The 60948-nt window shown below is 41.6% G+C and overlaps 1 long non-coding RNA gene and 1 pseudogene across 4 annotated transcripts; one reads left to right on the top strand and one right to left on the bottom strand.

Moving 5' to 3' along the window:
- Positions 1 to 3579: 3579 nt before the first annotated feature.
- On the top strand, positions 3580 to 8591 carry LOC140518653 (high mobility group protein B3 pseudogene; annotated as a pseudogene).
- A 32239-nt stretch (positions 8592 to 40830) lies between these two features.
- LOC140519925 (uncharacterized) lies at positions 40831 to 48769 on the bottom strand. 4 transcript variants are annotated; one of them, XR_011972328.1, is made up of 4 exons: positions 48635 to 48769; positions 47377 to 47675; positions 44442 to 44518; positions 40831 to 41194 (listed from the first exon to the last, which is right to left on the bottom strand). It is a non-coding gene; the product is annotated as an uncharacterized lncRNA (long non-coding RNA). The 4 variants fall into 4 exon arrangements; XR_011972326.1 differs by lacking the exon at positions 48635 to 48769 and adding an exon at positions 47809 to 48035; XR_011972327.1 differs by lacking the exon at positions 48635 to 48769 and adding an exon at positions 47817 to 48035.
- Between the last annotated feature and the right edge of the window lie 12179 nt (positions 48770 to 60948).

Genomic DNA, 60948 nt, shown 5'->3' with positions numbered 1-60948 from the left:
CATTTTATACTTTCTTGCCCCCATGGACTTTCTCACATCTTTGCTTTAGTCAGAAAGAAACTGAATCTGTAGTTAGAAGGGACTTGATTTAGTTCTTGAGAACCTATACTTTTCCCTATCTGCACTTGGACAGCAATCTACCCTGCAATGTCTCTGACAAAAGTCATTCAGCCTTTGTTTGAAAACCTCCAGAGAAAGGAGAGTCCAATGTACCCATTCACCTGTGGGACAGTTTAAGTTGTTCTTCATATCAGTCTAAAATCTGCCTTGTGGAAACTGTCCCCCATTGCCTCTGTATCTGTCCTTGGAGGCCAAGAAGAAGTAACCTAATCCTTCTTCCATCCAATAGTCATTTGGATATTTCAATACAACTATCAAATCCTACCCCTCCAACGCCCACCCCCAATTTTGTTCTTCTCTGGGCTAACCAGCACCAATTCCTTCAACTGATCCTTCAGGGAAATTGTATCTGATGTTGTCAACATCCTAGTGGCTATCTTCTCAATGTTCTCCACTTTGTCCATATTTTACCTAAACTGTGCACTTAGAGCTAACTACAATATTCTGTGTCTGTTCTGGCACAGGGTAGTGGGAACTCTCCTCCTGGATACTATACGGTTACGATTATTTACTGTTCATTTATTGCAGTTGTGTCTGACTCTCATGACTCCATTTTGGGGTTTTCTTGGCAAAGGTTCTGGAGTAGTTTGCCATTTTTTCTCCAGCTCATTTTGCAGATGAGGAAGCTGAGGCAAAAGAGTTCAGTGACTTGCCCAGAGTCATGCAGCTAGGAATTGTCTAAGACTGGATTTGAACTCATGAAGAGGAGTCTTCTTGACTCTAGGTAGAAACATAACATTTATCTAATGCTTTAAAGTTTGCAAAATGCTCCACATGTTATGTCTCATTTCATCTTTACAGCAACCATGGTGGGGGAGATGCTGTTATTATCTCTATGGAACAAACTAGGAAACTGAGGCTGAGAGGAGTTAAGTGGCCTACCCAGGACTGGCATCAAACTCAGACAGAAATAGGGCTGCTATACATAGAGATCCCTGTAGATTAATAAATTTGAGATTGAATTTAGTGTTCCTGCCTCCAGGTCCAGTGTTTTATCCACTGTGCCAACCTGCCTCTCAACTCCAGATTGTACTAGCTTTGGAGGTATAAAGCACGCTTCCTCCAGTCCTTTGCTTATTCCAATCCTATCCATCCTTTAGGCTAAGATCACATCCCTCCTACATGAAGCTTTCCTTGGTCTTGGGTTGGCCCAGCTGGAAGTGACCCCTCTTGTATCTGAGCTCTCCTAGCAATTATTGATTCATATTCCTCTCACACTTTCCAATCTAATCCAATAAATGTTTATTACATGCCTACTCTGTGCCAAGCACTGTGCAAAGTGCAGAGGATATAATTAATAAAAAGAGAGATACTCCTTGTCCTCAAGGAGCTTAGAGTCCAATGTGGGGAGACAACACACAAAACGGAGACAGGAAGATGGGGGGACAAGAGGGGATCTTGTTCCTTGGAGCTGAAACCAGGAAGACCAATAAATGGGAAGTGGAGTGAGCTGAGTCCAGTTTCTGCTCTCTATAAAGGAAAGCACTGTTTGATAGTCCACCCTCAAGTCCTCCAATAAAAGGAGAGAAGGAGGGTGAGAGTGATGGTGTCAGTCAAGGCTTGAGTTAGTAGCATGGAAATGAGATTAAAGGTAATGAGTTTATTTTGGGGAAGAGAATCTTCTGTGGAGCTGAAATCCTGCAGAGCAGCAAATGCAAAGTGGAGTGACTGTCCACTATGGGACCTAGTCTTGACCCTCATTGTACCCATAAAGGAACTGATGCCCTATACATATTGTCTGGCACACATAGACAGCTTCTAATGGGCAATACTTGCTACTTTTTCATGCTCCTTCTCTCCCAATTAGACTGCAAAGCTCTGAATAATAGCTCCCATTTCTATGGCATTTTAAAATTTACAAACTTTCTTCACAATAACCTTGTGACTAGTAATGTGATCATTTTTTAGATTAAAAAGCTAAGGCTTAGAGAGATGAATATGTCTCAGCTTGCACCCTGAGTCTATCACCTCTCTGTTAGGAGGAATTGGTGTGTTTCATAATGGGTGCTCTGGAGTCATTATTGGTCATTGCATTGATCAGTTGTTAAATTTTTCAAAGTTGTGCTTAACAATGTTGTTATTGTATAATTATTTTTCTGGTTCTATTCACTTCACTAGGCATATAAGTTCATACAACTCTTCCCAGATTTCTTTGAAATCATCCCTTTCATGATTTCTTATAGCCCAATAATATCCTATTACATTCATATATCAAAATTTGTTCAACAGTCCCTTAGCTGATGAGCATCCTCTTAGTTTCCTGTTCTTTGTACCACAAAAAGAAACATTAAAACATGTTTGTATGTATAGGTCCGTGTCCTCTTTCTTTGATCTCTTCAGGTTGTAAGTCTAGTAGTGGTATGACTAAGTTGAAGGGTATGGATGGTTTAATAACTTTTTGGGCATAGTTTCAAATTCCTTCCAGAGTGACTGCATTATTTCATTCTCCACCAACATTGCATCAATGTTCCTGGTTCTCCACAAACCCTCCAGTATTTGTGATTTTTTATTTTTGTTAACTTGGCCAATGAGATAGATATAAGATGAAATGCCAGAATGGCTTTAAATTTCACTTCTCTAATTATTAGTGTTTTGTGGCACTTTTTTTTTTTCACAGAGGGTCTTCCTTGTTCTTCTAATTTGTTTATAATGGCACCTTTTGTGTCTAAGTCAGTTAGGTATCCATTTAGGACTTACTTTAGTGTTTGGTATGAGATACTGGTTTACACCTAGAAGATTACAAAAATTTTCTAGATTACTTTCCAGTTTTCCCAACAATTTTTGTAAACTAATGAGTTCTTACCCTAGTAGTGGGATTTTGGATTGATCAAACACAAGGCTGCTATGTTAATTTGTTTATTTATGTTGTGTATCAAATAGATCTGTGCCACTGATCAACCTTTCTATTTCTCAACCAGTTACACGTTGAGATTTGGTACTGCTAGGTCATCTTCCCACTTTTTTCATGACTTCCCTTGATATTCCTGACCTTCAGTTCCTCCATTTGAATTCTGTTATTATTCTTCTAACTCTATAAAGTAATCCTTTGATAGTTTGATTGGCATGTCACTGAATAAATAAAGCAATATATTGTCATTTTTATCATGTTGGCTTGGCCTACCCATGAACAATGAATATTTCTCTAGTTATTTAGGTCTATAGTTGAATAAAGAGTGTTTTGCAGCAGCATTCACAGATCGTGACTTCAAGCATTTGCGTGATTTTATTAGTAACCTCGTTTTTGTTTTCACATTGGTTACCACAGGCATTTGTAGCTGTGTTACAGTAGAGAAAAAAAGTGAGAACTAGGAATGTGTGCAAATTCATATCCACAAAAATGAGGAAAGTATTTGTAAAAGTGTTTGTGAATCCACTGCAGAAACTTCTAAAGTAACCTGTCAAGTGTGTGATGAGAAAATTGAAAAGATGGAAAAGTGACTAAGATTGTGGGTAAATGAGATGGTGGTCACCCCTGGTAAGACTGGTAGCTGGCTGTGCTGTGCTGGGGCCAGTGACTCACCCCAGGCATATAGTTTTTATCAGGAAACAGAACCAAAAGGAATATTAGAGATAGCAGATTGTCCCTTTTTTTTTTTTTTTTAACCTGAGAGTTACTTACTCTGATATCTCCACCCGTATTCCTCCCCATGCCACCCGGCATAGCCTTTCCTCTACCCTGCATTTTATAGGTTATTTCAAGGTTACTATGTTAGGAAAAGTACATATTTTAACATTAATGCTTTGTTATAAAGAATTATATGCAGACATATATAAACTATATTGGATTGTTGACGGGGGGAGGGGATGGAGGGAAGGATAGAATTTTGAACTTAAAACATTTTAAATGTTAAAAAAGTGCTTTAACATGTAATTGGGAATATATATAAAATAAGGAAAAAAGAATTCTATACAGAAAAGTATGGTCAGCCATCTCCATCAAGATTGCAGTTTTTGGTGATCACAGGAGCCTAACTATCTATATACCATAGGTTCAATGTAACAATATTTTCATTTTTGACTTTTTCACTATTTTCTAGGAACATTACTCCCATGAAAGTTGAGGACTGATTGTAGTTCCAGTGTGTCTCTTGTCTAGTAGACCCACAAAAATTTTATACATTCTATAGTTGTCCTAAGTGGAATTTCTCCAGGAAGCTTTATAATCATCTCTGTGGATTCTAATCTCAAGGCCAGACGTTGTCCTCTACATGTCCAACATATCCTTTAAGGTTCTCAACATTTCCTGTTAACTGTCTTGATGAGGTTAGATAAGGCTTATGGTCCCTTTGGCTGAAGGATTGCTACTGGGATAGATATCATATATCACAGAATACTAGAGCTAGAATAGACTGTAGAGACCAGCTATCTTGGCTCTCTCATTATTTTGTTATTAAAGATGAGGTTTCCCTATCTTATCTTGGCTGGAAGTGCAAGGGTTACTCAGGAGTCCAGACCCATTTTGATCAGAAAGAGAAACTCTGATCTGTTTCTGTCTTGGGTTGGTCCAACCCACACTGTGGACCCTCACATCCCCAGACACACACATGTATTAATATCATACTTAGTTTGGACAACTAATTGGCTTAACCTGCTGAAACTCAGAGCTCTTGAGCTCAAGAGATAACACCAGCCTCAGTCTCCCTGTAGCAGATAGCATGGTAACATGTCCATCTAGTTTCCCAGTTTTGTAGAAGAGGAAACTGAGGCTCAGAGAATTAAAATGACTTGTTCAGTCACATATTGAGTGGCAAGGCTGGGACTTGAATCCACATTTCTGCAGAATGATTGAAAGGACAGGTTTCTAGGAAGGGTAGGTAAAGTTGATAGAACCTGTCCCTATCTTTATGGAGCTGACATTTTAGGAGGAGAGGAGATTAGGATACAACATTAAGGAGTAAATTGCATTAACAGCTCTAACAGAACCAAGATCATAGGATTATGGGAGTTTCCGGAAGAAGGTATTGCTTTTAGGGCTTTTAACATGAAACAGTAATACCTCTTGTTTCTCTAATTTTAAGGTTTCCAAAGGTCTGTAGTGCAAATTTGTTATTCCTCTTTTTTTGGATGAAGGAAAGTCAAACTTGAAGTGATTTGTGCAGGGACACAGACATCAAAACCGTGACTCGAACCCAGGTTTCTTGGCACTCAGTCCTGTACTTTTTCCAGACATCACTTGAAGCTGGATGGATTTAGGGATTTTGACTACTGTGGTTCTTATCTGTGCCAATTCTCTGCGTTTGTTTTTGTGGTTTTTTTCCTTGACAGTGACTGATGATTGACTACCCCCGAATGGGCCCGGGTTAGGATGGGGTAAGGGGGAAGAAGAGCTCTTGCTCTAGTTGAAGACAATAAAACAGCCTGCTGTGGTGGGAAAAGCACTGGAAGCCAAAGCAGGAGACTAGAACCTGGGTTTGATCATGTGTGCTGGTAAATTTTAACTACTGACTCTCAGGGCTGTTGGAACCTCAGAAATCAGCTAGTTCAATCTTTCTATTTTTCAGAAAAGGAAACTAACAGCCAAGGGAAGGAAGGAGGCTTGCCGAAGGTCACATGGGTACTAAAGATGTAACAGAACCAAGATTTGAACTCAAGTCCTCTCATTTCAGCTACATTTTTATTTCTGCCATGTTGCTAAGGGGAGATAATGAGTTTGTCAGCAGTGATAGAGAAATCAGCTCTGATTTTAAGCCCAGTATCACTAGTCATAAGATAAATTCTTTTGGAGCTTTGCTCAGTCTTAGGGAATGTCACAGTTAAAAATCCCAAGAAAAAGAAGCAGCTAATCTTTCTTGTTTTTAGTTTTCCTCTCTGTAGTATTTCCTCTGAGTAGACGAGATCTGACAGCTTGTCTTGTTCATCAGCTGGAAGCAAGACCCCAGCATGACCATGCCTCATCTCCCTGAGCTCAGGTGTTCCTAGACAGACGTACTGGAGTTTCCTTCCTGCCTCAGCAAACTAAGCTGTTCTCAAGGGCTGTAGCCAGAGAGGGAGGCTGGTTCAATCATTAAATGCTCAGCTGCCCGGCAGGCGACTTGGTGATGAGGCGTTCAGTTTACACTGAGGTCAAACTGCAATGTTAATTCTGGGGCAAGTCAGCTCATGGATTTTGTTTTTTTAATGTTAACCAGGTGCAGACTCTGGGAGGCAGCGGCTGGGCTGTCTAATGGGAGCACAGTTGAAGGAATTCCAATGAACCTGACTCCCTTTGGCCTGCACTTACATGTTCCAAACATCCCAGTTCCCACAGTGGGAAGCTAAGAGGAGTTTGAAGCCATCCCATTGCTGGAAATGGCTTCCACTTCAAAAAGAACAATTTGGCCCTTTAAGTCTCCTCTTCTGAGCATATATATATATAGCCTGAGACACTGATGAATGCAAGGAGAAAACTGTTAGGAGTCTGGTCTGCTGTCCTTCATAGACCAAATGCTTGACAGACCAAGTGGGCCTGGAGACTGGTACAGGGCACTCCTGGGGAGGAAACTCCCTCTACCTAATGGGGCAGTCTTAGAGAGCTGCCTAGAGTGCTCAGAGGGTAAGTGACTTGTCCAGGGTCACTCAGTCAATATATGTTAGAGACTGGACTGCCTTTGAGGCCAGCTCTCCAATACGCAATATCACACTGTTTCTGACAGACCAAGTGTGGTAGGGAAGGGGTATAGTTGAGGAGAAAGAAAGCAGGAGGGAGGATCATTGAATTCTGGAGACAGAAGGGGCCACAGAGCACAAATATCTGATGTGCAGTGAAGTAAACAAGCCAGAAAACTGACACACCCAAGACACATAGTGTAAAGAAAAACAACATCAAAGGACATCGGAACTCTTATTGACGCAAAGTACAATCAACTTCAGGCAACTGATGATGAACCATCTCTTCCCATAGAGAGGTGGTGGATTTGAGGTATATAGAATGGGCCTTACGTTGTCATCAATGACCTGCATGTCCATTTGTTTTGTTTAACTGTATTTTATTATAAGGGAGGGTTTGATGGGAGAAGAAGAATGGGAAATTTGTGTCACTACCCTATAAACTCCAGTGGCTCCTTATCACCTCCAGGAGCAAATACAAAATCTTCCATTTGGAATTCAAAGCACTTCATAACCTAGCCCCTTCCTACCTTTCCAGCCTTCTTACTTACTCCACAACACTACTGACTTCCCTGGATTCCTTTGAGTGCCACTTAAAATCTCATGTTCTATAGAAAACCCCTTCTTAATTCTAGTTTTTTCCCTCTGTTAATGATTTCATTTTTATTATGTCTGTAAAGGAAATTATTTGTACATGTTTTGTTGCTTTCTTCATTAGACTGTGAGTTCCTTGAAGGCAAAGACTGTCTTTTGTCGTTTTTGTTACTCCACTACTTAACATAGTAAATGGCACAAGCTAGGTGCTTGATAAATATTGACTGATTGAAATGCTAGCAATGGTTTTTTTTTTCTTAAAGCAGCAAAAGAAATTTTTGAACCTCAAACATCAGAGCTAGAGGGGCCTTAGCAGTTGTCTAGTCCAACCACTTCATTTTATAAAATAGAAACTGAGGTTCAGAGTATAAACTCTCCCTTTCAGGGTTCGGGGACCTAGCAAAGTCACAGGGGACATGACCAATTTTCATGGGGATAAATTGATCACTTGCCTTCCGAGCATCTGGGAATTTTCTTGCCAAGGAATTTTTAACCAAAGAATCTGATTTGTTTGTCAAATTCATATACAAATGAGTGGAGATCAGATAATCACCCAAGAAAACTCCTTTTGTCCGAGTCCATGCCATGAGGCATAGGCGAAAGGTTACTGGATTCAGAATTAGGAGGAAACCTAGGGAGACCAGCAAATGATATTGGTACACACTAGAGTTAGCTAAAAGTGACCCAAAGACCAAAGGTCAAAATGTCTGCTTGTGCCTTCTTTGTACAAACATGCTGTGAAGAACATAACATATGAAAAAAATCCTGAAGTTCTTGTTAACTTTGCAGAATTTTCAAAGAAGTGTTCAGAAAGATGGAAGCAAATATCTGAGAAGGAAAAACCCAAGTTTGACAAAATGGTCAAAGCTGATCAATTATGGTATGAGCAGTAGATAAAGGATTATGGGTCAACTCAAGGTGAAAGGAATGCTCCCAAATGGCTCCCATTTGGCTTCTCCCTATTCTATTCAGAAACTTACCTTGAGAAAAAAAAAAATCTACTAACCAAGGGCTATCCACTGGAGATGGATAGCAAAACTAAACCAAACCAAAAAAACAACCCCCAAAACAACTTAGTGAGATGTGGGATAATTTGAGTGATACCAAAAAGCAGCTTTACCCCAATAAGGCAGCAAAACTGAAGGAAGAATATGAAAAGGATGTTGCTAATTATAAGTCTACAGGAGGGTTTGATAGTACAAAGAGAACAGAAAGACTGGCAAAAATGGGTGAAGGGGGAGGAAGAGGAAGAGGAGGAAGATGAGGATAAAGATGATGAGGATGATGAATAAAACTGTATGTTATTTGTCTTTTAAATATCAGAGAGTAAGGGAAACCCTAAATGAAGCATCTTTATTGATACAGTATTAGTAGCATTCAATTTTTAAAACTGGAAACAGGCCTCTAAATATTTTGCCTGGTTTATGTGACATGGATGTAAATGTTATGAGCACCCTGATACTGTTGTACAAAGCTGTACCTATTTCCAAATGTTTTAAGATGAAAAGGAAATTTAGTGTTTTCTTCTCTGTAAATTTTGCTGTTGCTGTAACAAAGCATTTACAAATGTTTCAGGCTTTGTTGTGTGTGATAATTATGGCTGGTTTGGAGACTTCTGCACCCCTTCCGTACATCTGAAGAGTGGGGGAATGTACCTGTCTCCACAAACCCAATTATACATATAAACATGTGTGAGTATACATTATATAAACATGTGCACACATGTACATATGTGTATACATATACAGATGTGATTTCTGCTTATTTGTAATAAAGAAGAAAGATTCTTTCATAAATATTTGCAATTATGATATCTTAGAAAGGGAGAATTAATTTGATCTTTCATAAAGTGCCATGGTCCAAAGCATGCACCGTTAGAGTAGCCCTTTGTGTAATAGTTGTCCATCTAACTTCAAGTTGTCTTTTTGTATCAAGTAAAATAGCAAACTGCTGACATTCTTAGATGTGGAAAGGGGGTAGGGTTTCAACTGGCATGAAAAAGTGATTTTTTTGGTTGTTTTTAAATAGAAACTACCTCTTTTTCAAAAAAAATGAAAAGGCAATGGAAATTAAAATACATCCTGTACCTAATATTTGGAACATTTTGTTGAGTTTTTTTTTTTGGTATGCTTAGAATGTTAAAATATTTTCAAAACAAACAGTATTGCCATTTTTAAAAGGAGCAAACCTAGTTTCTAGGCTCAGTTCTACTATTTCCATGCTCTGTGACCTTGAGCAGGTTATGTAACTTTCCAGTTTCTTAGTTTTCTCTCTTGTAGTTTGTGGGATAATATTCTCTGTCTACCCTAATTAATAAGGTTATTATATGAGTTAAGTGAGATGATAGATATCAGCTCAATAAGCATTTATTAAGTACCTACTGTGTGACAAATACCTTGGCAAACCCCAGAATACAAAGACCAATAGAAACAGTCCCTGCTATCCAGGAGCCCTATTCTGCTTTGTGAACAGTATGTACCAAATTTGTGACAAGGGATAATTATTATTGTCGACATGCACTGGGATGGAAATAGTCCCCAACTACCTACTGAATAAAGTTCAAACTCTGACTAGCAATTGGAAAAGTTGGGGGGAAACTGATATATAAGTAAATGTAATGGAAATTACATCACTCTGAGGAATGAACACTAACAGATTTCAGAGGAAGCATGGGAATACTTGTTTGAAATGATGCAGAGAAAAGAAAACAGAACCAGGAGAACAATATGCACAAAGAGGGAACAAACTCTGATCAATGCTAGTACCAAGCTATTAAATTAAGGGACACATCTCTCCTTTTTGTTAACAATTGATCACCTAACTTTGGCAGACAGGAGGAAATAGACATTGTAAGGGCATTTATATGAGAGTTTATTGGAAAGTATCTGTTTAATGAGGCAGCTAGGTGGCTCAGTGCCCAAAGCTATGGTTCTGGAGACAGGAAAACCTAAGTTCAAATCTGGTTGTGTGATCCTGGGCAAGTCACTTAACCTCTATTTGACTTAACCCACTGGAGAAGGAAATGGCAAACCACTCAAGTATCTTTGCCAAGGAAACCTCATGGACAATATTGGCTTGTTATGGTCCACAGGGTCACAGAGAGTCAGACAGATGCATACATGTACATATATGTGTGCATGTACAACAAATCTGTTTAATAAAGAAAAAAAGTTCACATGCCTTAGCCTGGGATTCAATACTCATCCCAATTTAGTACAATTTCCTACCTTTCCATTCATATTCCACATTACTACCTTCTTTATCCTCTAAGTTCTAGTCCAACTGGACTTCTCATTGGAATGAACTAGGTATAAACTGTCTCTATAAGCCCATCACTTCGCATCAATGCCTGCACATAATAGGTGCTCCATAAGTGCTTGCTGTAATGGAAGGAGCCCTGAATTTGAATTAGAGAACTTGGGCTAGAATCTTGGGTTTGGTACTTACTACCCCTATGATGTGGGTCATGTCACTTCATCTATGGGCCTCATTTCCCTCATCTGTCAAATGAGGAGGTTTACTAGATGACATCCAAGGTCCCTTCCATCTCTGAATCTATGATCATGTCTTACCCAAGGAAACATACCTTATTACTTCATACATTACTTCCATTATTTCATCTGAATGGTCACTCCTGAAGGAGCATCAGGGAAGCCCTTAAGTGGAGATTAAGAAAGTTGTTCCAGCTACAGCAGAAGTCTAGGTCTGACAAAGAATCACCTTTCCCCTCATTTTACACCAATTGCTAAAATCAGATAGGAAAATGCTATAATATCTACCCCCTCTCAGATACTGACCCAAGAAATGGAAGGCCATACTTCAGCTCCAGTGAGAACCTTAGACCTCCCTGAATGTAAATAGGAACCCCATCTATAGCATCCCTGGTAAGTCATCTTCCAGACCTACTTAAACACTCCAGTGGGTAGGTGAGCCCACTATCTTCCAAAGCACCCTGTTCCACCTTGGGATATGCTCATTGTTAAGAAATTTTTCCTTATTGCATTATTTTGTCACTTAGTGAAAGTTTTGGTTGAAAGTCTCCTTCTCTCCATTTCCCTATGCCTAGGATGCTTTTCCTTTCTGTCTTTACCTCTTAGAGTTTTTGCCTTCTTCCAAACAGCCTTTTCCATCTTCTATGGAAGCCTTTTATGATCCCTTGCTTATATCTACTCTTCCTTTTTGGATCATCTTGTTTTTACTTAACTGTGTATAATGAAAGTCTGATTAATGAGATCTTTGTCCTTAGAATATGTGTGGATTGACCCTTCCTCTTGGATTATACAGAACAGGGATAATATTCTCTGCCTCTTATAATCTAACATGTGAAACTTTGGGAAACCAGTTTCTGGCAGAGAGTGATCATGACATAATGAAAAATCTTTTGTTTGGCTCAGGAAGGGCAGCAGTGTTAAGGACTCCCTGGAGGGAGAGGAGGACTCCTGGGGCTGGCAGTATTGAGGGACCCCTTGGTCCCACAAGTTCCCAAAATGTGTATTTCAGTAATTTTGTGATTTAAGTTTGAGCCCACTCTCTCTAGGGACTCGTGTGTGTGTGTGTGTGCGTGCATGCGTGTGTGTGTGTGTACACATACCCACACAGAGAGGAGAGTTTGCCCTCTGGTTTGGGGGAATGCTTTTGTACTTCAGTCCTTGATGCACCTTCTCAGTAAATATTCCTTTGTGAAAGCTAATTAATGTCAACTGTTGATTGATGTTGGAGAGCAAAGTAGATGGAGACTTATGAAGGATAGCATTGGAATACCCCAATCCCAGAACCCTGAAGGAAGAAGTCATCAACTGCCCTCTAGGGACCCAGAGCAAGATGCCTGAGTGACATCAGAAAGGGTTTTAGATATGTAAATGTTGTATCCTCCAGCAGAAGGGAAGCTACTTGAGGGCAGGGGCTGCTTAAGTTTTGTCTATCCCCAGCACCCAGAACAATGCCTCACACATGTGCACATGCAGTTTCCCAATCAGTCCTTCATTTTTCCAAGGCTGGTTTATCTCTGCCCTATGGTTCAAACTGATCTGTATGATAATTACATCAGAACATAAAAACTGCATTTCCCAAAGGGCTATGTATTTATTCGCCAGAGTTTGGCTGGGCACTAGGGGAGGTTATGGGTGGGAATCTATCAAGTGTTACTTGCTTATGGCAATGATGATAAAAAATGCTTGGTGAATAATAAAAAAATGCTTGGTGAATCAAATTGAATTTCATTGTTATTGAGCTCACTGTTAACTCAACAAAGGGTTTTCAAGATAAAATTTAATTTTTTTTTTTTTGCTCGAAGTGCCCTCTAAATCTGCTTCATTGTTTATTTATGTCTGAATTTAGATTTTCTCTATACTTGGGCTGGTCCAATGTGCAGATTTGCAACTGGGTCAACTCATTTGCAAAGTAACCAGGCTTTCTATGTGTCATTATGAACATATCTCTTTTTTAAAAATTTTTTAAAGGATGTCACCTCAGCATGCAACTGATTTGAAGTGAACATTCTTAAACCTAGAATGCTCCTAATTGCCTTAGAACTGCCTTGAGCCCCTGAAGTTACTGAGGCTTTTATTCTTTGCTTGGGATAATCAGGAAAACATCTCAAATAACACTTCTCGCTTGATTAACATGAAGTTTCATTGAGTGCATTTCTTTTTTTTCTTTTTTCCTTTTGTTTTAAACGATAATCAAATAGTGAAGGCTGATAAAGGTTTCATGAAATAAAATAGACTTCCTAGTAGCCTAGGCTGAGGCAACTGCTATGAAGATCCAACCAAGGAACACAATGTAAGTCTATAATGTAAGAATTGCGAGCTTAGAGGGGACCCAGTGCATTTTTATAATACCCAGAAAAACTATAGAGAAAGCAGACCAGGGAATTGTTTGCTCTGAGTTTTGGAACCTCATTGACCATCGACCTTTTACTCATTCTAAAGTCTTACTAGGAGCCTTGGAAGCTGAGAACTGTTCGTGTCTAAGATACTTTTTTTTTTTGTCCGTTTCTGCCCCAGTATCTTTCTAGACAGTTTTTTTTCTCCTTTCTATCTGGTTCTGTGTCTCCGTTTCTCTCTCTGTTTTCCCCCTCAAAAATAAGGGTCTTCCAAGACATATATCCAGAGATGACGAAGGAGCTGAGGGGGAAGATTGTGACTGAAGGTTTCTTGAAACTACCTGTCTGAATAGGTCATCTTTTCACTTCCTCTTACCTATGCCTCTTCACACTGTAAACTATATATTTTCTTCTCTGGCTATTTCTCTCTTACTATCTCTCTCTCTCTGTGTGTCTGTCTCTGTCTCTGTCTCTCGTTCTCTCTCTCTTTCTCCCATCACCAGCTTCCCAGTCCAGGATCTCAGGGCCCCTCCTGAGGAAGGTATTTTGCCAGGAGAAAAGGGACAAAGCTGTATTCTGGTCTGTACCCAGTAACAGGGCCAGTCAAGCAATCAATAAACATTTATTAAACTCATACTATATGCAAAGGCATTATGCTTATACTAGAAATTAAAATACAAAGAATGAAATTACTCCCCACTCTGACTCCCAGATGGTCCCTGATTGAGGGGTGTTTTGAATAGAATAGTTACATGGAATCTCAAGACACATGACAAGACAGGAAACATCAGTTAAGCAGTGGCTCTAGAAAGCAGTGAGGGTCTGGGAGCCCTGTCCTTGGTATGGAAAACATTCTCTGTTTACCTTCAGTTTCTCAGGTCACCATTTCTGGTGTTGGTGATTCAGCAGGGTAATACCCAGGAGAGGATGGTCTGATGAGCAAGTAGAAATTGAGGTAGGGTGTTGCAGAGGAAAGAGCAGTGGTCTAAAAGTGAGGACACTAGAGCTCTAGGCCTGGGTCTTCACTATATAGTAGTATGCCATTGTTGCTGTGGCTAAGTTACTTTAAAAAAAACAAGAAACCCATTTATCCAAGTCAATAGCAAAAACAGAAATGAGAGAATGTATGTTTAGGAGAATATATGCCAGACAATACATAGTGAAGGAACACTGCCTCTGAGAGCGAGGATAATTCAGCTCAACCAAGAGAAAGTCCTGGATCTCACCCAAGGAGAAGTTTCCTGAAGTCTGTTCATGGCCTCAGTCTTGTCATCTGCAGAATGGACAAAACTCAATAAAGACAAGAGGTTTTTATTAAACTAAATTTGAAAAGCCATTTATTAATTAATGAAATATTTAGCATCTATTATTTGCAATTCATTCTGCTTGGCCTGGCGAAGATAGAAAAGTCAAGGTCACTAAGACATGTGAATGCTCTCCACAGGCCTAGGTAAAGGGAAGCAAAGGAGAGACTTCCACACAGAGCTGCTTCTTGGGTCCAGAGCCTTCAGGGAGATGGTGAAAGATCGTGAGTGGTCAGGATCACTCAGAAAAACCAGTGTTTCCTTGTCTTGAAACATCTGGTCTGAACATGCTTCCCTGGGAGTCTGGGGACTAGGGACTCTCATTTCACAAATGCGCAACCAGCTGAAATGCTGAAGCTTGGCAGCTTGTGGCTATAGGTCACCTGGGCTTCCCTCTGAGACATCAGCCTCTCCACTGGCATCTTCCTAAATACCGGTTGTCACCTCCCAAGCCCTACAACTTCCAGGAAAGAAGACATCAGCTTCTCTGGGCTTTCTTTCCCAAAGGAATGGTGCTTTCTGTCTGTCTCTTCTAGGTGTGGTATGAATCTTGGGGGGATTATGTAGATGATCCTTCAAGTGCTTGGAGATCTTCAGATGAAAGTTCCTTTAAAAAATGGAATGTTATTAGGATTGGCTGCCGTTTTTCCTCCAGTCCTAAATCACTTCACAGATATTAACTAATGAATCTGGCTCACATTCCTGTGGGGAGTTATTATTTATGTTGTATCTCATTTTATACATTTGAAACCATCTGTGATTATAACTCAGAAGGTTCTTGAAATGTGGCTGGAAAACCCCCAGCCCAGGCTCCTCTAAACTAATGTTGGAGTTGGGGGGACACTGGAGGTGGGGTGGGATATTCATTTTCCACCTCACTTTAGACTGAGCACACCTTTCCTCCTCTCTCCTTTTCCCCTCCAGTCTACTTTCTGTAACTCCTCCCATTTGAGATTTCCTACGTGATCTGCCCTATTTCCTCTCTTCCCTTCTGTCGTCATCTCTTCCCTCCCCTATTTCTTTCCCTCTACTTGTCTTCCTCCTTTTCTACTCCCTCTTCTTACCCTCTTCCCCCTCCCTATTCCCTTAAAACAAAAAGCATCTCAGTTTTTAAATTTCCAAAACTTGAGTGTTCTCTTGGTATAAGGAGTGAATATTTCCTGGGTGATACAGAAGACCTAGATGAAGCCTTCTTGCCTTCTTTCTCCTACTTTAGACTCCTGTCTCCTCCCCTCCCCTCCCCTTCTTTCCCTTTCCTTTTGCCCTTACCCTATTCCCCCTCACACACCCCCACCTTGACCTATTATGGGTAAATGGGCTCCAGCTGCTTGAGTACTGGATTTGGAATAACTGGATTTGATACCCAGCTCTTTCTTTCTTTTTAAATTAATTTATTTTTAGTCTTCAACATTCACTTACATAAGATTTTGAGTTCTAAATTTTCTCCCCTCCCCAGGACAACATGCCGTCTGATATAGGCTCTACATATACATTCATATTAAACATATTTTCACATTAGTCATATTGTGAAGAAGAGTTAGAACCAATGGGAGAAATCATGAGAAAGAAGGAACAAATGAAAAAAACAGAGCAATCTGCCTCCATCTGCATTCTGACTCCACAGTTCTTTCTCTGTATGTGGATGGTATTTTCCATCATGAAGTCTTTGGGAGCTGTCTCAGGTCATGGCGTTGCTGAGAAGAGCCTTAGCTCTTCTCTCAGTGTTAGTCATTGCGCAGTGTGGCTGTTACTGTGTACAATGTTCTCCTGGTTCTGCTGACACCCAGCTCTTTCACTTAGTGCCATTGTGAACCTAGAAAAATCATTTCCTTTTCCTGAGACTCAGTCTCGATCTGCAGAATGACCTCTCTGGTCCCTTCCTTTCTTTTATTTTACAATACTAGTAAGCAAAGTTAAGTAGCTCTCAGCTTCCTCCTTCCACTTCCCACCCCCTACCTCGTGAGAAGAGGCAGACAAATAGGTACCAGACGGGCCTCATTTGCAAGGTGTCTAGCCTGGGTTCCTTCTGTTTACTCCCTGGAGAGGCCTAACCAGAGACAGTCTCTGGCTTTTTTTTTTTTTTACCTTAGGAGATTGGTCACCTTGGGAAGGTGTATTCAGGACTGTAAATATTTGCAGTATCCAGGCTCCCATAGTGGGGAGTGGGGGGGGGGGGGTGAGATGGGAGGGTACAGAGAGAATTAAAAGGAAGGAAAAGATTTGGCAGGAGTTTTGTGTGTATGTATTTGAAATCAGAACCGCCTAGGTTCATTGAGCATTTTGGATGTGCAAAATGTGGACAAATTCCAGGGTATCCTCTAAGGAGCCCAAGACTTATGGAATGAAAGAGTTGAAAGGGCTCTTAGAACACAAAATATAAAACGTCAGGGTTAGAAAGTGCCATAGGAGCAATATAATTTTACTCCCGTATTTTAAAGAGAAAGAAATTGAGGTCTAGCGTAGAGAAGGGATTCAGAAAAAGCCCTGGACTCTAGAGAAATGGAGAGGTTTCGTTTTAGTCAGATGAAACCGGAATTCTGGTGAGAACAGGTTTTCTCTTTGGATTTCAACTATTTGGACTGTTCCACTGGCCAGGTATGTATGTCTGTGTGTGCAGGAGAAAAACAAGTAGATGAAGAATGTGTTTTGTCCAGACGATAGCAGATATTGGGCAGCCCAGGAAATTAGTCTGTCGGTACTGGGACAGAAACAGCAATAGACGAGGCGCTAGGCCCAGAATGGAATTTCTGTTCAGTCCAGAAAATGAGAGGAGGTGTAAGAGAGTGAGCAGAGAGACGGCCTTGGGGCCCTACACTGGCAGCCGCTTAGTTTCTCTGTCCCTCAGCCAACTCTTAAGACTATCAGTTGCTGAGAGGCTGCTGACCTGTATTGATAGAGAATTTCTTCACCAGGGAGCTCACTATGCCAGTGAAATCACAGGGAAATTACCTGATTCCTTCAATGATCTCAAGTTATATCATTACCTAACCCCTCTCCCTTTTGCCCCTCTTAATAGCAATAGTTATGTTGTATTCCTGTGAATCATAGAACATTACAATCTTCAAAGAGCCAAAGCTGTGGGTATTGGAAGGACCTAGAGTCCAGCGGGCATAAGTTTCATTATATTACTGAGAACGACTAGCATACAAGAAGAGATACAAATGATTTTTCTACCTATGATACTACCTTATGTGACAAAGAGCAAGTTGCTAACCCTTCTGCTTCGGTTTCCTCATCTATAAAATGGGATAATAATAGAAATATTGTGAAGCTCATATAACACATTGAAAGTGTTTCATAAAATCTAAATGCTATATAAATTCCAATTATTATTATCAGAAAAGGAGGTAGGCTGGTCATTCAGCAAGGGGGAAGTATAGTAGATAGATATCCTGAGGGTTGCTATGCTGGGTACCCACCAGAGAAAGGACTGTTTCATTTTGTTCTTTGTGGCCTCAGTGTCCCATATAGTTCCTGGCATAAGAGGCACATTCTAGGTGCTCATTGATTGAATGATCCAGGGCATCTGGATCATTTTAACATGTAATTGGGATTGGGATGAGGAGATGATTGTTCATGCTTCACGAGGGGTTACTAGGAGGTCATGGACAAAGCCGTAGGCAAGGATGATTTGTGATTTGCACCATTGGAGAGAATGTCCTTATCGATGGTATCATGGACCCATTGAAATACTTAAGCACAATTAAGTCCTACTTTGATATGGTTGTATAAAGAGAATGAGAGAGATGTGCTCCATAGTGAATGTGGAGTGCTATGGTATCATAGGCACTAATGATAAATATTCAAGCCAAAGATGAAAAATTAAGAAAAATTATGAAAACCATAAACAAACACACTAAGTTTGACAGTAAGGGTGTGGCATGGAGGAAGAAACACAGGACTAAAAAATCCAGAAAGCTGGATTCTGATGCTGGCTCTGCTGCTAACTGGCAAGGGGACACTGTCAAGGGACTTTCTCTCCAAGCCTCAATTTTCTTACTTGTAAAATGAGAGTAGTAGACTAGATGATCTCTGTGGTTCCCTCTAATGCTAACACTTGATGGTCTATGATTTGTCCCTTGGAAAAAACAGTCTAGTCAAGAAAAAGGTCATGATCTCAATTTCTCTTTCAGTGAAAGGGTGAACCGGTTTGTCATTTATTGGTGGGGATGATCACTCGGGAGTGTTGAGACAAAGACATACTTTCCTAGGGAGGGAAGAGGTTTAAGTTCTGTCTTGAGTGACTCTTGCACAAAACTAGTATATGACTAGGTGGTGGGTATTTCTTCCCAGGGGCCCATCATCTGTAGGGGCATGCTTCTATCCTGTACTGGTTCTCCAGTCCGTTCGTTAGGTTTGCTGTGATGCTGCAAAGATTCTGCCCCAGTCTGGGGACCCTCTCTCCACTGTGAGGGGGCCCATCTTTCTCCTACTCTCTAACTACGTGTTCCATCTGTTTCCTATCCCCCTCTGCTTCCCCTTGGAAATTGCCAGGTATGAATGCACCTGATCATGGTAGATTATCCTCTGTCTGCTCCCATCTCTGGGCCTCTCAACTGAATTTGTCTCAGGTGCCATAAATCCTAGTTAGATTTCTGCCTAGTCCTGAAGCCAGTGAAAAACCGCACTGAGCTCTATGACCTAAGTTCTATGAAATGCTCAGGATCTAAGAACTCCCTGACACTTGTAATGCCTTCTTTAATAAATGCTCTTTGCCTTTGGCAGTGAACTAAACAACTTCTGGAACACAGGTAGTGATTTAAAATGAGAAAGAAAGTGAATGCATTTAACAGTCTGCATTTTAATCAGAACTGCAGCCTAAATCTACCCCCTCTTGGCTGGGAGCCCTGGGTTTCACCTTGAGCAGGATTTCCCAGCTGAAGGGGGAAACTGGTTGGCTGGAACAACTAGTTAATCAATCAAGAAGCACTTATTAAGTTCTTACTGTGTCCCAGACACTGTGCTAGGGATACAGAATAAATGAATCAGGCCCTATCCTCAGTGAGTTTTCGTTGGAAGACCACCAATAGCTGGGGGGAGGGACCAAGGAAGGCTTTATGTAAAAGGTGGCGAATGAACAGAATTTTGAAGGAAACAAATGTTTCTAATAGAGGGAGTTAAGAAAGAATGCCTTCTAGTCCTGGAGAGTAATCAATGCAAAGACCTAGAGATGGGAAATGAATATCTTATGTAAAGAACAGTAAAGGCCAGCTTGGCTCAACCATAAAATTCAGGGAGGAGAATAATGAATAATAAAATTGGACAGGTAGGAGGGACCTGGTTGGGAAAGATTTTATAAGTCAAACAGAAGAGATTACATTTGATCCTAGAGACAATGGGGAGCCGTTAGCAATTAAGAATAGTGGACCAGAATATATACAAGGAGAGCATGTGCCCCTTGATTGGTGGAGATAATAACTATTATTCTTGTTTCACCTTCTCAAAAATTCTCTTTCCAGGAAGCTAGTAAAGTTCTGCTGGTTGATTGATATAGGGTAATGTGGTAAAGAACCAGAGATGGGGGTTCGTATATAACATCATTAGATGCCATAATGGGGAACCTGTGACCTCAAGGCTACATGTGAGCTTCTAGGTCCTTGGGTGCGCTCTTTTGACTGAATCCAAGTTTTGCAGAAAATATTCTTTTATTAAAAAGATTTGTTCTGTGAAGTTTGGATTCAGTCAAAGGGCAACATTTGAGGACCTAGGGGGCCACATGTGGCCTCAAGGCTGCAGGTTCCCCACCCCTGCCATAACCCCTAGATGCTGAAGACAGAAGTAATATTCTTCCCTCACGGGAGATCTTACTTATTAGTCCAGTGTGAATAGGGAGAGTGAGCTCAGAGGGGGCTTTACATATAGACAGGCATATATGCTTAGATATTTTTCATATGTATGTATATATGACATATATGTATGTATGTGTATGTATGTTTGTAGGCTGTCCATCCAATTACATGTCATCCTTTGGAAGAGAGAGAGAACTGACAAGTTGACCAGGGCTATGTCCCACAGGGGGGACTTGATTCCTCTCCCCACCAGGGTTGCCCTCTCCTGGGTCTGGCTTACCAGTCACCTAGCTCTCTCTTCTTGTCCTGGTTGCCACTCCCTAGGATACTATAGGCTGCTGTACCCTCTCTTGGGTGCTTTTCTATGAGATAGAGCAGACTTTTTTCCCCCTACCCTTTCTGCCTCCAGATAAGTTCCTGGTCTGAAGACCCATGCTATAGAGCACACAGTATCAGTGTGAGGCAATTAGCAGGGAAGGAAGCCAGATTCACTGTGCCTTTCACAGGAAAATGGAGCCAAATTCTTTGTGCCTTTGACTGTAAAGATGCCAGGCTCAAGTACAAGGATTGTGGGTGGGAGGTGGAGCAGGGAAGTGTTGTATAGCTTGGAGGGGGCTGCTGAGGGATTTGACCTGGTGTGGCTATTTGGTCCAAGTGCCCAGGCGTCATGGGAATGAGAAGGAGCTTTGGCTGTGGTTGGTCTCTACTGAGACAATGGGGTCTTTGAATAGTTCTCTCCAACCCCCACCCCCTTGGCAAGACCAAAGAACATTCAGTACCAAGGGCATTGCAGGGCATCATTTGAAGGGCATCATAGGGAATATGTTGTTGGACTTTAGCTCAGGGGAACTGGGTTTGAATCCAGCCTCAAATACTTACTAACATGGACTTGTCATTTACTTCTGAGAACCTCAGTTTCCTCATCTGTAAAATAGAAATAATAATACTTGGACTACTTACCCTCAGAGGGCTGTTGTGAGGAAAGTACTTTGTCCATCTTAAAGCACCCTAGAAATGTTCTTGTTATGGGTTTGGTAGAAGAGATGATGTTGTCTGGAGCAAAGAGGATGAGTACATGCCTGTCTTGGAGCCAGTCCACACCTCAGAGTTCCAGGCAGGTAAGAACATTGAGTGAGAGCTGGGCTTTTCCCAAAGAGCAGCTGAGGTCATGGTTTGAGCAAAGTGAAGGCTGTGATGGTAACAAAGACTAGGTTTGGAGTCAACAGACCTGAGCTCAAATCCCATCTCACACTTTTATTTTCATGTCTTTGGTCATGTCAGCTCTCTGAGAGTTTTATTATCTTTCCCAAGTGATAAGTTTGAATTGGTTGATTTCTCAGGTCTTTTGCAGCTCTCAACCCTGTGAGACTGTGTGATGTAGTAGGTAGAGGATTAGGCCTAGAGTGAGGAAGACCTGAGTTCAAATCCTGCTCTAGGTACCATAAGTGTGACTCTAGGCAAGTCACTTAACTTGCTTCAGTTTACCCATATGTAAAATGAGGGTGATGGTTGTTGGACTCAGGATCCTCTGATGTCCCTTTTAGCTCTAAATCTTTCATCCTTTCATCCTAGAGGTTCCCTTTCATTGACTGCACCTATATTTATGGGAAACATGCTTTTTGACTCAAATATTGATGCCCTGGAGCAAGACCTGTTTTCTTCATACAACTTACAGCTGTGGAGCAGCTCATAGAGAACATTGGCTCATATATACTGGACCTCATGGAGCAGTTAGGTGGTGCAGTGGATACAGCACCAGTGCAGGAGGACCTGAGTTCAAATCTCACCTCAGACACTTGACATTCACTAGCTGTGTGACCTTGGGCAAGTCCCTTAACCCCAACTGCCTCATCCTGGGTCATCTCCAGTCATCCTGATGAATATCTGGTCACTGGATTCAGATGGCTCTGGAGGAGAAGTGAGGCTGGTGACCTGCACAGCCCTCCCTCACTCAAAACAATGTCAAGTACATGTCATGTCATTATTTCTCTGATGGCATGGTCTTCTTTGGCAATGAAGGACGAACACACTGAACCTCATTGGCATTAAGCCTAGAAAGAACCTTGAAGTCATCAAGTTTAGCCCCTTCATTTTTCAGTCAGTCAATAAACATTTATTAAACTGCTACCGTGTGCCAGGAACTGTGCTAAGTGCTAAGGCAAAAGACAGCCCCTGCCCTAGAGGGGCTCACAACCTAATGGGGGAAGTCAACATGCAATAACTACAAATAAGCTACATACATATAGAACAAATAGGAAATAATCCACAGAGGGAAGGCACTAAAATTAAGAAGGGTTAGGAAAACCTTCTTTAAAAATGGGATTTTAGCTAGGACTTGCAGGAAACCAGAGGAGCCAGGAAGGAGGAGGGAAAGCATTCCAAACATGGGGGACTGCCAGAGAAAGTCCCAGGAGCTAGGAGATGGAGAGTCTGGCTTGAGAAACACCAAAGAGGCCAGTGTTGCTGTCTTGGAGTCATTCCACACACCTCAAAGTTCTAGGCAGGTAAGAGCACTGGGTGAGAGTTGGACTTTTTTCAAAGAGCAGCTAAGGGCATGGTTTGAGCAAAGTTAAGTGGAAACAAGGATTAGGTTTCTAGTCTTTGTCATATTGAAAGTATGTAGGAGTATGTCAGGTATAAGAAGACTTGGAAAAATTTGGGAATGGGGTGGGGTGCAGATTATGAAGAACTTTAAAAACTAAACAGAGAATTTTATATTTGAACCTGGGGGTGCTAGGGAGTCATTGGAGTTTATGGAAAAGGGGGGTGACATGGTCAAGACTGCACTTTAGGAAGATCACTTTGACTGTTGAGTGGAGGATAGTCTGTAGTGTGGAGAGACTTGGGCCAGCTAGACCCACCAACAGACTATTTATTGTAATAATAGTGGTGTGAATTGATGAGGTCTTGCATCTGGGTGATGGCAATATCAGAAAAGAGAAGGGGGAGTATTAGAGAGATGTTGCAAAGGGGAAATCAACTCATCTTGGTAACAGATTGGATATGGAGGAGAAGAGTGAGAGTAAGGAGTCAAAGAATACTCCTAGGTTGTGACCTTGGAGGACCATGGGGATGATAGTAATGGGAAAATTTGGAAGCAGGGAGGTTTTGGAGGAAAGATGGTGGGAGTAATCCAAAGGTGAGGCATTCTAGGGTAACATCAACAATATGAGAAGGGAGCAAGGGGCTGGAGAGAAGGGGACAGCATAAAGGTGAATTGGTTAACTAAGGGGTCAAGAAGGAGAAAGGAGGAGAGTGTGGCTATTTCAGGGGTAAGTCCTGGAAGGGAATTGAAGAGTCTAGGGAATGGAAGTCATAATGCAGACAAAGAAAAAAGGGTTTGGTTTTAGAACACAGGAGGAGAAGTAGAATACTCATAAATTGTGATCAGATAAGGGAATTTCAGAGTTCATGGACATAGAAGTGGTGCATTTGTGGGCAAAATCAAGGGTATAACCATCTTTTTGTGTAGCTGAGGTAGGGTGGAGGAGTAAGTCATTGAAAACTAGTACGTTGAGGAAGTGGGAGGTTAGGATGTTACAGGGAATGACAAAATGTATGTTGAAGTCTTCTAGCATGAGGACAGGACCTAGGGAAGAGAGAAAGAATTCATTGGAGTTCACTGATGGTGTGGTAAGAAGAGAGATCTCCATTCTAGCCATTCCAACACAGCCTCTGTCAACTCCTGCCTAGTCTCTAGCCTTCCACGGGAAGAGAATATTATACCAACCAATCAATCAACCTATTTGAACTCATTGGAGAAGGAAAGGGAGTGTTCTGGAGACTGGTGGACAGCAGCAAGAAGAATTTTAATTGGATAGTAGATATGGATTGAATACACCTCAAAGAAGGAGAGGTTCCTGAGTGATAATAGTGCTAGAGAGAGAACCTGGAAGTGGTGATGAGGAGAAATGAGAATGCCAACTCTCCCACCTTAACCAGTAAGATGGGAGGAAATGAGTGAAAGTGCAGCCAGTGCTGGAAAGGGAGGCTATGTTATCAGGAGAGAACCATGTTTCAGTGAGAATCACAGTAGAAAAGGAAAAGTTTTTAGATGAAAGGAATTTTGTTGTCTATGAATCAGGCATTCCAGAGAGTGCAGTGGGAGGGGGTAATTTCTGTTTGAGATATTGGAGGTAGATGGAGGGAATTGGTAGTAGGGGATGAGTCTGCTAGGTTCAGACTCTCTGGGAGAAGGGTATGACTGGGGGAGTGTTAATAATTAAGGGAAAATTTTAGGTAGAATTTTCAATGTTCATAGAGTTTTGGCCTCAGGTTGGAATCCTTTCAGACCCTTGGGCAGCTCAGGAAGAGGATCAAGTACTTAGAGTAGAAAGGAGTGACTCTCCTTCCCCCACAGCAGGGGACTAGGCTGGTAACTTAATGAAATGACCCTCTTCCCTTTCCTCAGTGGCAAGAGACTGGTGTCCAGCCTTACTTAGCACAGAGTTTGGCACAGAGTAGGTGTTTAGTAAAATGTTAGTTGATTGATTGGTTGGTGTAATAGACTTCTCTTCCCATAGAAGGCTGGAGACCAAGCAAGAGTTGCCAGAGGCTGTGTTAGAATGTCTAGAATGGAGATCTATCTGTCTTCTTGCCATAGCACCAGAAGACTGGAATGTCTCTTTAGAGAAACTGGTGTCATCCCCCACCACAGCAGCAGGAGACTGGTACAATGGAATAGTTCTTCTCCTTCTGAGGGGGGGCCAAGAACCAGGCAGGTGACATCCATGATGCTTTTCCTGACCATTTTTAGAAAAGATGACGAAAGTGAGCCCAAAGAGGTTAAATCATTTGTCCCAGATCGGCCAAGTAGTACCTAGTAAACAGAACTGTAACGGGAAGCACTTTCGCCTGAGAATTGTTCTGTGGGGACTGGGAGTTAGGGTTAAACAGGAACAGTTTAGAAGAAAGTCTGGAACACAGGTATAATCATCCCATCAGAAGAGCTAGTCTGATACTGGTCCCTAAAGGGTGTGTGTGTGAGGGTTCCTCCCAGTATTGAGGACCTGGGGGAAAGTTGTATTTGACTGATGCTAATTATAGCTGTGGAAGGGTCAGGAGTTTGAACCCAGGCTTTCTGATTCTAAATCCTTTGGATCATGCTGGTGTATATTATTATCATTATTTATTTTGTCTGGGCTTAGGATTTCATCGGGTCCAGAGAGCTGGGGGACAAATTGCTCTACTAATACAGGTCCATGCCTTCTAGTCTTAGAATATTGCCCAGAGGTACTGAGGGATTAGGCAGCTGGCCCAGAATGCTACAGCCAATACACATCAGAAACAACATTTGAACTAACGTCTTCCCCTTTCTCTCCAAGACTTTATGCCATGTCTCTCCAGGGCTCTTTCCACACAGTAGGCTTTATTCCTGCCTTTATTCTGCCTAGGCAAGTCCTATCTATCTTTCAAGTTTCCACTCAAATCTGATCTCCTCGTAGCCTGTCCAACCTACCTCCTTCCACAGAGATTTCCTAGTTCTCATTGCCTAGACCACTTTCTGCCTAGGGTGCTTGCCTTGCAAGGCTTTGTCATTATTAGGGATCTTTGTCATGTATAAAGATACATCCTGTCTTTCCAGACAGCTTGTAAACTCTTTGAAAGCACGGGACTTATTTCTTTATATCCCCTATAGTGCCTAGTTCTGTGCTGAGGGCATAGACACTCCACAAATGTTTGTTGAATGATTGAGTCCATACAGACGCGTCCTGATTTAAACCTAGCACAAAACAATTTGGATTATAATGAAAGAGAACAGGAAGCGGTTTTTTTTTCTGTTTTTGTTTTTATTTTTTTACAAAAGGATAAAGAGCCCTTACCTGGGAGTCAGGATACCTGGGTTTGGGTCCCAACTCTGTTACTGACTGACCAGCTGTGAATCTTTTGGGCAACGTAAGATCTAGCACTGGAAGTGTTACTAGTGATCAGTCACTTCTTTTATTTTCCAGATAAGGAATCTGACCCTTCCACACCTGGCCCTCATTTTCCTCATTTGCAAAAATGGGGTAATAATGTCTGCATTACACACCTCACAGGCTGTTATGACGACCAGATGGGATATGAAATTTAATGTATGTAAAGTTCATCATAAGCTGGAAAACCTGGCACAGTGGATAGAATTCTGGATTTGGAGCCAAAGGACATGCGGTCGAATCCTGACTCTTCCAGCCTGTGTGGCCTTGGGCAGGTCATCTGCACTCTCTGAACCTCATGTATAAAATAAGTGTTGATCTAGAGAGCCTCTGAGGTCCCTTCCATCCCTAAATCAACAATCCTTTCATCATTTCTACGAACTTTTCCAGAGCTTAGCATAGTGCTGGCACCTAGCAGACACAATAAATGTTTCTTGACTTGACTGGACTTGCTTATATTCTCATATTCATCTCTCCACCCAGAAAACACTTATTATGTTTGTTTACTTTGTGCTAGGGGAGATAAACAGCTTAGGCAAGACGTGGTCTCTGGGCTCCGGTGCTTATCTCTGGTAGCGAGTGGGTTGAGACCAAAGCAGAGATAGCTATAATATGTAGCATCACTAAGTGTATTGGAGAGATGAAAAAACAAAGACTCATTGGAGATCTGAGGGGAAGAGCAGTACCAGGCAGGGATGGTCAGGAAAGGTTTCCTGGAACAACTGACATTTATGCTGGAATTTAAAAGAATAGATAGAAATTTAACATGCAAAGAATTAGGAAAATATGACATATGGAATAATATGAGCAAAAGCATGGAGGTGGGAAAGCTCGGGGGCGATTCCTTAAAATATCAAAGGTAATACCCCCACCCCTGATCTTGCATGTAAAATATTATTCCATTTACAAAAATTTGACATACACATGATTTCTCTGATGGTACTTGTTGTATAAAACAAGGACCACCTGCAGATTTTTTTCCCTTTGGTTCCCTGACGCCAGGAGCTAGTTATCACCCGATTTGGGAGGGAGGTGGTGGTGGTTCCAAAGGTGGTGACTGGATGGGAAGTGTGGCATATTATGACAGTTGTGAAAGAACAGAATTTACTCCCAGAATGAGGAATCTGAGGCCGGATGGTGGCTGGGGCGTCCCCTCTCCCCCACCTTTTAATTTCAGATCAGTCAGGCTAGAAATAAATTTTAAAAAAGTCCAAGAGGCCCCATACCCTCACCTGCTCTCCCCAGACTTCTCTGAGATGCTTTAGTTTGTTACTGTTATCAGATTGTGACATTTCTGAGTGCCAGTCTAGGGCTTGTTGTTAATGCTGGTTTAATGGTGCTAACATGATTAACGACAGCAGGCTTTTAAACAATGAGGCCTTGGGAAGGTGTTAATAACCTCTTAAGTGCTTGAATAGTATTCTGTGCTATCATAAAATGGTGGTAATTGGACCTCTTCTGCTTTCTTTTGCTGTAAGGAACATCTCAGCTGAGCTGAAAAGCCAGAATATTTCTCAAATAAAGAAAAGGGAATAATGGGTAACAGTGGTCTGTTTGTCCAAGGAAATGCTCATCACATCAATTTTTGTACTTCCAGAAAAGAATGATTATTTTAAAAAAAAGATCTTTAGGGGAAAGAATATGAAAATCAAAGATACAGTGGAGAAAATCCAAACACAAGAAGGAACTTCCATGGATAATAGGTTTTATACCTGGAAGGAAGGGTCTAGAGAGACTGCTTTGTCCAATTCCTTTGTTTATATTATTATTAATCAGTTTTTATTTTTTTAAACTAGCAATCTTTTTTTTTCTTTCCCAGCCACCTCTCCTCTAACAAAAAAGGAAGAAAAAAAAACCTTGCAATAAATATTCAAAGCCCAACAAAATAAATTCCCACATAGGCCATGTTCAAAATTATAAGTGTCATTCTACATATTGAATCAGTCACCTTTCTGTTGGGAAGTGGGTAGAACTTTTCATCATTAGCCTTCTAGAATCGTGTTTAATCACTGACCCATTGAGATGTTCAGTCTTTCAAAGTTGTTCACTTTTTACAAAGTTGTTTTTATTGTATAAATTACTCTTCTTGTTCCCTTTGCATCAATCAGCTTATATAGGTCTTCCCAGATTTCTCTGAAATGATTCCATGTTACAGAGGAGGAAATTCTGACCTTGGGAGATCAAATGAAGGCAAATAAATTCTTTCACCTTTGTGGGTCTTAGTCTCTCTCATCCCCTTTAAAATCAGGGAGTTGCCCTAACTTTTTTTTTTGATGAATTAAAAAAGCATTTATTAGTGACTGTGTGCCAAGTACTGTGCTGCTAAGCGCTTGGGTTACAAACACAAAAGCTGAGACAGTCCTTGTCCTCAAGGAGCTTATATGCTAAAATGGGGAGAAAGCACTTATAGGAGAGTAATGACCAGGGAGGGAGGTAATTTGGCTTGGAAAATTACAGAGATGATGAGTAAAGTTGTCAGGCAATACAATGACACATTCTTTCTGGGAGTAAAGACAGAGCTGATTTGATTAAGGCTCAAGAAGTAGAAAGGACAGAATCGTCCTTCTTTTAAAGAAGGGGAGACTGGGGCCCAGAGAAGTAAAGGGATATGCCCTCATTTAATCTCTCAAGGCCACAATTTCCTCATATGCAGAGTGGAATAATAATTCCTTCACTACCCATTTCACAGGGTCCTTATGAGTCTGAAATGAGAAGATACACATAGAGCTCTTTGCAAACCTTAAGGTGCTATGTAAATGTCAGTTGTCAGTTTCATTTTTTACCCAATGTCTCTCTGGCAGTGAGGAGAAGATCCAGGATTTAACTGTCTCCAAATAAAGGGCTCTTCCCTCTATACCTCACTGCCTGGATCAGAGCTGTATAATCAGCCAAATGCAATTCTGAGAGTCTGAACTATAAAATGTTAGCATAGAAATATATGCGTACATATGTCTATACATACACATATTTATAAAGAATGCTAATCCTAGCTAGACTTGCTAGCAATTGCTATATACGCAGGCAAGTCCTTTACCCTCACGCTACGTTGCCTCCATTTCCTCTTTTGTTAAATGAGAATAATACAAAAGGATAAAAGTACTGGAAAAGTTCACATTACAAGCAAAATTAAAGAAAGTGTTATTGTTACTGGAATGGGGGCTATTTTTTTTTTGGTGGGGGTACCAAGTATTTTAAGTCCTGATGGAATAAAGTCTGAGAGAAAACCATGGACATGTTTCTTCACTAGTATCTGAGATAAGCCTGTTTGAGATGTCACAGAGAGTTCTGAGTGAGAGTGATTTTTCTCTACACATGCTTATGACTTGTGATTGTCTCCCTAGGGTGGGAATTTACAGGATGCTGATTCAGTGCTATTCTCTCTCTCTCTCTCTCTCTCTTTCTCTCTCTCTCTCATAGTTGTTGAGTAATAATAATAGCTTACACCTATATAGCATTATAAGGTTTGCAAAACACTTTATATTCATTTTATTTCCACAACTATACTTTAGGTAGGTGCTATTAGTATTCCCATTTTATAGCAGTGGAAACAGGTTCAGAAGGCTTGCCTAGGATCATACAGATAGTAAGTATCTGAAGTAGGTTTCGAACCCAGGTCTTCCTGACTCCCAAGTCAAGCACTTTTTCCATTACTTTATATTGCCTCTAGAAGACAATCAGACTTGGACACTCTCCTCAGAGAATTTATATTCCAGTAAGGGTGATGTTGGGGCAGTTAGGTGGCTCAATTAATAGAGCGATGGTCCTAGAGTCAGGAAGCCTCTTCTTGAGTTTAAGTAGCTGTGTGATCCCAGGCACATCATTTAACCTTGTTTGTCTCAGTTTCCTCATCTATAAAATGAGCTAGAGAAGGAAATGGCTTACCACTCTAGTACCTTTGCCAAGAAAACTCCAATGAGGTCACAAAGAGTCAGACACAACTGAAAAAAGTCTAAACAGGGCCATTCACTCTAACCACTTTCTTCAGATTGGCTTTTCTTGACTTACCCAGCCCAGAATTGCCCTTTTGGATCTTCTAGGGACCAAAGGGAGCAACACTGACTTCCCTTACTTCTTTCCACTCTCCTCAATTTGTGATTCCAGTATGTAATCAAAGGATCCTATAAGCACAGAGACCACAGGCACCCCTTTTTTGAGCTGCTCTTAAAAGTCCTAGGTATAGTGTTTTCCTCAGAACAGGATGCTAATGCAGCTTGTCCTAACAAGGACCTTCACTCTGAGACTTGGAGACTTCCCTTCCCACTACCCACCCCTCCTGTCTTACCTTTTCTATTTATTCAGAATGAATTTGGGTAACCAACTGGGAATAATTGGGAGGTATTTCATTTTTATATTTGTTGATTAAAGAAAAAGCAATGATTTCCGTCACAGTCTCTCCCTAAGGGCTGGGAAGCTGATATTCCTGACTCCAAAAGGGGTTCCACCTTTAAAAACAACAAGAACAACAAGTAACAGAGAAAAAGTTGTTACATTCTTCTGGTCCCATTCTCTCACAGGATAAAATATTTTCTGTTTTCCAAGGTTTTGTGGAGACATGTAGGCAGTGACGCTTGAATGCTTAGCGGAACTGTAACTAGGGTACTGAATCTAAAGATCTTTTGGTGATTGTACTTGTAGTTAGTCCACCAGCAGGTAGCAAGGAGATTGCTGAACATCTAGTCTGTGAGAATAATTAATTAAATAGGAAACTCCCAATGCAGGACAGCTTTAAGACTCTGCCTCAGGCATGGCTAATGGTGCTTGCCCAAGGAGCAAAAATTCCTAGTCCCAGCTCTGAAATTTACCTCTTGCCATAGATCTTCCACCCTCTGAGATGTTCTTGAGTTTTTGACTTGAAAAGGTACAGTTAAAAAAAGTGACTCTTTATGGAATGATCTCCAGACACTAAAGATGAATCAAGACAGTGACCCCAGGGGCACTAAGAATTTCAAAGTGAAAGGAATCATTTTCCTGCAAATGGGAACATATTCCAAGAGAGAGTTATTTGGGGATCAAAATGATTTTTCTTTCCATTTCAGGGAGAAAAAGAAAGGTAGAGTTGAGATATCAAATATGTTTCAGAGAATACTTGAATATTGGGGGGATCATGGAATATGAAGATCTGGATTTGAGACCCTGCTCCACTCTTTACTATTACTATTATGTTTGTCACCTTGTGGTAAGTTTCTTTCTTTGGGTCTCAATTTTCTTATCTGAAAAATAAAGGTGTTGGACAAGATTAACTCCAAGGTTGCTTCTAGTTCCAGATCCTCAGGTGGATGATGAAGAAATGATTAGAATCTTAGAATCTCTTGTTTCCTTCAAAGCTCAGTTCAAGTTCTACCAGAGACATAAATGATACTTTCACCATTTTCTTGGATCCTCCGAAGTGTCTTCCTTCCTCTCTCCTACCTCCTTCCTGGACCAATTACTTCATATATATATTTATAAATACTATACATATATATCTTTTGCATGAATTTAGGAACTGTTCATTTTTCCCTTTGTATGTCCTTTCTTTGTATCCCCAGTGCCTACCATGGTGCCTGGCACATAGTAGATGCTTAATAATCTTGGTAATCTATTTGGAGGTATTTACTAAAACTGGTGTCTATGTAGATATAGTATTGGATGTAAGTTTCTTAACATAGAACTTGGTATTGGAAGGCATCTTAGTGGCCACCAGTCTCTTAACCTTTTCATCTCATGCTTTTTGAACTCCTCCTTTTGCCAAAGGAGTCTAGAACACAAAAAAGGTTAAGAATCTAGATGATTGTTGAGGTCCTTTCAAGCTCTAAATTCTCTAATCCTGTGCCTTCTCCAAAAGTAATGGAACTAAGATGCTGTCTTGGGGAGGGACTGAGGTACCCATGGTCAGTGGAGGTTGGAGGTGAGTGGTGGCAGTGAGGGTGCTAGCAGGAAGCCCAAGAGAGGACCTGGTAGGAGGCATAAACAAACACTATTCACAAATGCCAGCTTTGCTCACTTCTTCCTATGACTTTGACTATGTCATGTCTGGGGCTCTGACAAAATCATGGGACATGACCTTGGAGGAGCATGACTCATCAATTTCTATAGAAGGATTCATTTTGTCTTTTGTCCATCAGGGAGGTGCTGGACAAGGCTTGCTCATCCTCTAATATTGGGAGGTCTCCGATGTCCCATCAATCAGCTGAGGATGGGATAGGGGGAGGTATACAGAACTCACTGAGTCTTACACTTAGGAACAGTAACAGACAGACACCCATTGGGTTCTGGTCTGTGGGCTGCTTGTGGTTTTTCGTTCCCCCAGCCCCCCTTAGTAGCCTTGTTTTGCACTTGGCTGCAAATTCATTTTTAGCAACCCTGCCTCTCTCCCAGCCATCTCCTGATCCTATTCTTGGAAAGTAAACTGTGATGTACTCTTGATTCGAAAGTGAAGTCATAAGGAAGTTTGCTCACGTTCCCCGACACATGAGATATGGAGTTAATTAAAAATTGTTCTCTGAACGACAGGTTTGTTTCGATGGGAAATGTGTCTGGCTGCTTACTGGGGATTGCCAACTTCATTCAGCAGCCTGCCACACAACCTCTCCTCTCCTCTCCTCTCCTCTCCTCTCCTCTCCTCTCCTCTCCTCTTCTCTCCTCTCCTCTCCAGCACTCTCTTCTCCTTCCCTTACCCTCTCCTCTTTTCTCCTCTCCTCTGTTCCCTTCTCATCTGCTTCTTTTCTCTTCTCTCCTTCATTCTCTTTTCCCCTCTTTTCTCCTCTCCCTTCCCCCTTTACCCCTTTCCTCTCCTTCCCTTGTTTTTTTGTCTTTCCCTCCCCTTCCCTCATCTCTTTTCCTTCTTTCTTGTTACCCTTTTCTTCCTTTCTCACCTCTCCATTCCTCCCATCCTCCCCTGGTTTTCCCTGAACCAAGTTCTTGAAGAAGAAATTCTGGGGGTAGCCCTGGCCTACAAGTTTTCTAGGGGTCCTTTAGAAGGAAGAGAATGCTTAGCCTGGCATTCTGCATGGGGAATGAGATATTGTGTCTTCCATGCCTAGTACTGCCGAAGGATTTTTAATTAGATAAATAAATTTTGAAAGATTTTGGAGACTAGTTGCCCCCAGCAGCTGTAACAAGCCTGAAATGTACTTTATCTGCTGAAGGGAAGCCAACCTTTCTCAAGGCTGGTCTATGAAAGAGAGAAAGACAGAGAGAGATAAGCAGAGACTGGAAGAGACAGAGACAAATTTAGAGACAGAGAGAGGGACCAGGAGACAGAGACACACAGAGAAAGAAACAATGAGTGCTCCCAGAGATCAAGATGCAGATGTTTTAAAGGTGAGCCCTCTTTTCTAGAAAAGGAGAGTTGAATTTTATGTAATCTCATTCTCAGATGATCCCATGATCTGTTCTGGGCCCTCCAAGATGCAGGAAGTCCTCTGAGCATTGATGCAGTCTCCCTTGATCACCAGGCAACTTTGAACTAGACTCAAATGCTCCCGAGCTTGGAGAGTGCAGAAACAAGATCCATGGAGATTCGTTGTCCTCAAGGGTGCTGGTAGCTCATGACTGACTCATCTTTTAAGAGTAGATAGGAACTGGAGAAATGAATGGCACAGAGTAGGCATTCAGTAAGTCCTTGCTGAATTGGAGTGGAGAAAGAGGGAAGGAATAATTTGGTCCTATTATAAAGCAGATTTAGCTTGATTAGAAAAGAGAAAGGCTGCTGTAGTTAAGGGTAGTTAGGAAAGAAAATATAATTAGCATAGAAAATCTTAGAGTTGGAAGGGACTAATTAAGCTCTTAATTTTACAGTGGAGAAAACTGAGCTCCTGAAAAAGGAACTGACTTGCCCAAGTTCACATGGCTAGCAGGGGAGTAGAACTCACGCTTCATTTCTACTCCAGTCCTAGGTACCACATTGCCTCCTTAAAAGCACAGTCTACTAAAATCATGGATCTAACCCGAGGCCTTTAGATCATCAAGTCAACACCCTGTCAACTGAGAAATCCCTGATTCAGTCAACTTATTATGTGGAGAAAAAGCACCAGAAAATTCATTGAGAAAGCTAGAAGACCTCATAAGACAAACCTCAAAGAGGTCATTTAACTCATTCTCTTCCAGGAAGAAGGTGGACTGTTTTCTTTAGCTGATCAACAGGAAACCTTTGCTTGACTTTTCCCCAAAATGGTGCCAGATGTGAATAAGAAAGTGATTGTCTCTCCCAAGACAGAAGCAAGGTCAAAAGGCTTGAAGACCAAGAAGGTGATGTTGAAGGGTCTACATAGTCACAAAAGTAGGAAATCCAAATGCCCCCCACCTCATGGCAACCCAAGACACTTGGGCTTTAAAAGCAACCTAAATGCCCTCTAAAGAAGGCCCATAGGAGGAACAAGCTTAAATACTAAGCCAACATCAAGTTTCCCTTGACCATTGGGTTTGCTATGAAGAAGAACAAGAATAAACCACCCTGGTATTCCTTACAAATATCAAGGCCAGTAAAAACCAGGTCAGTCTGTAAATAAGCTATATAAGATGAATGGAGAAAAGGCCTACATCTGACTTGGCCCAGACTGTGATGCTTTGGATATGGCCAACAAAATTGGAATCATCTAAGCTAGATCCGTCTAGCTTGGTCCACTTACAACAAAGTTTACCAGTAATATAAAAAGGAAACATTTGCTGCATTCAGATGAATCTGTTTCTCTCCCTTGCTTTTTTGTTGAAACACTTTAAAATAGCCACACTGCCATGGGGATGGATGCTCCCTGTGCTGATGCAAACCATAATTCTTCCCATTGTGTTATCAATCATTCAACCTACTAAGTGCCAGGCACTATGCTAGGCATTAGTGACACAGATATCATAATGAAACGATCCTTATTCTTCAGGAGCTTATGCTATATTGGGAAAGATGAGTACATATATAATTATATATGGAAAAAAAGTAAAGAAAGCAAACAAAAAATAAATGTAAGTTTGTTAAAGGCAAGGTGGTTGGTAAAGGAGGGTTCTAGCATCTTGGGGGACTGGGCTTAATATAGAATGTAGTGCTTGAATTGTATCTTTCAGGAAAAGGGGAATTCTCTCAGGTGAAGGAGAGCAGGGAGTTCATTCTGGCCATATACACATCTACATATATGATACACATATGCACATACATACACATATACACATGACACATGAGCTTCTCTAAGGTTAGCCAGGCTGAGAGTCCTCAGACTGATACTCATGCTATTTCTTAGCCAGACTTGAAACCTTTCTAGTTTGGTAGAACCTGCATTAATATAGCCTTTAAATTCTTCCTCTTTTCATTCCCCTAAAGGACTTTTGGATTGTAATTAACTATGTGTTTCATCACTCACTAGGCTTTAAACTTCATGAGGACAGGAACTATGGTTTATCTAGCCTTCACGGACATGAAGCATTGTGTTCTCCATGTACTTACTTTGAGACTCCGTGAGGCCATGATTTTTATCAGTACAGGCCCTTCCTCCACTGGGCAGCCTTCAAGAACTTACAGGTGGGTTGTTAACGTTTTCTCTGCCATGGACAATCCAATTTGGTGGAGTCTTTGGACCCCATCTCAGAATGTTTTTAGATGAATGGACATAGGGTTACAGAGGAAAACAACTATTGTAAAATACATATCAGAATATTAAAAAAAGGGACCCTAGGTTAAGAACCCCTGGCTTAGAGTCTTTTACGTAACAAGTTTTGGCATCAGTGGACATTTTCATGTCTATTCACATGAGGCAGTGTGTGGTATACTGGAAAGAGAATTGTTTCTGTTCAGATCCTGCCTCTGACATTTTCTGTGTGATGTTGTTCCAGTCATTCAACCTCTGTGGGCCTTAGTCTCCTAATCTGTTTCACTTAGATGACCTCTGGTGCCTCTCCCAGCTCTATGGTCAATGATTCCTTAGTGACCCAAATACTCTTCTCAACCTATCCAAAATCTCTCCATCTTTTAAGACCGCAGCTTAAGTCTTCCTTCTTTTATGAAATCCTCTCTGACTATTCTGAAACCTCCATTGGGCTTAGCCATCTACTACAACATCTAGCCCTTGGTGCCATGATGTTTTACCTTGTTCTACTCTCTCATTTTATTCTCTGTGTTGTTTTCCTACTCAGATTCTAAAATCCTTGAGACTTCTACTTCATAGCGTCAGAGAATTTAGAATTGGAAGGAACCATATAGGCCATCTAACTAAAAACCTCTCTTTTCTTAAAGAAATGAGGAAACTGAGGCCCATGGACATTAGCTGACTTGGCTAAGACCACACAAGTCATGTACAGGGCCAGGATGTGAACATGGCCCTCAGATTCCAAATCTAGTGCTCTTGTCACCAGCTCATACTCTCTTTCCCTCTGAGACCGTGAGATCCAGGCCTACACATTTCAGTGGGAGCTTTTTCTTATTTAAGCCTGTCTGGTGCAGTGGACAGAGCTCTGGACCTAGAATCCACAGACTTGAATTCAAATCTCACCTCTGCCACATTTTGCTGTGTGACCTTGGACAAACCTCTTCACCACTTTTAATGATCTATAAAATAAGGGGGTTGAACTAGATGAATCTCAAGGTCCTTTTCCATTCTGAGATTCTAGGATTCTCTAATTCTATCGATTGCCTCCCATTTAATGTATATTTATCTCTGACCCAGAAAGACCATCCTTTCTGGGGCTGGGCTGTGATTCACACAGTCTGCTTACTTGCTTAATCGTGAGCCTCAGCTGAGCGGGGACTGGCTGCCAACTGTGCTGAATCATATCTGGATGATTTGTGATTAGGGATGGGAGAGCTCGTTAAAAAAAAGAGAGAAAAAAATCCTCTCAACTCAGGGTGGTGGATTGGAGCCCACACCTCAAATGATATTTAAACAGAACCTATTTGGGGGCTTAAAAATTGCAGAATATATAATAACTCCTCCCTGGATGCTATGGGAGTGGGTGGTGAAAGCCCCAGGGCTGCTATTTTGAAATTCACTCACAGTGAGAAAGACAGAGAGGGAGGAAGGGAGAGACACAGAAAGAATAGTGAAGAGAAGGAGATATTCTCTCTCTCCCCCACTCCCGTTTGTGTGTGTGTGCGCGCGCTTGCGTGTGTGTATAATATATGTAGATAGATGTATGTATACATTTATCTATCTATATATAGAGAGGGAAAGAGAGATATAGTTAGTAGGAGCTTTAGTGGAATAAAAAGAATTAGACACAAAGTGGGAAGAGCCAGTATAAGAGGTGGAGAGAGGGAAGAAGAGATATATAGAAAGAGACAGGAAGAATGTGGGACAGAGAGAGATAATAGAGAAGAGAATGAGGAAAGGAAGGAGGTTTTTTGGAATTCCCATCTTCTGTTAGGTGAGTGCCAGGAGTCCGAGACACACTTATGCAAGAGTGGTCTCAGGATTAGGAGGTTAACCCCCAGTGGCCAGGTGGTTTGAGTTCATATGACGTGCCATTTGAAGCACTAAGTCCTTTCCCTATGAAAGAAAGCTCAGCTCAGTCTTACAGCAGTAGGTCTGAGGCTATAATACAGTGCCAGTGGGAGTGAAGGAAACACTTATCTCCCTGAGTGCCAGCATCTGGCCTTATGGTATAGTAGGCACTTAGAGAATGTTTTGGGGATTGTATTGATCCCATGGATGGAAACAGAGTGATGTCAAAGATCTAGAAGGAACCTCAGAGACCATTCATCCATTCATTCATCCATCCATCAATCATTATCAGGTCCAACTCCTTCATTTTACCCAGAAAAAAACCGAAGACCAGCAAAATTAAGCAATTTGCCCAAAGACAAGCAGGCAGGAAGCATCTGAGTGAAATCTGAGCCCAGCTCCTCTGACTTCACAGCTGGTGTTCTTCCCATTGGACCATACAGAGTACCTTTCAGGGAAGAATTGATGTTGGGGAAGAGGATGTGAATAAGTTGAGAGGCAGTCTGGGGTAGTGGTCAGAGCACTGCCTGGGATGCTGAGATGTAGTGTGGTACAGTGAGAAGGCAGCCTGATACAGTGGAAATGGGAATTCATTTGGAGTAAAAGGACATGTGTCTGAATCTAGCCTCTGCCACTTACTGCCTGTCACCCTGGGTAAGTCATGTTCCACACCTCGGTATCTTGTGTGCTATATGAAGAAATAAACATGGAGATTCAGAAGAGGAATTGGGAAAGAGTGCTAGTTTAAGTGGGCAGCTGGGTGGCACAGTAGATAGAGTACCAGGTCTGAAGTCAGGAAGACTCCTTTTTGTGAGTTTAAATCTGGCCTCAGATACTTCGTAGCTGTGTGACCCTGGGCAAATCACTTAACCCTGTTGGCCTCAGTTTCTTCATCTATAAAATGAGTTAGAGAAGAAAATGGCAACCCACTTCAGTATCTCTGCCAAGAAAACCCCAAATGGGGTCACAAAGAGTCAGACATGGCTGAAAAATGACTGTACAACACTAGTCTAAGTACACACAAAAGAACCTGTGCTATAGCTTATGTAATCTTGAGTACATTTAGAAACAGATTTTTAAGAGTCATTCATTTAATCATCTTTGTGGCAGTTCCTGGTACAGAGTACATGCTTTTTCATTCATTTATGAAGTGTCTGTACACATCTCACCATGCTAGATACTATGGCTTCCCCTTTGAAGCCCAAAGATCATGTGTTATAGCCACAGGCTCCCAAGAACTGAGAGTTAAATGTTCAATGTGAGCATTTGCACCTCAGAAATTGGAAAATTATACAAACTCTTTTTTGGGAGGGGAGAGATTGTCTAAACTTAAGAAAGTAATAATGCATATTAAACTTAAAAATGCATCTTTCATATTTTTTTTCTGGAGAGCCAGTTGTTAAACATTTGCTGGAACACTCCTGAAAAGGTCACATGAGTACAGAGCTTTAAGATTTATAGGGCTCTTTCCTCATAATAACCCTCTGAAGTAAGAGAAAAAGAGTTCAATTATTTCCATTTTGCAGACAAAGAGACCAAAGTTTGGCAAGAATACGTTGACTTGTCTGAGGTCAACCAGCTGATAGTAATTGGCATTTCTGTAGCTCTCTAAAGGTTACAAAGTGTTTTCTCCACAATAGCTCTGCATGCTAGGGATCTCTGCTTGACAGGTGGTGATACACAGGTTCAGAGAGGTTAAGTGATTTCCCCACTAGTAACTATGAGAGCCAGGATTTGAACCCAAGTCTCCCAAATCCAGGTCCAGTGAATGCCCTTCCTACTAGATCATGCTGCCTCTCTGTACAGCCAGCAAGGGCAAAGCTGGAATTGGAACCCAGGCCTTTAGGCTCCAAGATTACTACCCTTTCCAATGAATTTAAAGGAAAATCCATTAAAGCCCAAACCAAAGTCCCTCTCCATGCCTTCCTGCTTTGGAAGGACACTCCTACCTCCTTGCCCTCTTGGCCCTCTGCTTTGGCATTCCGATGAACCTTTTTGCTTGTCATAGATAGTGTGGAGCAGCCTAGAATCACTCTTCCATCTATAACACTGACAAATAGAGAAAACCCAGCATGCAGTCCATTATCCTGAAGGAGCCTTAATCATTCCCCTTTGGAGGCTGTAGCCCCATCCTGACTGACAGGGCTGGCAATCGGAATGTAGAGAGGAGGGAGCAGCCACGGGGCTGTCAGGCTGTAGATACACACTCAATCAGCTTAGGGCCAAAAAAAAATTGTTGCCTTCCTAAATCACATCTATATTAATGATGGGAATGACAGGCTTAAGGGGGGAAATTATAAATCTTTCTTCGGAGTTTTTCTTCTATTGCTCAGTGAAATCTTTCATCTTTGCAGAGCAGTTGGCTCCTGGGCCAGGGCTCCGTGGTTAAGGTACATATTGGGAGACCTACCTGTTCCCTGAGAGCAGCTGAAAGCAAGGGAAATGAATGACATCTAATGGATTTATGGATGTTTCTTTTTGCCTCAGATGACAATCAAGCCATGACAAGCTAGTTGTCTGTCATGAGATGCTGGAACTTCATAGCCTGGTTAGTGACTTGATAATTGGTTATAATAATAATAATTGTCATTTATATGACATTTCGCATCCATTATCTCAGTTGATCCTCACAATAGCCCAGTGAGGCACTTAAGGGAAATATTATTATGCCCATTGCAAAGATAAAGATACCGGCTCCAATAGGGAAGTGGTTTGCCGAAGGACATATACCAAGCAAATGGCAAAAATCGGAGGTGAATGTAGGTCTCCTGATTATGAATGTACAGGATGATAGGATTTAGTGCTAGAAGGAAACTTAGAGAACATCTAGCCCAGCCCTCTCACTTTACAGATGAGGCGACTGAGGCTGAGGAAGGTTAAGGGAGTTTCCCAAGTTCAAATTCAAGGGCACTCAACCCCAAGACTTAGACTCATGTCTATTTACTCCAAATCCATAAACTGGCAAGATTTAGAGTGGAACAGATCTTAGAGATGATCCAGTCTGACGTCTTCATTTTACAGATGACAAAATTGAGTCATAGAGATGGTAGTGACCTACCCAAAGTCACACAGGTCATCTGGGGAAGCGCAAAGATTTAAACCGCACTCCTGTATTTCTGACTATACTTTAGGTGATATAACCAGAAGCGTGATTACAATGGGTTTACCTGGTTTGGGGAAGTTTGAATTCAAGTAGAGGCTACAGGATCACTTATGCAGGATGTTAGAGAGAGGAATTTTGCCTCAGGTATTGGGTGATGATGCAATTGTTGAGTGAAGAGTGAGGATCCACCAAGATGTTTGTAAAGTGGTTTATAAATCACAAAAGGCTAAATAAGTGTGAGTGTGGTGTAGCAGAAAGAACACTGACTCGGAGCCAGAGGACCTGCGTTCAAAGATTAGCTCTGCTAATTACCACCTGTTAGCCTTGGGCTTCTTCTCTCTGGGTCTCAGTCTTGTCCCATCCAGTTTGAAATTTCACTTTGCTCTTGCTATGGTGAATCTGTATTGGGAGGTTTAGCACATGGTCATCTCCAGATGATCCACACCATTGGTGACAGACTGACTTTGCTAATGATCTCAGATCTCATCTCCTCCTGATGTTATTCTAGGACGTGGTTGATTTCTGGAGGTCTGAGCTTGCTGGCTGCCATAGCTAGAGCTAGGGTGTGTACAAAAAGAGGCAGAAGACAGTCTGTGCTCACAGTCTAATGATTCAGTTATTTCATCTCTAAAATAAATACAATCCCTACCTTATAAGTTTATTATTGAGCAAACACTTTGCAATTGTTTTATGTACTGGACCTCTGATTTCATTGGCATAGGTTGTTCTCTGTGAAAAAATTTCTCTGTCAGTTCAAGTTGGCACCTTCTCTGCATGCAACTTAGAGGATTGCTGGGGGGATATGGGAACATAAGTAACTTGCTCAGCATCCCACAACTAGTATGTGATAGAAGAAAATTTTGAACCTTGTAAGGCTAACCACTATCCTCTACTACATGCTACCTCTCATGCAATCATTTAGTTCTTTGTTAAAAACATAAGCTATTTCCTAGATTGTTACTTTCCTTAGATACCCAAAGGGACTTAGATACTCAGGGACTTGCTCCATTGGGAAGATAATGAAACTGAGGACCAAAGATCCTAAGTGATTTGTTGTGCTGTTCAATTGTTTGGTTATGTCTGACTCTCCCTATATAGAGTTTTCTTGACAAAGATAGTGGAGTGGTTTGCCACTTGTTCTGGTGGGCTCTAAATGAGTGCTTCCTTTTGGAACTGTGATTTCATTGGTCCAGGGCTTATGGGCTTAGAGAGATAGCAAGAGGACTTAAAGGTTAAATGACTTGTCCATGGACTCATAAATTGGATAGAAGCTCAGCTTTTGTCAAAGGGCCAGCATTGGATATGCTTGATCATATCCATGGGTTGGTGGAATCCTCCTTGATACTGTCTTCTCTTTAGATTTTTGAGATACAAGTTTCCTGGTTTTCTTCCTACACCTCACACTGCTCCTTCTCTGTCTACTTTGCTGGATCTTTCTCTAGGTAAAGCCCTCTAACCTTAGATGTCCCTCAAGGTTCTGTCCTGGGGCTTCTTTTCTTCTCCCTCTATACTACTTCACTTGATGATCTCATCAACTCCTATGGATTTAATTACCATCTTTATACTGATGATTCCCAAATCTAACCTTTCCTGTCCCAGTCTCTCTGCTGATCTCCAATCTCACATCTCCAAATGTCTTTCCTACATCTTGAACTAGATGTCCGATATCTTAAACTCAATATGACCAAAATAGAACTCTTTATCTTTCCCTCAAGCCCTCTCCACCTCCCACCTTCCCTATTGTTGTAGAAGGCCATCCTCCCAGCCCCTCAGATTCAAAACCAGGGAATTATCCTGGATTCTTACTCCCTTGCTCTTCATATCTAAGCTGTTGCCAAGATCTGCCACTTTCACCCTTGCAACATTCCTTGAATATGCCCCCTTCTCTCCTTTGCCACTGCCGGTTACTCTAGTGCAAACTCTCATCACCTCATTCATGCCTTAATTACTGCAATAACCTGCTGAGGGGACAGGCTGCCTTAAGTGTCTCCCCACTCCAATCCATTTTCTGTTCAACCACTAAAGTGAATTCCCTAAAATCTAATCATGTCACGCCTCCCTACTCTATAAACTCCAATGACTCCCTACTGCCTCCAGAATCAAATACAAAATATTGTTTGACATTCAAAGCCCTTCATAGTCTAGCCCCCTCCTCCCTTGCTAGTATTCTTACACCTTACTCTGCAATGTAACACTGGCCTCCTGGTTGTTCCACTAAGTCATTTGATCTCTTGGCCCCAGAATTCTCTGAGGTTGTTACCTATGCATAGAATGCCCTCATTCCTCTACTCCAACTACTGACCTTTCTGAGTTCCTTTAAGTCTCAGCTAAAGTCTTATCTCCTTCAGGAAGCCTTTCCCTGACCCTCTTAATTCCAGTGCTTTCCCTTTGTTAACTATTTCCTATTTATCTTGTATATAGCCTGCTTGGTTTGTGTGTTATTCTCAGGAAAGAGATGGTAGTCATATCTTAATCTCTGTGACCTGCTTTGAAAATATCTTCCCATCAATCTCCACCACTCACAAACTATCAACATTTTTAAATCACCTAAATTACTAATAATTAGAGAATGAAAATTAAAACAACTCTTGAGGTTCTGTTTTATACTCATCAGACTGACAAAGTTTGATAAAAACAGAAGATGACAAATGCTCTAGGGGCTGTGAGAAAATAGGTACATTAATGCATTGTTGGTGGAACTATGAAATAATCTGGTCATTTTGGAAAGCAATTCAGAACTGTGCTGAAAAAGCTATTTACCCAGTGAACAGAATTGTATTAGGTCCAAAGATTCCAAGGCAAGAAGAGAAGTCCCATAAATACAAAAATAATTTATAGAAGCTCTTTTTGTGATGGCAAAGAATTAGAGACCTAGGGAGTACTCGTCAATTAGGGAATGGCTAAAAAAGTTATGGTTTATGAATAGGATGAAGTCCTATTATGTTACAAGAAATGATGGTTTTGGAGAAACCTGAGAAGACTTATATGAATTGATGCAAGTGAAGTGAGCAAAACCAGAAGAATAATGTATAATATAATAACCAACAACTTTGAAAATTCTGACCCACATCATGATCATGACCCACAGTTCCAGGAGATTCATGATGAAACATGATACCTATCTCTACATAGAGAGGTGATAATTTGGAATGTAGATTGAGGCATATTTTTTAAATGTTATTTATTTATTCATCCACCTACCTGTACTTTTTTTTATCTATTTTTGTTTATTGGAAACTGCCTATGTGGGAGGTTGTTTTGCCTGACTGTAGATATTTGTTTTTCTTGTTTTCTTATTTTGAGGTGGGGAAAGGGTAGGAAGCTGGGAGGTGGAAAATATGATCCTAAACATAAAATACAATAGTTTTTTAAAAAAGAAAGAAAAGGTACCTCTACTAGGCCTTTCAGACTCAAAGGAAGTGGCATAGAAACAGGGCTTACCACCATTCATAATTCAATACTTTAGGAATCTGTGATTTCATTGCTATGACTTTCTTCTTTCCTCCTCCCTTAATACTGATTGCATCTTTGTGACTTTGGAGACAGACTTCTGAGCCTCTGTGACTGACAAAATTTGTCACCACCTCCTTGACAGTGACCCTCTTTATACTGACTGTCCTTCCTCAGATGACAAACACTACGTCCATCACCATCTAGTAGATGAAGTCATACCAATTTGGTTGGACGTACGAGAAGTTGCACAGTCCTCAAGAGCACAGAGTCATCTCCAGGCCATCCCACTTTAAAGTTCGGAAAAAATGTAATCATCCATTGTTTTATATGAGCCTCATAAAAAGTGACTTACCCAAGAGCCCTATGGTCAGCATGTATCCGAGTTTGACCCAGGTCTTCCTGACTCTGAGGCTGGATCTTTACACTGTGCTGGAAGGAATTGCAGGCATCATTATTCACATTTTATGGATGAGGAATCTAAGGTTCAGAGTCAAAAGAACTTGCCCAGAGTCACTCAACGACAGTGGGTCAGGGATAGGACTTGAACCCAGGTCTTTCTGACCAAGTTCCACATTCCATCCCCTAGATCAGTGGTGTCAGACTCAACTAGAAACAGGGGCCACTACCCCATAAATAAAGATCCCTGTGGACTGTACATTGATTTAATTTTAAAATGTTATATTATCTATGTCTTATTGTATTTCAATTTATCTTGTTCCATATTTTCCAATTACATTTTAGTCTGGTTCAGGCTGCTTTCAGGAGTTTTGTAGGCCAAATTCACCAGCCATGGGTTTTATACTTCTGCATTCACTTTAATATTGGTCATCTGGGAATAATCATCGTTTGGGATTTTCATTTGTTCATTAAGCAGATAGTTGTTGAGAAATTTATTTGTCCAAGGCCCTGTCACTCATTAATACTATGGCCCAGATTCCTCCTGGTAGGGGTGGGAATCTTTTTGTATTTGTAGGCTTTATTTTAAGAAAACTTTGCCCAAGAGAAGTAGAACTTCCAAACTGACTATGTGTCCCTGGACAAATCACTTCTGTTCTCTGGGTCTCATTTTTTTCTTCTGTAAAATGACAGAGGGGGCAGGAAAGTGTCTAGAAATTCCTTCTATATCTATTCCATACTAGATGAATTGAGGGATGGTTATTCACTTTATTAAAGGGTTCAGCTACTAAATTTATTTTTATTGTTGTTGGCAAATTATCTACTTTGACACTAAAACAAGGCTAAAGAAGCGTGGAGCTCAGGCACCTAATAAACTAAGTTTCCCCTCTCTAATGAGTATCTTCAGTCCAGCATTCTTTCCCTTGGTCTCCTTTGGTAAATGGCTGTGTCCTGGGTTTTATCCTGCATCTCTCTTTGTAGCTTAAAAGTCCTAGATTCCTGCCGTCCCAATGGCTGTTTCCAGAATGGCAAGTGAAGGAGAGTACACATTTGTCCTGTGTACCTCTCAGTTACAAAGCAACTTATAGTAAGTCTTTTTAAGGATCTTTCCCATGTGCCTCCCTAACCCACAGAGCATCTAGGTGGCGCAGTGAATAGGGCCTAGAGTCAGGAAGACCTGAGTTGGAATCTAACCTCAGATACTTACTAGCTGTGTGACCCTGGGCAAATCACTTAACTTCTGTCTGCCTCAATTTTCTCAGTTTTAAAATGGGGATAATAATAATGCCTCCTTTCCTCCCTCCTCTCCCTCCCTCCCTCCCGGGGTTGTTGTGAGGATCAAATCAGATAATATGCTTAAAGTGTTTAGTACCTGGCACATAGTAGGCACTATATAAATGACAGCTTAGAATAAATATCAGCAACGATGATGATATTATCTGAGGACATGCCTATGTTTGGAGAAACTCATCCCCAGGTTGGCTGCAGTTGGTGCTGATGTTTTTTATGAGGGGGGAAGAAGGTTGGAGGTCATGGCAATTCTGAAAGATCATTAACTACATTGGAGAGGGCCTGAGATCTGTACCAGTGGGAGGAGACTCAGATCAACAAAATCAGAAAGCCTTGTTGAAATAAGTCTCAGAACCATGACTCAATCCATATGTATTCTTTCTGCATTTGTAAGACTCTATAAGTTCCCATAATATATAGGAAATATATATTATGGGAATATAGGAATAGGAATAGGAAAGAGCACTATTACTAAATCAGAAAAAATAAAAGCAGGGGAACTAGATAGAAGTCAGACATCAACATCATCAAAATAGCCCAGGCATTTAAGAAATGTGTGGGCCACTAAGCTGTTAGTTACAGGAGGAAGTGGCAGTGTGGTCCAATGGAAAGAGGATATGTGGGAAAGAGGAGAGGTGCTGGAGTCAGATCTTGCCTGAATTCAAATCTTACCTCTCTTATACATAATCTTGAGCAAGTCACCATCACCCTGGGTCTTAGTTTTCTCAAGTGAAAAATAATGGGGTTGGACTAGATGTGTTCTGAGATCCCTTGACCCTGTGACCCAGTGAAGGCTGAGGTTCCTCCCCTTCAGAAAGCCAATGATGATGACTTCATAATACCTTCTATTGTGGTTTTTTTTCCCCAAACACATGCTCATGTTTGATATTCTCCATCTCATCTGGCCTTCTCCAGATGTGCTGCATTCCTTCATGATGGACTCTATAAGAGTCCATTATTGAATTCTTCCATCAAGGCTTTGCTCAGGTTTCACCTCATCCATGAAGTCTTTCCAGATTCCCCAGCTAAAAGTGATCTCCCCCTCCTCAAATTTTTTCTGGAGTTCTCTGTCTGGATCTCTCTTTTCCCCCTATCACAACCCACCTTATAGAATCCCACTTAACTGTAGACATGCCATATCTTCCCTGTGAAATTGTAGGCCCCCTGAGGGCAAGTCTATGTCCTTTTTCATTTCTGTCTCTCCAGTACCTTGAATCCTATATGCAATTAATAAATGTTTATTTTCAGGTTTTTAGGATCTAGAGCTCAGAAGAATCTTTGAGGTTGATTAATCCATTTCCATCATGTTATAATATAGACAAGAAAACTGAACCACAGACTGGTAGTATAACTTTCTCAAGATAATCCAGACATTACAAAGCATTTAACTGATGAACTAAAACTGTTTAATTCTGTGAAGCAGGCAGAACAGGTATTAAATCTACATTTTACACATGTGAAACTTAGCATAGTGTACTGCGAAAAGAGCTGGCCTTAAAATCAGGAAGAACTGACTTCCCAGCCACATCTCTGACTCAGACCAGCCAATATTCATGACCATGGGCAAACCTCAACCTTTTAGTTGCAAAGAAGGTTCTCACCTGAGTTAATGGGAGTTTCTTCTTCTGGGAGTTCTCTACAACCATGATATCACTAGTCCAGTCATGGTCCCTTTACAGATGTAGAAGCTGAGGCAGAGAGTGCTGAAATGACTATTCTTAGGTCACCAGATGAGCTAGTCAGAGGGTCAGGATCAGCATACAGTTCTCACTCACAATTCAGGACTTTTTCCATAACACCATGATCTGGCTTACTAAGCCACACTTCTCAAACCCTTGTCTTGGCCAGTCTATTCAGCCACATTGGTTCCTCAAAATGGTTAATTCCATAGAAGACTTTCCTGCCAGGAAAATGAATGTGAAAAAGAAAAGTGATGCATTTCATTTCCTTGGGTTGATGTTCATATTTTTTTTTTCTCAATTTACCGACAAAACAAGCTTTTTTAAAAATGGAACTCAAGACTGTGTTCATACATCATTACCCATCATAAACAAGAAAGAACTTGGATTCCCAACTTGGATGATAATCCAGTGGATCACACAGGAGATGGAATAGAAACTGATTTTTCTCATCAACAGCTCCCTTAGAGAAGTAGTTGCTGGCTTGTGGAATGGCATTCAGCAAGAGGGAGCATGGTGAGTGTAATGGGAAAAGCACTTGATTTAGGGCCAGAAAATGGCTCTGCCATTTATTAGTGTAAGAAGAGTGTCTCCACACTCCCCATCCCAAATAATGTATCTATTGTGATACTTGATTCTCTGACATATCTTGTTCAATTGTTTTCAGTCATATTCAACTCTTTGTGACCCCATTTGGGGTTTTCTTCATAAGGATACTGAAGAGGTTTGCCATTTCCTTCTCCAGTTCATTTTACAGATGAGGAACTGAGGCCAATGGGGTTAAATGACTTGCCCAAGGGTCACGCAGTCAGTAAGTCTGAGGTTACATTCAAATTCATGAAGATGAGTCTTCCTGACTCCAAGCCTGTTACTCTAACCACTGTGCCACATAACTGCCCTTTTGATATCTTTATCAGGTTAAAATCTTGTGTGTCTGAGTTAGAGAATCAGTCAAAGGCTGATTACTTACTATCCCACCTCAGGTTACCGGATTGATCAAAGATATAAAATAGATGTAAATAATTTCTAGATACCTCATTGAAATCAGTCAGTCAATTAAAATCATAAAGTAGGTGTGAACAACCCAACTAACAACATGGAAATGAGGGAAGCCCTCTGAGTCACTGGATGAAATCAGATGATGAAATATATTGGAATTGGTAGGAAGAATTAGACATACTCAGGGCTTATGCATTATCAGAGAAGGAGATTCCAGTAGGAACATTGCAGCTTTGAGAGTCAAGCTTTGGGGTGGCTTTGAGGAGCCAGACCTTTGAACCTATAACCAGAGGGTAGCAAAGGGAGAGGAAGGTCAAGAGTGATGAGCCCAGAGGGAAATGTCACACTCCTCTCTCCCCTTCCCCTGTCCCATTGATTATGTCATACAAGAGCCTGTACCAGTAACAAATGGTGCAACAGTCTGGGAGCTTAGAGATGACTAACTAGACACACCTAGAAAGTTAGCTTTAGTGGATGTAGCCTCTTCAAGGTAGGGAGAAATGCAGTTTCAGGACTCTACTTGGTCTCTGCCACTGGGGCCTAGCAGAGAGCTATACATACCTCAGGGGAATTCAAGAGGACTCCAGGATTGAATAAATAAAAGGACTTCCATCCAACCATAAGTGATGGATTACATCTTCGCCATGTGGACTCTCTAAACTTGAACTTACTTTCCCCTGGATTTTGTATGTACTTATGGAAGAATGTGTCCCAGACTTTTTTAGGGAGGAATATTTTTGTACCATTTGTTCTTACTATAGCATCTCAGGAAATATCTCTTTTAAAAAAAGCTAATTAACTCCTAGCTAATTGATATTGGCGAGCATACCAGATCGGAACCATTGTATTAGAAATCTTGGCCCTCCAGAATAGCTCTAGAACCCTGAAAGGAGAAGTCATCAGTCACTCTGTGGGAACCTGAACTGACTACTGGGCATGAAGGTGGCAGTGCTAGCTTTGTATTGACACACAGGTCACTTCAGGTCTCTGAATTTCACATCTCCCTTCTATCAGCTGGGTGTGTTCATGCTTCTGTTTCACAGGGTTGCTGGAGGAGAGAGTAATTTAGGAACCCTAAGCAATAAGACACATAGTCCCCCTGCTTTGGTTTTGCTCCCACTTTAGAAGCTGGTTCTACCCTGCCACCCCCTTTTTTTCCCAGGGTAATTTCTCATTACTCTTTGTCATATTCCCTTTGCTCCAAACAGACCAGATGTTCTCTCTGTATGACAATCTACCTTCTGCCTTTGTGCCTTAGGCACAGAGGGTAACCTTGCCAGGAATGTAATCCCTTCTTCTTTGTAGAACCTCTAACTTCCTTTAAGGCTCTGCCACAGCTCCACCTCCTCTAAGAGACTGTTCCCCCACTTTGTAGCCTAGCTCTCTGGAAAAAAAATACAAATCACAAAGAATAACAACTTCATAATTACTGGGTATTTACTTCCCCCTGTGTATATGCTATTTTCCCCTAACAGAATATGAGCTCCCTGAAGGCAGTTAGGTACTGGTTTCATTTTTGTCTTTGAGCACATCACTAGGCACATGTTATTGTTCAATCGTTTTTCACTCGTTTCTGACTCTTCATGTCCCCATTTGGGGTTTTCTTGGCAGAGATATTGAAGTGGTTTGCCATTTCCTTCTCAGGCTCATTTTACAGATTAGGAAACTGAGGTCAACCTCATTAAGTGACTTGTCCAGGTCACACAGACAGTAAGAGTCTTTGAACTCACAAAGATGAGTCTTCCTGAATCCAGGGTCAGCACTCCTTTCCACTGTGCCATTCAGTTGCCTTCCAGGTACCTGACAGGTGCTCAATTAATGCTTGTTTAATTCATTTGAATAGAAAAAATGAGAGCTAGTCACACATTTGGGGGAGGAACTTTAATAAATGTCACTTGTCTAGCATAGCTGAGCTGAGGATAAGGAAGAGAAAAGATGCCTTTTTTGACCTCTCACAGCTAGATGAATAATTCGAAATGAAAGGAAAAAAGGTGACTGAAAACCAAAGAAGCACCAAGCTGTTCTCTCCAACTGGTTGGAAGCTGAAGGTATTTCCACCGTAAGGTTACTGGAGTCATATTGCAAATGTTCCCTTGGGTTTTATAGAGCTGGAATTAGTGACAGCAATCATGATAAATCGGTGAGGCGAACAGGGCTGACATAGTGGAGTGCTCTGAAGTGTCATCCATTGAGGCGCTCCTCCCGCAGATGATGCCTGGTTGGCCCAGACAGATGTCTTACTATCTGTTTATTTTTATGAATCAAAAATGAATCAGCCATCTCAGCCAAGAACATCCTGTTGGTTCATTCGCTGGCCTGAGACCCCACCCCTGAGTTGGCGTTGGGAGCAGAAACAATCCAGCCCAGACTTGGCCAGTGAAAGGAAAGACAACCTTGGGTAAATCAGGGTTCCGTCACGGGTGCAGACACCCAGAAGAAAAGGCACCACCACAGAGGGTGGGTTCACTATGAATGGGTTTAGGTTGAATTCAGCACATGACTGCCTAGAGGTGGTGAAATGGACTTAATGACCCCTAGAAGGCCTGGCCACCCAGGAAATTCTGTGTAACTGAGATGAAGGCAGTTACAGAAAGAATTCAATCTGGAAGTTTGGAGACATAAGTCCTAATTTCAGTTTAGCTTCTTATCAGCTATGTGACCTTGGGGAAAGTAAACTTCCCTCTTTGGGCCTCAGTTTCTCGAATTATAAAATAAAATTGAGTGTATCAAATGATCTCAGAAGTCATTTTTAGGTCTTAAATTCTGAGTTAGAGATTGTCCCTTAAATGCCCGCGTCAAATGGCTGTGAATTTCCCAAATATGGATGGAAGTGGCGAGAATAGCAGGAACTTGGCCTGATCCAGGAACCCAAAGCCAGAATCCATTATGCAAATTTGCTGAACACAAAACCAGATGCAACTATTAATTTTTCACTGAACTGTATATCAGACCAAAGGTTTTTTTTTTTCCTCTCTCTCTCTAAATCTTTTAAGCCAGTACGAATTGGAACATAATACACATTTTCTGAAACTATTGTCCTGGAGTACCCTAATATTCCTCAGACTGAGTTTGAAGCCAATCAATGTTTCCTTCAGCTTGAGACTCTGGAGGGAACTCTGCTTCATTTCTGAAGATGCAGGAGCCTGCCAGGCCAGGCCTGGGAAATTTAATGGAGAAGAGAACAGGGGCCCAGACTAAATGAAATCTTCATCCTGGGAACCAGGTAGGGACTCTGTGTTTCTGCTCAGGGTAGAAAATGATTCTCTCCTAATGGGTATGAAACTGAATTTCACATGCCAAATCATGGACACGACAGAAACATTCTCCATTTCTTCCTTCTACTCCCCTGCCTTCCTCGTTCCCATATGCCCTACTTTTGAATGGGACCTCCAACCCTCTCCTTGGTGGTAACTGGCACATTCAGCCTCCATCCAAAAGAGTGATAACTTCTGAGAGAGAAGGGTGATCATAGGAACTCTGTTCACTTACAGAATCATTAAGTCACAGTATTTGAGCATTGCCAGTGACTCCAGAGGCCACACAGTCTAACTCATTCAACCCACATTTATAAAGGATCTCCTATGTGCAGGGTACTATGTTGGGAGAGATACTAAACTGAGATAAGACATAGTCCTTGCCTTCATGGGAGATAATTTTTTGTTTGTTTACTCATTTTTCAGTCACGTCCAACTCTTCATAACTCTCTTTGGGGTTTTCTTGGCAAAGAGATTGGAGTGATTTGTCATTTCCTTTTGCAGCTCATTTTACAGATGAAAAAACTGAGACCAACAGGATTAAGTGACTTGCCCAGGGTCACACAGACAGTAAGAGTCTGAGGCCAAATGAACTCACAAAGAGGAGTCTTCCTGACTCCAAACCTGGAGCTCTATCCATTGTGCCACCTAGAAGATAAAATACCAACAGATAACCATCAGAATACCTAATATTACTTGATAAGTGTATTCAGAGCTGTAATTAGAGTTTTTGTTGCTTGGTGCAATTCATTTGATGATTGGAGAGTAGAGGGAAAAGTCATAGGCCTACTCATTTAGAAGCATTAGTAGGTAGCTAAGTGGCATAGTGGATAGTGCGTAGGCCCTGGAGTCAGAAGGATCTGAGTTCAAACCCAGCCTCAGGTACCTACTTCCTGTGTGATGTTGGGCAAGTTACTTACTGTGTGAGTCTCAAATTCCTCATCTGTAAAATGAGAAGGTTGGATTAGATGGCCCCTAAGGCCCTTTGTAGTTAAAAAATCTATGATTTTACCAGCTTGGGGGGCAGCTGACCCGAAGCTAGGCATTCCTGTTTTAATTAATTATTCTTACTAACTAGGTATTAATCTCATTTTTTTGTACTTTTTTAGAAAATAATGCATGCACTGTCAGTGCCCTCTAAATTCCAGCACCCTGGGACCAAGCCCTCAGTGCCTTACTCTAATTAACTACTCTGGGAGTATTAGAGAAAACTATGAAATAAAATGCTATGTGAGGTCCAAAGGGCAAGGTCATTAAAGGGTGCAGGGGTGGGGGAAGGGAAAAACCCTTCCAACCAAAGGAGAGAAGGCTTTCATTTACACTGTTCTCTGGCCTAAATAGGACCCAGGAAAGTGATAGGGCAAAGAATGGCCTTTACTCAGACTTGGATGGACAGAAAACTGGTAGCCTACATCTTGTGCTCTCCACACAGGTTGTGCCCTAGAGGAAAACTCTCAGCACATCATATCCACACGTCTCTGGTTTCCTGGCAAGATGGCTCTCCGGGTGGTGGTTGAGTTGCTGTTTTTCTTGCACAAGGGTCTCTGCAGGATGGGGTTCTCAATAGCATTTTGTTTTAAGGAGATATTGTTCCCTTCTAGCAGACGTTCTGTCTCCAAAAGAAAAATAAAAAATTAAAGGAAAGGGGCTGAGAAGAATGCAGCCTTTCTAAGTGTTCTTGGCATCTCTGAATCCTAGAGTACATGGCACATTTTTGTGCACAGCCTCTAAAGAACTTGCAAATCCGGGTGGGCAAGGAGAGCCAAGATCCGCTTTTGTCTGCCCCACCTCCCTGCCCTCTTTGCTGAAGGCCTGGCTTCCCGGAGTGTCTACAACCCTGCTTCAGTGAAAAGTCTGGTGATTGTGACTGTGGGGAAAGGGGGAGGGGAGAGACGTCGGGGAGAAAGAAGGTAGAAAAAGCAACAGCCTTTGGACTGGGCTCTATTTTTTCCCAGCGCTTTATAAAATGAAACCCTAAATGCTAATTACAGGAGGCCAGATGAAATCAGGTCCCTGGTGATGGGGATACCATCGTAATTCACATTTCTATATGGCATTTCAAGATTCACAGTATTCTCCTCATGACAAGTCTGTAAGGTAGCTGCATACAAATATTATTATCCCCCTTTGAGGGATGAGGAAACTGAGACTGAGCAGAAGAGACTTATCTAAGATCGTACAGTTAATGTTTCAGCTGGTACACATAATCAGCTCTTCTGAGCAGGTCATCGGTGCAGTGGATAGGGCACTAAGGTCTGACTCAAGGAGCTCTGCATTCAAATCCAGCCTCAGACATCCTACTAACTGGGCAAAGTTACTTAATCACTCTCTACCTTAGGTTCCTTATCTGTAAAGTGGGCATAATAACAGCACTTATCACCCAAGGTTGTTGTGAAAATCAAAAGAGATAATATTTACAAAGCGACTGGCACATGGTAGATACTTAAAAGCTCATTTCCTCCTCTCTCTATCTCAGCTGTACCCTTCCTGCCACAATGCCTCTCACTTCTCAACAGGAGACTATCTCTCTTTTCCTTAGCTGGAGGCCGAGATCCTTCTTCCCATAATTTCCCTGCTCTGGCCCTTTGGCTTTGTATACACACATAAAATCAAAAGTGTGTATGCAAAAGGGAACATCTATTTGGCACCTTTGATGGGCTTAGAAAGGAGAAAAAAAGGGAAAAGGAGCAAGTCAGTTAATAAACACACTATACACCTACTATGCACCAGGCACTGTGCTAAGAGCTAGAGATACAAAGAAAGGCAAAAGATAGCCCCAATTCTAAAGGACCTTTCAGTCTAATGGGGAAAACAACATGCAAACAGCTATGTACAAACAAGATCTGTGGATAAAGTGGAAAATAATCAACAGAGGGAAAAAAGCAGAATAACTGAATATTAGAGCTAGAAGAAGTAACTTAGACAGGTGAACATCAGGAGAATTGCATTTGACCTGCTGCTTAGTCATTTTTCAGTGGTGTCCGACCCTTCATGACCCCTTTGGGGGTTTTCTTGGTAAAGATACTAGAATAGTTTGGCATTTCCTTCTCCAGCTTATATTTTACAGAAGAGGAAACTGAGGCAAACAGAGTGAAGTGACTTGCCCAGGGTCACACAGTCAAGAAGTGTCTGAAGCCAGATTTAAAGTCAAGTCTTCTTGACTCTAGGCTGAGTGCTCTACCCACTATGGCCATCCAGCTGCCCTTGGCCCCTATCTGTATTACCTTGGACACCTTGGACAAGTCATTCTCTGGGCCTGTTTCCTTTCTTTAAAATACATATAAACATATGTGTACATATAATAATACCTTCTACCTACCTCCCAGGTATGATGTGAGGATTAATTAGATTAATTTTTTAAAACCCTGTAAAGCTGTACTGCTTTAGGCGCTAAATGAGCACAAAGTATCATTAAAATATTATATGGAGTATGCTGTAATTATTGTTTCACCTCTGTGAAATCCCCATCAATTTTAATCTTCCTGCCCTGTGGTAACCTAGGCCAAAAGTAGGTGAAAGTTAGTAATAGGAACAATTTCTTTCTTTTTCCCAGGGAGCTTTGTGTTGTCCCCCACCTACCGCCCCAAACCAAATGGATATCTGTAAGGCACTCTCTTTTTGTAGAATTCTGCCTAATTCCCCTCTTCCTGAGTACCTGCTATTTGCTCAATCCTGTGAAGGGAGTGGTGGTAGAATCCAATGATGTCTACATTTCATTCTCTCACGTAGCATGGTAGGCAAGGCTAGTTTTATAAATCTAAAGCTAGAAAGGACCTCTGATGCCATCAAGTTCAACCCCCCATTTTACAAATATAGAAAGTGAGGCCCAGGGAGGTCAAGTGACTTGTCCAAGGTCACAGAAGTAGTAAATGTCAGAGCTGGGACTTGAACACAAGTGTTTCTGACTCCAGAATTTATTGTGCTTCTTCCATTGTACACATCAGGGACAGAATTCAAACCCAGGTCCTTTAATAGAAGACTAGAAAGGATGCTAAAGATGATTTAATCCCTTGAGACTCCAAGACATAGAATAACTTCCCCAAGGTCACATAGCAAGTTAATAGCAAGGTCCAGATTTGTTTGCTCCTACTTCCTCTGCTGTCTGTGGTCAATAGAGTGCAGGGCCTGGAGTCAGCAAGACTTATCTTACTGACTTCAAATCTGGCTTCAGACACTTCCTAGCAGTGTGAGCCTGGTCACCCAAGTCACTTAACCCTGCTTGCCTCAGTTTCTTCATCTGTTAAATGAGCTGGAGAAGGAAATGGCAAACCACTCCCGTATCTTTGCCAAGAAACCCCCAATGGGGATATAAAAAGTTGGACGTGACTAACACAGCTAACAACAACAAAATGGGGATGATACTACCTGAAGGACCTACCACTCAGGATTGCTTTGAGGATCAGTTGGTGTAATTCATGTAAAGCTCTTTGTCAGCAATAAAGCTACAACACCCATGCCAGCTGTCCTTGTTATTCTAGTGCTGCCCTCTGCTAGCTGTGTGACCTTGGACAAGTCAGTTCCACAAATGTGGGCTTCTGTCTCCTTTATGAAATGAAAGGGTTGGACTAGACCAGCTGGATCAGCTCTAAGTCCTGTGGTCTCAGACAGATTCTTTCCACAGAGCTTCCATTTCCTTAGGAATGGTGGCTTCTCTTCAAGCCTTTCCCCTAATGCCTCAATCCTGACGCCTTGTTGAATTTTCTCTGGGGATTTTCCTGGACTTGCCAAGACAAACCCAGGGAGGCTTATGATGTGGTGCCCAGTCTCACTCTCTATTGCTGGCGGTTCCACAAGGAATAGTTAACTGGGAGCACTGCGTGGGAGGCAGGCCTATGGGGTGGCAAGAACCCTCGGGGAAGAATTAGGACAAACACCCAGATTCTGGCCCAACTCTGTCACTGCTTCTCTGTGATCTTGGGCAAATCTCACCCCTAATAACCTCCTGAGGTCAATGTGGGTGAAGATCTGATGATATCACGTGAATGAAAGACCCTCATAGGAACACAGGTTTTTGTCAAAACATGCTCATTTCACGTCATTATTTAATGCTTATATTTTTACTTACATTTTATTTTTTCAGCTAATAAAAATCTATTTCTTCTCCCCCTTTAAAAAAGGAAGAAAAACTTCTTGTAACAAATTACATAGTTAAGCAAAAAAAACAAAAACAGCAACAACAACAAAAAAATATTGCTTTGACCATGTCTGAAAAAATCTATCTCCATCTGCATTCTGAATCCACATCCTCTGTCAGAAGGTGAGCAGCATGTTTCCTAAGGTGCCCTCTAAGCTCATGGTGGCTCATTGTGTTGATCAGAGTTCATGGTGGCTCATTGTGTTGATCAGAGTTCATGGTGGCTCATTGTGTTGATCAGAGTTCAGAAGTCCTCCAAAGTTCCAGACCTTTCATTTTACAGAGGAGAAATCTCAGACCCTGAGAATGGAAGTGATTAGCCCGGGGAAACTAACAGTTATTAAGCAGTTCTGACTCTGGATTGAGGGAATTGAGAGGTTTAGGAGAATGAGGGGTTAATTGTGGGAATTGAATGAATTATACTGACTCCATCTCATGACTTAATTCTGGAGCTAGCTCAGTTCCCTTTCTGTTCAGTTATGGGTCTCATCCAACTTCTGTCTTATGAGAAAATTTTATTCAATTGTGGGCATTGGGAGAAAACTTGATTGCATCATTTGAACTGATCCCTGTGTGCATGTGTGTTCATCCTTCGTTGCCAAAGAAGACCGTGCCATCAAAGAAATGACATGACTTGCACTTGACTTTGTTTTGAGTGAGAGAGGGCTGTGCAAGTCACCAGCCTCACTTCTCCTCCAGAGCCATCTGAATCCAGTGGCCAGATATTCATCAGGATGACTGGAGATGACCCAGGATGAGGCAGTTGGGGTTAAGTGACTTGCCCAAGGTCACACAGCTAGTGAGTGTCAAATGTCTGAGGTGAGATTTGAACTCAGGTCCTTCTGACTCCTGCACTGGTGCTGTATCCACTGCACCACCTAGCTGCCCCTTCTGAGAAACTGAAGCACCTCTTCCTGCTGTTCAGAGACTGTTAACTAAGAACAGGACGGGCTAGGTGGTAAAGTGGATAGAACACAAGGCCTGGAGTCAGGAAGATTCCTCTTCGTGAATTCATATCTGACTCAGGCCTTATTAGCTGTGTGACCCTGGGCAAGTCACTTAATCCTGTTTACCTCCATTCCTCATCTATAAAATAACCTGGAGAAAGAAATTGCAAAGCACTACAGTCTCTCTGTCAAGAAAACCTCAAATGGAGTCGTAAAGAGTCAGAAACGACTGAAAAAATGACTGAACAACCAGGACCTAGATTATGCTAACCAGAACCCAGTCAAACCCAAAGACTGATGCAAAGAGTTTTCTTCCAGTCATATATCTCAAGCAATATATATGTCTTATCTGAAAACTAGTCCCATACTGGTCAGTTACTGTCTCCATATTCCTCTGATTGTTCACAGATGCTTTGGGGAGTGGGATACCTCCTTCTCTGATTTCAGGGAACTGCACCTTTTCACTCTCCCCCTCCCAACTTGGAAAGTCCCTAATCTTTCATCCAATTAGACATCATATTACTTGTATTTTATTGTTTCCTTTTAATTAATTGCCCCTATTTGAAGATTGTTTTTAATTGTATAAATTTAATTGTTTTTGATGTATAAAAGTCTGCCTCCCCTTGTATTTGGGGTCCAGCTCTAAGCTGAGGAAGGGGCCTGGTCCTAGTGTATTGGGCAATTGGAATGTATTGTTTAATAAATCAATATGCTTGGAAGATTGAACTTTTGTTTCCCCAGTCATTTCATCTTTCACCTGCCACAGGACTCAGCGCTCTATTTGCAGCATGAAGTAGGGCACACGCCATAGGTTTTATAGAAGTGGGGCTTGGGGAGAAGGAAAAGAAGACACTCAGGAGTCATGTGATCCTCATTTTAAAGGATTCAAGGGGTGTCATGGAGAAGAGGGATTGTACTTTATTCTTTGTAACTCCATAGGAATATGGAGGAAGAATGACTGGGTTTGAAGTTATCGAACATGGATTTGAATCCCTCCTCTGTTGTTTACTAGCTAGCTGTATGACCTTGAGAAAGTCACTCAAACACCGTGAGCATCAGTTTTCCTAATCTGTGAAATGAGAAGGTTGGACCAGAAGGTTTCTTTTGCCTTGAATCAATGGGTAGAAGTTATATCAAGGTAGAACCATGCCTCTCCTATTCCACCCGGCAGTGGTGTGCTAGTAAATGTTTAATTACTGACTCTCCAAAAAAGAAAAAAGTATGTGACACACTTTTAAGTTTCATCTGCAATATCAACATCTCTATCACTTTCTTAAGTCCAGGCAATCAGCAAAACAATAGATCAAGCCCTGCTTTGTATCATTTGCCAGTTTCCAGATTGTAAATGTCCACATGGGAAGTTGAACAATCAGCCCATAGGTCCCATGTGGCCTTCTTGGTCTTCAGGTCTGGTCCTTTGACTGAAATGAAATTTCACAGAACAAATCCCCTTAATAAAAGGATTTGTTCTGGTAAAACTTGGACTCAGTCAAAAGGCCACACCCAAGGACCTAGAAGGCCACTTATGGCCTCAAGGCTGTAGGTTCCCCACCCCTTAATTCTAATCTCATTAAGCTGTCTTGTTTTCTTTGTGGTCTAGTTCTGTTTCTATCTGTATTGGTAACTTCCTATGTGGAAACTCTCCACACTTTCCCTTCAGTAACTTCTTTGTAATTTACAGCGTTAGAAAGTCACCTTGGGCACTGTGGAATAAAGTGAGTTGTCCTTGGTCACATAGCCGGCATGGGCCAGAACTAGGATATGAATTCAGATCTTCCTATATGGAAAGCTGGCCCTCCATCCCATGCGTATGCTAACTCCCATACTCCCTTGTATGACAGATGAGAAAACTGAGGCCAAGAGAAAAAGCCTGCCCATCTAGGGGGCAAAGTGTATCATATACTCTTTGTTTGACCTTGCTCCCTGGAAAGGAGGCAAAGGGACCCCACACCTCCAGGGTGGGAGTAGGAGAAAAGCCATCCAGGGACCACAGGTCTGGTTAGAGAGAGTCTCCAGATGAGAGGATTTGTTTCCTAGGGCAGAATGAGAGGGGATAGGGCCCAGCCTCACACAGAGTCCTATGAAAAGGGCCTAGAGCCATGTATGGGGGGCTGGAGGGTAAAGGGTGGAATGGTGGTGGATCAACCCATCTTTCTTAGGCCAGGGAGGGAGCCACTAATAAGGGGATGATTATTCTGTAGGAGGAGCAGCTCCATTTGTGTAAAGGATTTGGAGGGCTTTAATTCCAGGGCCTTAGGGCTAAATAGCCACGTTGGTATCCAGTCGTGTGCCAAGAGGGGCTACACCTGGGACTCCCCTTGCCCAACAATTGGATTTCTTTTTGAGACTCCTCTATACCCAGAAGGAGGTGGCCAGGGGCCCACAATTCCAGCCTGAGGGCTAGGGGAGAATAAAGGTCCCCTTTGCCAGACAGGGCAATTGTGGCGGGTAATGTGAATCCCACCCCCATGCTGGCCCTCAGCTTTGTGAGTCATCCCTTCTTCTTTTCAATTTCTTGGGGCAGTGTGCATCCCAGCTCATGCATAAAACACTATCTGGCCTGCCTATAGCCTGGGATTAAAGGCAGCCCTCCAGCAGGCTCTCTTGACTGGGATAATCCTACAGCACTCTTTGTACTGGCCACAGTCAAGGCAGGTAGCTAGATAGCCCACCAACAGATCCCTCCTCTTTCACCTCTATTGACTTAAATGGGATGAGCTAATGATGTGCCCAGATAATAGTGTATTCCATTCCTGGAAGTCAAGCTGAGTGTGTAAATCCAGACTGGGTCAAATGGTCATAGCTTCCTTTTTATTGTGCCCTACTAAACAGCTTCCAGGTCTCAGGCTTCCCAGCCCAATGGATTAGGGACCTGGTGGGCATCAGCTCAGCTTGGAAAGCATAGAGAGATGATTAGATAGACCTATAGTTCTACCAGTGGAGATATTCTCTCCGCTAGAGCAAGTTGCAGCCCTTCCTTACCTTCTCATCCCATAAGATTCCAATATGTGTCAATAAATCTATCAGCAAGAATTTATTAATTTTTTGTGGTAAATAATGGGAAATGACAAAGAAAAAAAAAAAGAAACAACCCCTGTCTTGAAGCAGCTTACATCTAATAAGAGAAATAATATGGACACATTTAAGCACATAGAAAATA

The sequence above is a fragment of the Notamacropus eugenii genome, chromosome 1 (genome assembly GCF_028372415.1).
Source record: "Notamacropus eugenii isolate mMacEug1 chromosome 1, mMacEug1.pri_v2, whole genome shotgun sequence".
Classification (NCBI taxonomy): domain Eukaryota; kingdom Metazoa; phylum Chordata; class Mammalia; order Diprotodontia; family Macropodidae; genus Notamacropus; species Notamacropus eugenii.
The sequence above is the reverse complement of the archived record's forward strand: the minus strand, read 5'-3'. Positions and strand labels throughout refer to the sequence as shown.